The sequence below is a fragment of the Rhipicephalus sanguineus genome, chromosome 3, assembly GCF_013339695.2.
Source record: "Rhipicephalus sanguineus isolate Rsan-2018 chromosome 3, BIME_Rsan_1.4, whole genome shotgun sequence".
Classification (NCBI taxonomy): domain Eukaryota; kingdom Metazoa; phylum Arthropoda; class Arachnida; order Ixodida; family Ixodidae; genus Rhipicephalus; species Rhipicephalus sanguineus.
This window is the reverse complement of record NC_051178.1, coordinates 20303746-20375834: the sequence shown is the minus strand read 5'-3', so window position 1 is coordinate 20375834 and position 72089 is coordinate 20303746. Positions and strand designations below refer to the sequence as shown.

Here is a 72089-nt window from a genome sequence, read left to right as displayed (position 1 = left end):
AGAAACCCGCCGTGAGTCCATCCGGTCCTGGGGCGGAGTTCGGGGGCATGCCCCGGATGGCACCGCCCAGCTCCTCCATCGTAGCCTCGTGACACAGTGCTGACGTTTCCTCCTCGTCAAGGCGCCGGAGATTCTGGCATAGCTCGCCCATCTGCCGGGTTTCCGAGTTTCCTTCTCCCACGTTCGCGTCCTCAAAGAGAGACGAGAAGTGGTTCCGGAAAATGGCGGCGATTTCCTTCGGATCCGAGTTACTTGACCCGTCTGGCCTCGTCGCCTCCGTGATTTGGACGCCGCCATTCCCGCACACGTCTCGGGTCTGGGTCCGAGGGGTAGGCTGGATGGTCGGGTGCCGTGGTTGGTCTGCGTGTTTTCTGCTGTAGCAGGCCGGTGTACGTTGCCTCAAGGGAATCTAAGTAGTCTCTTGTGCAGGTGGTAAGCTGCTGGGCTCCCCGGATGACTCTCATCCTGCGCAGGATCTCGTTCATTTTGGCCGTAAGACGGCTTTTCCTGGCCCTGCCTTCTTCCTGTAGGACGGATTTCCATTTTTCTTTCAGTGCGTCCCAACCCGACGGGGTCATTGGAGTGGCGTTCTCCAGTGACTCCCGCAGGCGGTCACTGATGCGCTGCGCACTCTCTTCATCCTGCAGTAGGTTGGAATCGAGTCTCCAGCCAGGGTTGTCTCTACGCGGCCCGGGGGATCCTCTCAGCGTCGTCAACAGGAGTAGGTGGTCCGACTTCCCAGCCAGGGAGCTTGGGAGGGCTAGCAGTTCGCATACTACCGCGGAGGAGAGCAGGTAGTCTGAAAGGTAAGTTCGGTTGATGCGGCTCGCCGTGGTGCTCGAAGTTCTGGTTGGGGCAAATCGGTCGTTGTGCATCTGCACCCAGGCGTCAGAGAGGTTCAGGTGCCTAAGCGTCTTCATCAACTCTTTCGCGTGGTAGGTCGATCTGCCATGGCCGGGGCCCCTTACGTCGCGTTGCGAGTCCACGACGCAATTAATGTCCCTCAGGAGCACGTGTGGGAGTGGCTCCAGCAGGAGCTGGTGGACGTCTCTAAAAAAACTGTTCTTATCTGACCTCGTGGCCGGGGCATATAAGTTGACGAAACGGATCCTCTTGCCGTTTATGTATATGTCCAGGAACAGCATGCGCCCGTTTGCCCCGAAGGCGCAGTGTGCCTTCTCGCGGAAGCGACCCGAAGTGAAGATGACCCCCACTCCACAGGCCCTGGAGCTCGTTAATGAAAGGAAAGCTTCCACCTCAAGGTCGCGCCGGAACGCGGTCACGTCCAGCGGGGTCCTGAAATTCGTTTCCTGGAGGAAGGGAATATCGTTGGCCTGTGCGTGAGCGAACGCAAGGACGTCCCGCTGTTTCGTTCTGTCTCGGAACCCGCGCACGTTCCACGTGGCGAACCTTAGGTGTGACATTGGCCGAAGCTTCGGGTCGTAAACGTGAAAATGAGGTGGAATGAGGGGGGGCACTCGAAGACACATTATGGCATGAACGGCGAGTAGGCATCAGGGGCGCCTGGATAAGCAAGGGCCGCATGGAGGCCTGAACACCGAAGAACCCGTGAATGGTGGGATCCGGAGGGGAGAGGGGGGGGGGGGGGTGCTGGTTCTTGTTTGTTGACGCCGTGCGAAGAAATCATTGCGCTCGGCATCGTTGAGCTGTGACGCAGCGTGGCTGGCCGGAGGATGCTTATCAGTGTGCTCTGATAAGAAAGATTGCGCATAGCCGCGTTGTTTTGACGGCCGCGTGGAAACAGTGGAGAAGGGGGGTGGGGGGAGCGGGGCTAACCCGGGCCAGGGGTGCTATGCAGGATGGCCCGAGTTTGGCGAAACTCGTGACCTTTCCGAGCTCTGGCGACACCCCCTTTTGAACGAGCTAACAGTACGAGAAGGTGGAATCCATCCCTCAGCGCGCACTCCGTTCCATTGGTTACGATGGAACGCGGCGTCACGTCAAGGGCGGTCGAGAAGGTTGGGTGGTGTCGTCAAACTTCTTTCATTTGTTTGTCGTTCCACTGAGTACAGAAGTGCACCCATGCAAGAAAAGTGGCAGAAAGCTCTACTATCTATATTTTTATGTGTGCGCGGGCCGTTTGAATTCATTTTCAAGCGTTTAATGTCTGCACTAAGTATCCTTTAAGATAATTAGCGCCGTGTCCTCTGAGATAAGTTCCGACCGAGCGCCTTATAACACGGCGGCTAGAGCTAATCGCCGAGGCCACGTGTATAATCACCATGGTCGGCCTGTACATTCTAGCGCGTTGTTCGGCCGGCGCGCGCCCTCGTCGTTCTCTTCTTCATCGTCTGCTCGCTCCCAGAGCACGTGCGCCCAGCTGACTAGCTAATTGGCTGGGCGGTATACCTAGCTAAGTCAGGACGTGCTATGACGAAGCTGATTAGGCCAAATCATGCGAAGGCCGAGCTAACAAAGCCACGTCTTACTAAGACCATGCGAATGAAGTCGTGTAAAGCTAGGAACAAGGTAATTAAGATCATGCTAACTAACACGCCTCTAATTAGGAGCATGTAATTAAAACCAAGATAATCAAGACCTTACTCACCGAGATCGTGTTAATTAGGACCGTTCTAATTAGGATTATGCTAATTACATCTATACTATTCAGGGCCTTGCGAATTAAACATGTGTAATTAATGCCGTGGTAATTAAGACACAAAAAATATTGTTAACTAACACGACGCTAATTGGGAGCGTGTTAATTAGGATCGTGCTCATTCGAATTATGCTAATTACCTCTGTACTATTCAGGACCTTGCGAAATAAACCTGAGTCATTAATGTCGCTGTAACTAAAACATCAACAATTAGTGCTAATTAACACGACGCTAATTAGGAGCGTGTACTTAAAACCAATATAGTGAAGACCTTACTCACTGAAGTCGTGTTAATTAGGATCGTGCTAATTAGTGTTATGCTAATTACCTCTGTGCTATTCAGGACCTTGCGAATTAAACCTGGGTAATTAATATCGTGGTAATTAAAACATTAACAATTAAGAAAGGACATTCAATATCATGTTAGTTAAGACCTTGCTAATCAATAGCACCAATATTGAAACCGAAGTGACACGGTCATTACACTGAAGCAGGCCAAGCATACTGAGTAGACGAGCCACGTAAAAAGCTGGAAGAAGCTAGGTGATCACAAGCTCCTCCGATGGCCCCAGCCTTGCGCAAGTGGTGCAAGCTGTCCAAATTATTTTATATGCAAAGAAGCTTCTGAGTAGCGTCCACCGCATAAAACACTTGACAAGCACACCGGCACTATGACTGTTACGAGTTGAACTGGGGCCTTTTCAGAATCAACGAGTTTGAGCCCGAGTTCGCGCGTCAATCAGTTTGATTGACAGACGCCCGCGGCGAAGAGCGGGTCCGCCCACCGCGTTTCCCCTTGCAGAGAAACAGTGCTCACGACGCAACGCCAGCGAGCGGCACGATTCATCTATGAGCCTAATCGCACAGACTATACACACAGGCACGAAGAACTAAAGGTTATATCATCACGTGGGTACGATGTTCTCGCATTCACTTTCACCGCTCTCATGACCTACCACTCACAGCTATGAAGCAAGCGCCCCTGGTGGGATTTTCGGCGAGAATTATTTACTTGTTTACTATTTACTTGTTTGTGGAGGCATTGTTTCTACCGGTTCGCTACTACAGAAAATTCTTCAGACGTGTTATGTAAGTATAGACGATTTTCCGCAGCGGCGCACGGGCGCTGCCATGTTTGATCACGTGATCGTAACTGGCCTTCCCCCAGCCATTTGCCCCAGCCAACGCATTGGGCCAGCGAAGCGGCCGTGGCCGTACCACACAAGCTTGTTGCAGCAGGGTGTAAGCAAGTCACATGCTTGCGCAGCAAAACATAGTTCTACATGCAGTCGCCTCAAAGTTGAAAACGTGGAGACATTTGCATTTGTTTGCTACGTACCACGCCACAACAACAAGCGATATGTTTAATCTACTTCGAATTTATGGTGTATGCCTTTAATTGTTGTATTAGCAATCGCCAGTAGCTGGGGTTACAAGCCAACATAGCAGCACCCATGCAGACGCGACAGCCCGCTTCGATCCGAACTCGCGCTTGCTACTCGCTCACTGTCTTCACAGCAATAAATAAACGGCAAAATCGGCCATCGCTTTGCGTCAGCTCACGCTGGAGAAAAAGCGTCAGGTATGCTTTGTCTTTATTATTGCGATCAGCTGTGTTTATTTAGCCATACCTGCTAAGCCTTGTCTCCGAGAATATGAGAATGAATCTTGGAAACACTGCAAAATACCGACCAGTACATTCCTCTCGAAGCTTCAGGACGCGAATATAAAGCAAATAAATGCGTAGGTTTTGAACTTACGGGCCACACAGCGAAGGACGACGACGTGATAAATTCGAGGCGGAAGGAAACTGCATCCACAGGCGTCGCCATGTTTACTTTTCCGGTGCTGCCGTCTGCTCGCTTACGCGACGCGGATGGCGACACATTAAGGAGCGCTGCTAAAGGCCACGGCAAGGGGATGGCCATGGAGACGGCCACGGTAGGGGGACGGCCACGGTGCGGTGGCGCCATCTAGATTTGATTGAACAAACCAGCTGCGGAAAATCGTCTATAGCAGTAAACTGTCCGTTTATTTATCTGTAATATTCCAGAGAAGCGAAACGAGCTGCACCAGAGTGCTGCGCGTGCGCCCTTTTTGCCTTCGAGAGTGGAAATTTCCATGCTGCAGGTGGAACGAAAGAATTTTCCGAAAGATGACAAACGCCCACGAACACGCCCGTGGGAGGCGCGATGATCAGTTGGCAAAAAGATAGCGCGACAATCACGCTGACGTCGCTGCACTGTCAAAATGTTGACTGAGTGGCGCCGCTGACGCGTTCGCTCGCGGTGTTCCTTTGAAAACCGCCGCAAATGCCGCACATGCGTACGTGACGCCATGCTCGTTCTTGCAGCCGTTCTTATCAACGCTGCTATCGCGTGCTCCGCACTGTCTTCCTGTCATGACCGCCGTAATGCAAGCTCGGAGGAAGCTCGTGTGCCCGGGAAGCTCGGGCCATCCTGCATAGCACCCCAGGAGTCGACTGCGAGGGTTCATTTGGACTTCGGGTCTCCGCTTGGGTGGGGTCTTCCCTCTCCTGCGGAGCCTCTCCGTGCTTTTTTGGGTTTCGCGCTACGCGGCGCGTCGCTGTCGCTACTTCTTTCCGCTGCTTTGGTGCGCCGTAAACTATTTTCCGCGCTCCCTGCGCGTGCCACCGGGTCGGCATGGCTCCCGTCTGTTTGCCGTCTGCGGGAGCGGTGCGTCCGCTCTAGTCTGGGTTGCGACGCGTTCGCGGTGGGCGGTGTGACTTCTGAGGCGTCGTTTGCTGGCAGCTGGTGGTTCAAGTCGGAGTCCGCCTGCGTGCGAACGTACTCGTGGTCAGTCGGAATGTGGTAACGACCACTACTAACGATGGGCATGTCATCACGGTTGGTAATGGGACTATTCTCGGGGGGGGGGGGGGGGGGGGGGAGAACGGGGGAAAGTTGACGTCGTCCAGTAGTACTGACGCGATCTCGCCTTCCTCCAGGGGTTCTGCGGCCTGAGGTCTCTGCTGCCCTTCGCCCTCCGGTGGAGCTTCTGGCCTCGAGTCGCTTGACGCCTCGTTAGTGCTGAGCCCCGTTCCGCTACTCGCTGTCTGATTCCCTTCGGTGTTTGGGTCGCTAGTGTCGACGGCGCTCCACAGTACCACGGTTGAGGTTGGGAGGGGGGGGGGGGGGCGTTGACACTACGCTCGTGTCTTCCTTTTCCCCGAGCCCTTCACTGTCCCAATAGTCTAGTTCACCACCAGGCGGCCAAGGGTGCGGGTCACGTTTCAGCAGCTCCGCAAGTTGTCCTCCCAAAAGTGAGTTTAATTCATATTCATTTCAATTCATTGTAGTACATCTTGTATAGGAACCTCTGGCGAGTCTGTAGACACCGGTTTGGAATCATTTGAGAGTAATTTGAGCGAATTACAAGCAATTTGGTCTACGACCACAACGTGGTCCTCCAAAGCATCTCCTAAACAGAGGAGACAACACAAAACAATCTAAAGAAATCGAGTACTAGAACGCTTTCAATTTGCTCAAACTTGGTGTCATCGGAGTCCGCAGGGTTCAAGGAGTATCAATCAACCATTAGTTTTTATTAATTTCACATAATTGAGCTAATTTCCTGTGATTTATAGCATTTTCGACAATTCGCACCGGTGTGCACCGGGGCGCCCAGGCGCTACGATGATTGGACTAAACGGCGTACCAGGGCGCCCCGGTGCGCACCGGTGCGATTTGTCGAAGATGCCATTAGAAACGTATACAAAAAAAGGAACATTCTAGAAGGTCGAGCGTACCCTTTCTTTATCCTTATTCATCCGGCCTCAAAAAAAGCGTAATCAGGGTAAAAAAAGATAAGAACATAAAGAAGAGGCATCAGAGAGTTTAATTCTACCAGTATTTCACGCGAAATAACGATCAATTTCTTGTTATTGCCATTCTAAAAACGCATTTTTTGGCGGGAAAAAGAGCAATGGGGGCATCCATGTTGGTGTCAGAGTCTCTCCATGTGCATGGTTAGGACAACCTAGAACCCCTAAGGTAGGAACACAACTTTGTGCGCAGCATCCATCACAGTACAGTCAATCATGAATACCATAGCTCATTCATAGTATAGTGAGGAAATCTGAAGGTCAATCGTACCCATTCTTTATCCTCATTCATCCGGCCTTAAAAACTAGTAATCAGAGTAAAAAAACATACGAACATAAAGAAGAGCCATCAGAGAGTTCATTCATACCAGTATTTTACGTGAAATAAAGACCAAATACTTAGAAATTTTATTCTAAAAACGTGTTTTTTGGCGGGAAAAAGAGCCATGGGGGCACCCATGTTGGTGTCGGAGTCTCTCCATATGCATGAGTAGGTCAACCTGGAACCCCCAAGACTGGAGAAGTACATCCACGCATTCAAGGTCTTCTTGAGGTGTCCGAGCACTGCGGGGAAGCATCCGGATTCTGCAAAGGGGCAGAAGTTCAAAAAGCGGTACCCATAGTACAATCAGGAGAACTAAGCGTGTCCAGCCCTTTGTTGTAGAGTGATCATACGCGATTCAAGCATTGAAGAGAAGCACCCCCATTGTGCAAAGGGGTAGGATTTCGAACAACAATAGCCATGATGAAGGGAAAAATGGGAAAAAAGAAGAATGATGACAGAGTTCAAATGAAGACCCCCGGTGTGGGAGAACCCTCTAATAGAGGAGAAGGTAAAGAAAAGGAGGAGTACCTGGTGACGAAGACGCAGAGTGGAACCAGAAACACGAAGGACAAAGAGAATGAAAATGTAACCAAGATGACATCTCTGCAGAATCTGCAGAACCCGATGGAAAAAAAGAAAGTTTCAAACACCAAGGAGGCACACAGGGAAAGTACATACTCTGAAGATGAAGAAGACTCAGACGACAACATCCCCGACACATGGGATGACATGGAGGCGACAAGCCAACAGACACGAAGAACGGGGACAGAGGAACAGACACGGAAGGTTCCAGCAGAAGGGCTTTCAAACAAAGAAGGCAAAAACCCAGGAGACAGATTCCTGTCACAGCATCGTTCTACCACACGACCCGAAGAGAAAGACGACACGATGCCTGACCCAGAAACTCCAACAGGAGAAAACAACAAAGTGGGGCACACGCTACGGAAGATGGCAAAGATAGACAAAGCTTTCATGAAAGCACTGCTGTCATTGGCAGCAGGAGCCCAAGACAATGAGGCTTTACTGGATAAGGTCTTGACAGAGTTCACCAAGTTGAAAAGCATTACCCTGGAGGCGACACATGAAGTTGCAAGGCTTCAGGGGGTCCTCACGTCGACGCAAGAAAAGAAAACCGAGCAACCAACATATGCAGAAAAAGTAAAAAGTCAGATGCAAAGCAATGAACCGGACGAACGAATCACGGACTACTTTGATTCAAGAGAAAAAGGAAAAAGGGATGGCAAATTGGCGTTGATCGTCACATCAGAAAAGTTGGGCAAAGAATAAATCCAAAGAATCATAAAAAGAAGAGTTGATCCACACGAATTGGGCGTCCAGGAACCAGAAATGCGGCGGGAAAAGAAGGGGTAGTCATCATGGCATCCACAAGGAAGGGCCTTCAAATATTGGAGGACATCATCGTCGAAGATGAAGAACTCAGAACAAAACTGAAGACAAGGAAGCCAAAAGGAAAAAGCCTGGAGATCAAAATCATTGGAATCGATGAAGACCTTGGAAAGCAAGAAATTGCACGGAAAATAATTCAGCAAAACGGGTTAAACTGCACGGAAGATGGGGTCCGGGTGACCGAAACCTGGAAGGGAAAGAGTGGACAAACTGCCATTGTGTCCCTGAATCTCCAGACCTGGCAGGAACTGAAGAATAGGACACTCCTGAACATTGGATGGGGAAGGTGTCCTGTCTATGACAACACCTTTGTCCCGAGATGTACCAACTGTGCCAAGTACGGACACACTCAGAGGTGGTGTGAAACACGCTCCTCCAAATGCACAGAGTGTGGGGGTCCGCATCACTTCAAAGAATGCAAGAGTGAAGTCTATGAATGCCAATACTGCAGGGAGGAATTTTACAGGTGAATTTAGGTAGAGCATTCAAAGCGAACCAAAATTTAAATAACTATCAACAAGAAAAAAATCATCATATTTCTCTAGTACAAGAACCGTATCATTTAAAAGGAAAGATAATACCATTCCCAATAAAAAATAGAATCATAGCCCATAACGAAAATCCTAAAACCAGTATAATATTTCACTGTAATTTAATAAACATATTTCCTGTACAAATAGAAGAAGAATTGGTCGCTGTAGTAGTAAAATTTAAAAATAAAGAACTGTTAATAATTAATTGCTATGCCCCACCCAAAGGTAATTTAGACAACCTATTAGCGAAAATAGATAATGTCATTCAAAAAGCAAATATAAAAAACGTATTGATTACAGGAGATTTTAATGCAAAAAGTCACACATGGGGGGGAGGCAGCTTAGACGATCGAGGAGAAGTATTAACAGAATTTATTATAAAAAATAATCTAAATATATTAAATGACAATAATAGCGATCCCACATTCGAAACTTCACGCGGGAAAAGTTGGATCGATTTGTCCATAATTTCGAACAACCTAAGTAATGAAACAAAAAGTTGGGAAGTATTAAAAGATCCATCATATAGCGACCACAAACTCATCAAAACTGCAATATTTGAAGAAGTAAAAGTACATATGTTTAAAACAACTAAAACAGGGAGACTAAAAGCACTAGCGGAACTATTAAATATTAATTGGGAAGAGGAGTCACGAAACTTAAATTATTCAGAAGACATTGAACAATTAATTGAAAAAATTTACAAAGCCCTCGAAAACCTGTATAAAAAACATGAAAAACGCATGACGAAGGAAAAGAAAGAGGAGAAAAGCTGGTGGAATGTGGAATTGGAAGTTCAAAGGAAAAAAGTAAGAGCAATGAAAAGGCGGTTCAAAAAGAGCCGAGGAGATATGAGAGAAATTTTTAAAGAACAGTACTATGAAGAACATAAATCATACGTACAAAACATAGCAATAGCAAAAAAGAAAGATTGGGAAGACTTCATCTCAAAAGTAACAAAGAATCCTTTCAACATTGGATATAAAATTTCTCGGAACCAAATAAAACGACCGGTAATCATAAAAAGCATGGTAAAAGAAGATGAGACAACAACAAATTCCCTTTCCGAAACAATAGACTATATTTTAGGCAAATTATATGCAATAACAGTAGAAAATGAAACATACGATATAAACTCAGGAGGACGAGAGATAATTAACGAAGCAGAAAATGATGGAGAATTTACTCAGCAAGAAGTAGAGATAGTGATAAAAAATTTAGGAAAAGATGTCGCTCCAGGACCAGACAATCTGACGACAGAATTCATCCAACTAATTTACCAAAAGACGAAAACATTCTTTATCAACATATTCAATAGTTGTCTAAAATTAGGTTATTTCCCCGAATATTGGAAAGTATCGAAAGTTATATTAATTCCTAAAAAGAAAAACCAAATTACCCCATCAGACTATACACCAATAGCAATTAACTCAATATTCGGTAAAATTCTAGAAAAACTACTTAAAGATCGTCTATATTACTTTCTAAACAAAAAAGGTTTATTATTAAAAAACCAATACGGATTTAAACATGGAACATCAACAACACAGGCTTTGGGAAATATAAAGAGAAAATTAGACCAAACACTCCTGGATAAAGAAACAGCACTAATAATATCAATGGACATTAAAAACGCATTTAACACTATTGACAAAAAGGAAATAATGACATTCTTAGAGGAGAATAGCTGTCCAAAAAATTTAATAAAATTAACCAATGCAGTCATGACGAACCGAAGAATCTTATATAAAAACGAAGACTTGGAAAAAACATACAGTTTAAAGAAAGGATCTCCACAAGGATCCCCATTAAGCCCACTACTGTGGACAGTCATGATGTCGGATGTCCTCACAAAAAAGTATCCAGAGAACACATATGTACAGGCGTTTGCCGATGACCTAACGATCATAGTTAAAGGAACGTCTAAAAGGAATCTCCAAAAAAAATCAAATGAAACCTTAAATATAATATACAAATAGGGTAGTAGGGAAAAGAACATTGAATTTAATGCAACAAAAACGGAATTTATGATATTGAAAGGAAAATATGCTAAAAGTCCCCCATTACTCAAATTGGGAGGTGAAAGGATCAAAATGGTTCAGGAAATGAAAATATTGGGTTTGATAATAGATGAAAAGCTGTCCTTTATACCGCATTTAGATTACATCAAAGAGAAAGTAATTAACCTAACAGTCAATTCAAACAAATTCACTGGAAAAAACAGAGGAATTAAAAACAAACAACTTAGAGAAATATATATAAGAGGAACGGAAAGAATTATAACCTATGCAGCACCAGTTTGGTATAGAAACATAACTACCATACTTAAAAGATTAAAATCAATTCAAAGAAAACCGTTGTTATCCATAACAAAAGCATATAAAACCGTAGCAAATAACGCATTAAATGTCTTAGCTAATGTACCACCGGTACATTTGAAGATAGAGAAAGAAATAGAATTACACAACATTATTAACAATGGAAAAGAGTTTAGTTGGAACGACGAGGTATTCAATCCAAATAATATCACCAAAAAGATTGATAAATGGCAAGCTCACCCTACAAAGAAATTAAAATTTAACTTTAACAAAGAAGTAAACCAAACAACGGAATATAAAATTTACACAGATGGCTCATGCAACGAAATCGGTGCAGGATCAGCCTTCGTAGTAATGAAATCAGGCAAAATAACAGAAGCAAAACAATTTTCATTGCCAAATTACAGTAATAACTTTGAAGCAGAAGCAATTGCAATAACAAAGGCCATAGAATATATAACGCTTCAACAATACGAAGGCAATTATCAAGTGTTAACAGATAGTCTGTCAGTACTATTAGGAGTAAATAATCCCGAAAATCTAAACCCTTATATATCTAGAATAAAGGAATTACTAAAGAAAGCCACAGAAAAAAATAGAATAACACTAACCTATGTAAAAGGTCACAGTGGCAATATAGGCAATGATATCGCAGACGAATTGGCAAAGAAAGCAATAAGACATGGAGAAGAAATTAATCTCCCTATTTCAAAAAAATTTATAAATAAAGAATTGTATAAAAGATTACATCAAAAGTGGAACCAACTGTGGGAAAAAGATAAAATATCACACAAAAGTTACATACATAGTTGGTTCCAAAACATTAATCAGATCCCAAGTCAATTCATCGCAAATCATCAAATGTCACAAATTTTAACGGGACATGGACGGTTTCCTCATTATCTGTTCAGGTTCAGGATAAGACGCAATAGAACATGCCCTTGTAATTCGGAAGAAGTTGATTTAGATCACTATCTTAATAATTGCAAAGTAACAAAAAAGTATCTAAAAGAATTGAACAAATATTGTAAAAATCCCATGCAAAATAGATACAAGCTAATAGAAAATGTACAGGCGGTGGCCGTTCTTGAAAGGATGGTAGACACCATACACAGTAAGTTCTAAAAAAATTAATTAGACTAATTGGAAAAAAAAAGAAATTTTAAATCAAGAACAAAAAAATTCCAGAATTCCCGGTGGCGATTCCGTCATGTGATGACCCCACATAACAAAGAAAAAGGGGAAAAAAGGAAAGGAGTCCGACAACAGCAGCAATGGCTTTAATGGAGAGAAGAAAAGTCCACCATATATTCCACATCTCGCCATATCTCAACCATGAAGAGCAACCCTCAAAAAAAAAAGAAAACAACTGACAACAGTCAATAATCATAGCCCCAAAGCCTGATCGGCAAGTTGACAACCAGAGGGCAAGAGATGAGATGAGCCAATACATGCTGATGGCTTCGGCCAACAATGTGACTCCCCAACCTTGAGCTTCAAGAATTGAAACTCGAGCTAGAAGACCCATTACAGGCAAGCCTTACACTTCACAATGGTGGCAAAAGGAAAGGCTTAGGCATCCGTGGCACGTTCGTTACTGGGAATTTCAAAAAAAAAGAAAAAAAAAGAGAACACTTTCTTAGAGCGGCCATTGCCTTGCTAAATGTTGAATGTCAAAACAATGCAACAGAAAAAAAAGGAAAAAACACTGCCATACGTCTTGAAAAAAAAATGAAAGAGAGCCACAAAGACATGAAGAAAAAAAATGCAGGCAAAAAAGGAAAAAAAAGCCATGTCAAAAAAAAGAAAAAAAACCGACGAAGATATTAAAGGGAAAAAAAACGAAAAAGAAAGGAGAGAAAAAAAAACCCTATAAAAGAAGAAAAAAAAAAGCAATATATGATGGAAGACTCAATTGCCATTATTAAGTGGTAATCAGTTCTGTTAGAATTTAATCATGATGATGTAAGCTATTTTGTTCAAAAATCATTTGTCTTAAAAAGAAAGAACTCTGTACATTTTTCAATTGCAAATCGTTTCTGTTAAATATATCTTTGATTGATAAGTTACTAGTATAATAATCATTTTGTGGGTGTAAGTGTCACACCTTTATCTTAACAATAAATTCAAGCGTCAAATGATGTGAGAGCCAGAGCAGGGATGAGGAAACCGTAGAGGGAAAAAAAATAATAATAAATAAATAAAAGAAAAAAAAGGGCCATCGTCATCACAGACAGATAACAGATGAATACTCCGAGTAGGACTTCATGGACCCGGAGGACACCTCACAGGACCCTATACCTTTCAACGCTGGCAAGAGGACAGTGAAGAACGACTGGAAGACAAAGGTATTATTGTCAGTCAAGATGAAGCCAGAAACATAGAATGTCAAATAATTACAGTAGATAAGAATTTCATTGTACGTCAAGATGAAGATGGAAACATAGAATGTAAATAGTCAACATTACATAAAATCAATAAATACCCTGATTTTGCTGACCCGTTCCCTTGGCTGTGGTTTCGCTGGTGGTGATACTCCCCTTTCTTTTATACATTCCTTTTATTTTATCAAAATTTCCTTTTGACATGTCATGTCCTATTCTTCTTATTTAAATTCGGTAGCCTGCGATACTTCGGTGCAGCAGGCAGGGCTTAAACCTTTATTTTCTTTTAAGTAATTTTATTCTGCCCAATACCACTTTCTGTCCGAATAGTCTGGTACCGTCTTGGTCGTGGGGGGCGGGGCCCTTGGCTACAGCACTTGTAAGCCTGATGCTGACGCCGACGCGTTAGACGATGTGGGTCTATTGATATGGCTTGAGGAGGGGGTTATCTCGTTAGCGGATGGGAAACCGCGTGCTGCCGCGACGTAGGTGCGCTTGCGGAAGCACTCCCGCGTGCCGTGTCTCCCTCCGCACCTCTTACATTCGGCGTCGCATACTTCCGTCTCGTGGCCAAAGGTGCCACACCGTTTACAGTACTGCGCCGTGCAGGCGGAGGCCATGTATCCGGTGTCCCCGCACCTCGCGCACACACGGCGCATGCCCCGGTATTCGCACATGACCCTCTGCCCTGCGATTGTCACGAAGTTGGGCACCGGTCTGGCCATTTCGAGCTTCACGACGCGAACACCGTTCAACTTATTGAGGCGGCTAGCCACTGTGGCGAAAGTGATACTCTTGACTTTGCCATGCTGGGCGAGGGCATTCGATAAGACTTCATCCGAGAGGTAGGCGGGGTAACGGTAAACGTTAACGAAAGTGACCGGAGGCCCTATGCCTTCCACCGCCACCTTCTCGTAGTTGATCCTGAAGCCCTCGGCCACCATGAGCCTCGTGGCTTGAGTCGTGTTACGCATACCCACAAGGAACTTCGCGCCCCCCATATGCTGAAGCACCAAAACGCTGTCCTCACCCGCGGTTGCCTCAACCGCGTCAAATAAATCATCAATCGTGACGTCGCCTTCCGGCGCGCAAAACAAGAAACAGTTTTCCCTCACCGGGACGTCAAAATTGGTGGCCATTGTAGTGGGCGTCACCGCAAGCCGGGTGGGCGTGCCTCGTTGTAAGACTGGTCTCGTGCAGCGCAAGCTGCACACTCGTAGACGGGCGGCTCAGCAGGGGCTGGAACCTCCGAGTGGCTGGTGGCGGTTGAGGTCGCGACGGGGGCCTCCGGAACAACAGGGGTGGTCCGGGGTCCTCGCACCTCCTGGCATGGGGAAGGGTCCCCGGGCTGGAGGGCCCGAGACCAAGGGCCTCAGTGTCGCGCGCGAAAGCGGCAGCACCAGGCTCGAAGGGGTCTTTACTTGGATCCCGGGAGTCCGCGTCAGCGCGACGGGACCCCAGGAAAACTCGCGGACCGGGTAAAGACTGCTAGCTCGGCTACACAGAGAGAAATTTTATTTTCTCCGAACTGAGAAATAAACAGTGCATGACGGGAGTGCACATGATCAGCATTATTCTTCCCCGTTTGGATCACAATACGATGCTCACACGCGTAGCCGTGTGACAGGATATCATGGTACATTGGGGGGCGAGGGGGCGAGGGGGCCACGCAAACAACTTATACAATGGCAAGCGTGTTGTAAACAATATTTACAATGAACAGTGTGCTAAGAATACAAAAAAACCAATACACCGCAAAAGAATCGGTCAGCTAAGCATCGCTGACTTGAACGAACAAATACCGCACTGACTGTGGTTCAAGGTTACAGAGTGAATTGCGGCGCAGGTTTTACAACACTGTCACCGAAGTGTGGGTGTAATAGGGGGGGGGGGTTAGTAGGGGATTATGGGGGCGGCTAGCTTCCCCTCCCTCAAGAAAAAAAACTTGGTGTGCCAGCGGCGGAGGAACATTTCCCCTCCGCTGGCTCCAAGCTCGCCCGACAGAAAGGCCCACAGCAGCCTGCTGATTCGCGCCACTGCGGGATACGCCGGCCTGACAGGTTTTCGTCGCGCCTCCGCGAGTGACCGCCTCTGCCATATCACAAAAATGGTGTAGATCATGACGAGTCTGGCAAAGGCGCCCTTGTTCCACTTGTGACCAGGGGCGGGGGGCGGATGCCAAAGCGATGCGCCACCATGCGCCACACAGGTTTCGCCGCGGAACACTCGTATAGCGCGTGTTTCGGCGTTTCAGTTGCGCGGCAATTGGGACAGCGGGCGTTCGGAACAAGTCCAAGCTTGTTCAGTCGATGCCTCGTTGGTAGGACTTGCCAGGCTTTCTTCAGGAGGAAGTCCTGTGCTTCGCGGGGGGCGCCGCAGCGGAGCGATGGTAGGTCGCGCTTCGCGTGCTCGGCCTTCTGCTTGTCTTCCTCACTCAGCTGATGCCACGTAAGGCCTCGACTATGCGCGCTGGTGGGTCCGCGTGAACTTCACAGTTGGGCACTTCTTTCGACAGCATGCGCATAGTCGCTGACGCCGTCTTGTAAAAAGTGGCGGGCGACTCAGCGAACGGCCCGGGGTGTCGGTCCACGCCCAGCCAGTCATTCCGTACGCTGCTGCAATAGAGGAGCAGGCCTCGCCCAACAATGTCGCGCCCCTGAGCGAGTGTGCGGGCAGTCTTCAGCGCAAGCACTCCGCTTGTGGTCAGCACGTGCGGGAGACCCAGACCTCCCTCGGTCACCGCGAGCTGCAGGATGTACCTCTTTACGGGTGGTGGCTTCCCGTCCCACAAAAGGGAGTTGGTCAGCTTTGTCAGTTCACTTGCCGTTCTTGCGGGCATCGCTGATACTCGGCTCGCGTAGGAGGCTAGGGCGCAAATGCCCGTTTTGACCGCTAAGGCCTTCTCTCGCAGCGTGAGGTCGAGGAGTCTCGCGCGTTCAGTCAGCTGGAGGGCCCTGTCCAGAGCTCGAGACCACGTGGTCGCCGCCACTCCCTCGCAGGTGTAAAAGATCCCAAGGACTTTAACCGTGGAGGCTATCTCGATGTTGCCAATCGGAAGCGCTCGGATGCGTCGGAAGCGCTCAAGGCGTCGCGCATCTCTTAGGAAGAGAGAGATGTCGTCCGCGTACGCTAGCACCTTAAGTTCGTCTGCGCCCGTCAGTGGCAAGCCTCTGATGTGCACGTCGCTGGCTAGGGTCGATACTAGGGGCTCCATCGACAGGACGAAGAGGGTCGGGCCCAGTGGGCACCCCTGCCTAATTCCTCACAGTCCGACTTAGAGCCGTTCACTACGACGCTGCACCTGAGGTCGGAGTAGAGGAGTCTGATTACTGCAACGAAGTCCGCCGGGAGGCCAAACTCTCTCAGGGATCCGAGCAGGTAGGCGTGCCTCACCCTGTCGAAGGCTTTAGCTTGGTCGAGTGACAGGAAAGCCCCTGTGACCTTCTTCTTGGTTGCGTATTCGAAGACGTTCCTGGTCAGCGTTAAGTTTGCAAACATCGATCTGTCTGCTACTGCGCAGGACTGGGGCGGGGCGATAATGTCCGGAAGGAAGGTCTTTAGACGGTTGTTCAGTATGGTCGTCGCGATCTTATAATCCACGTTTAGTAGCGTGATCGGGCGCCACGACGTCGGTTCACTCGGCGGTGCGCCTTCCTTGAGGATGAGGACGACGCGCCCCGCGCCAAAGGAGGCAGGTATCGCTTGTTCTTCGAGGACCAAGTTAATCACGGCCAGCAGCGAGTCGCCCAGGGTGTCCAAAAAGGTCGCGTAAAAGCCGGCCGTGAGGCCGTCCGCGCCTGGGGCCGAGTTCGGAGGCATGGACGCGATTGCGCCTCGAAGTTCCTCCATCGACGCCGCGCCGCACAGGGTCGAGCCTTCATCCGCGTCGAGGCAACTCAAGCTCTAACACAGTTCCTTCATGAGGGCTGGCTCGGGCTTGTCATTCCGGGGTCAGGCTCGCGGAAGGTCGACTCGAAGTGGTGATAGAAGATGGCCTCTATATCGGCCGGGTCCTCCGTGAGTGTACCGTCGGGGCGCTTCACCTCCGTGATTCTCGTCGATCCGTTGCCGCTAACCTCGCGTAAATTGACCTCCGGCGGCTCCCCCGAGGTCTTTCGCGCCGCACGTGTTTCGCGTGTGGTCTCACGAAGTAGCCTGTCGTAATGGACCTGCAGCGAGTCAAGGTAGTCGCGGGTGCAGGCAGTGAGGACGTCGGCGCTCTGGATAATTCGCATCCTGCGTAGGAGTTCATTAATTTGTGCCTGGCGCTGCCCTCCCGCTGCAGGACCGTCTTCCAAGCCGCCTTCAGGTTATATCATGCTGCCGGGGTCACGCTAGGTGTAGCCGTGATCGTTTCCTTCAAGAGGGACTTGATCCTTGATATGCACGTGGCGTCTTTCAGGATCGCTGGGTCGAGGCGCCAGGTTGCGTCGCTTGGTCGGGGGCCGGGTTTCCATCTCACTGTCGTCACCAACGGGGCGTGGTCGGACATTCTCGCCAGGGCATCCGGCAGAGCGAGCACTTCGCACGACTCGACGGAGGGAACCAGCAAGTCGGGGATGTAAGCACGGTCAATTCTGCTTGCCGTGGTTCTCGACGTCCGGGTTGGGACGAACACGTCGTCGTGCAGGTGAACCAAGACGTCCGTGAGCCGCAGGTGTCGGAGGATCTTTACAAGCTCTTTGGCGTGGTAGGATGAACCCCCCCGCCCCGGGCCCCGGACTTCCCTCGTTGTATCGACGACACAGTTAAAGTCGCCGAGGACCACGTGTGGGAGGGGTTCGAGCAGGCAGTCGTGGAACTCCCTGAAAAAGGCATTGGTCTCCGATCTAGTCACAGGAGCGTAGACATTTGCAAAGCGGAACTTCCTCCCGTCGGTGAAAATATCGAGCAAGAGTGTACGCCCGTTTGCCCCGAAGACGCAATGCGACTTTTGTCGGAACCTTCCCGAGACGAAGACGACCCCAACGCCGCATGACCTGGCGTTTGTCAGGGAAAAGAAGCCCTCGACCTGGCAGTCTCGCCGGAATTGGGCCACGTCAAGCGGGGACCGAAAATTTGTCTCCTGTACGAACAACAAGTCTAAGCCTTGAGCTTTGGCAAAAGAAACAACAGTGCCTTGCTTCACCCTATCGCGGAACCCGCGGACGTTCCAGGAGGCGAACTTGAAGTAGGGCATACCGTGGGCCTCGGTTTAAGCGAAGCAAAGGTAGGGAGGGGGGGGCGCTACGGCATGTCTGTGGGGAGGGGGGGGGGGTGCGTGTGTCGCGGTGGGTTCCGTCAATGGTGTGACGTAAAAGCTACGTCAGTGATCCATTCTCTCGCGGCTCTGCTGCCGGGTTCTCTCCACCGGTGATTCCTTCCGCGGCTTTTTTGTCTTAGCGCGGCGCGCCGCGACACTGTCGCTGCTACCTTCGACTATTATGGAACGGCGCAGGCTGTTTTCCTCAACAACGTATGCTGTCGGGCTAGTTGGTGCATAGCTGGTTAGAAAATCGCTGGCGCAAACCAAGAACGAGGACGTAAAAGTAACACGGACAAACGCTGTTTTCCTCGCTACCTGCACGCTCCGCTGTCCCGTTTCCACCGCTATCCGCTTGTCGTCTACGCGAGCGTGATCGCTGCCTTTTCTCGAGGCCGGGTTGCGACGCGCTCTCAGTGGTGGGCGCTCCCTCCCTCCTGGTGTTCGCTGGCGCCTGGGGGGGGGGGGGGGGCGGGCCGGGGTCTGTTGCTGGGCATGGTCGGGGGGCAAGGTGTAGCGGCCGCTGCTGACGATGGGTGTTTCGTCCGGGTTGGTACCGCAGCTCTTCCCAGGAGGCAACGGCGGGAAGTTCTCGTTGTCTGCGCGGGGGTGGGGGGTGGGGGGGGGGCGTGCGAGCGTCGCCGGCGGGACTTCCTGCGTTCTTGGGGACCTCTTGTTCTTCCTCTTGCGATTGGTGTTCGGGAAACGAGTCGCGTGAAGTCTCGGCAGAACTGGGGTCGGAATCACTACCCGCCGTCAGGTCGATTTCGGCGATGGTGTCGTTCGCTTCTTCCGCGCTTTCCGGTGACTCGGTTTGAAGTGCGGGCGAGGATGTTGCGTCGCTGGAACCTTCCTTCTCCGTGACCCCCTCGTTGTCCCAGTAATTGGGCCCTTTTTCGGCGACGGGGGGTGGGTTCGGGGTTTTAGTACTTGTAGGCCCGATGACGACGCCGGCGCGTTGGGCGGGGCGGTTCTGCTTGCCTGGTCACTGTTGGAGGGCGGGAAACCGCGTGCGGCCGCCCTCCACGAGCGCTTACGAGCGCTTGCGAAAGCACTCCTTCGTTCCGTGCCTGCCTCCGCACCGCTTGCACTCAGCTTCGCATCCGACCGTGTCATGGCCAAATGTGCCGCAACCCTTGCAATACTCAGCCGAGCAGGCGGTGGCCATGTGCCCGACGTCCCCGTACCTCGCGCATACTCGGCGCGTGCCGCGGTACTCGCACATGACCCTGTGTCCGGCGATGGTCGTGAAGTTAGGAACCGGTCTACACATTTCCATCTTCACGACCCGCACCCCATTCAGCTTGTTCTGGCGGGAGGCCACGGTTGCGAAGGTGACGCTCTTCATCTTGCCGTACTGGCTGAGGGCGTTAGTAAGGATCTCGTCCGGGATGTATGCTGGGAAGCGGTAAACGTTTACGAACGTAAAGGGGGGGCCCATCCTCTCGTTGTTTACGCGGAAGCCCTCCGCCACCATCAATCTAGTTGCCTGACTCGCGTTGCGCGTGCAGACTAAAAACATCGACCCTCCCATGTGTTGGAGGACCAGCACACTATCCTCAGCCGCGGTCAACTCAATCGCATCAATCAATGCATCTATGGATACATCGCCGTCAGGCGCACTGAACAAGAAACAGTTTTCCCTCACCGGGAGTTCAAAATTTGCGGCCATTGCAGTAGGCGGCACCGCGAGGCGGGGGGCGTGGCTCGTTGTTGACTGGTCATGTGCAGCTTTCCCTGCACCCTCGTAGACGGGCGGCTCAGCCGAGGCAGGAACCGCCAGGTCGGTGACGACAGCAGGGGTAGCGATGAGAACCACCGGGACAGCAGGCGGCACCCAGGGTCATCACTCCTCCTGGCTCGAGGTGGCGTCGGGCGGGAAGGCCCGAGACCGGGGGCGGCCTCAGTGCCGCGTGCGGGAGGCGGCAGCACCAAGGGCGAGGAGGGTCTTCTTTTTCGCTCGTTGGCACCCGGGAGTCCGCGTCGACGTGACGGGGCCCTAGGTACCACTCCGAAACGGGTCAGAAAACGGCTTGCTCGGACACTTTGATCTGAGCCAAAAGTCCGAGATGCGATAACGAATTAATCGTCGTTAACTGGAGTGAAACTGTTCAGACCACATAACAGGTCCGGCGTGTAGCGACCTCTACTGAAGAACAGTTAAGGTGTGGCAACCTGAGTCTTCCGTAGGCGTCGACAGATGGCGCAGACTGTCGGGATGCGCGAGGGTTCGGGGATGTGTGAATAAAGGAAGGGCTTTTGGTCGTTGGCTAGCGATGTGTGCGGTTGTGCTTTACTGCGTGCCGGCATTAGTTACCGTTTGCGTGCTGCTACGCAGGGTGCTATTCTGGACATTGTCAAATTCCGCCATGTTGTCAAATTCCGCCATGTTGTTGATTTGATTGGTCACGCGAGATTGTTCGCGCTGTGGCGCTGCAATAGCGTTACGACACAGGAATATGCGATGACGTCGCGCGAAAAAAAATTGTTATTTTTTTCCAAAATAACGCTTCGCCGTACTCTGTCATGTAGAAATAAAGGTTTGGGTTGAACAACGAAACCGAAATATGGTACTGAGGTGTGCCTACGGTCAACTTGCGGTTTATCGAAACTACTGCTCGTTTGACGAACAGCCGCCATGTCTGCAACACGATTGGACATTGCACTGATGGCGCCCATTGCGTCACAGGACCTCACGCTTTGTAGCGTCAATATGACGTTGCGTGACGTTGCATCCTGCCAAATTTGCAGCTTAAAATGTGAGAACGATGAAATGCCCACAATTGGCCGCCATATTGTTGTAAATTGAGTTGATCGTTCGATGTGTCGCCTCACATACGTATGTGCACATATCATTCCGTGAGCTACTTTACAAGCATGTTTTCGTTTAATAATATCACAGAGTAGTGTATGTAAAGTTTGCTTGTAAAAGTGAAAACTTCTCACTGAATTTGACTTGTTCGAAGTTGTGGCAGTTGTGGTTCTCGCCGCAAGAGAACGCTGGAAGAAAAAAATGGCGCTGCCGTTCATCGTGCAGTGGTTGCAGCTGCAGGCAGAAAGAGAATTTCGCGAGCACCGCGATGCTTTCTCGATGCCCGAGGAGACGTTCCGCCTGCGGTACCGCTTGACGAAGGACATGGCGCGATGGCTGTGCGAAGAGCTTCGCCATGATCTGGAGAGGCGGCGTACTGGTACGCGAACCGCCGCGACCGTCGAGCAGCAAGTGCTTTGCGCCCTTCGCTTCTTCGCTACGGGCAGCTACCAGGGCGCGATCGCAAGCGACGAGGACTTGGCGACGAGCCAGTCAAGTGTGAGTCGCTCGATTCACGCTGTCGTCGAAGCGATTGTGGAGCGCCTCGGCGATGAGTGGATCGCCTTCCCTGCCAGCGCCCAGGAACTGGCCGCGGCGAAAGAAGGCTTTCTCAACATGGACGCAAGGTTCGCAGGCTGCATCGGGGCGGTCGACGGCACGTTCATTTGTATTCGGGCGCCGTACGACACGGACGACAACAACAAAGCGGCGTACTTTTGCCGCAAGGGCTATTACGCCCTCAACGCCATGGTGGTGAGGACAAATTCAATCTTATTCATTCTTGTGCATGCTGTTAATCGATTGCAGAAAGGAGGAATGTGAACGACTAATTTTGGAGCGATTAAAAAGAACGCAGCAGTCGCGGTAAACGAAGTTTCCGTCGCTGTTTAGTTTCGTAAAGGGTGATGACACGATTAAAGGGAGGTGCATCGAGCTTAATATCTGATCGTTGTAACTCTCTTGTATTGAAGAAAAAAAATGCAGGAATAAAAATCACACGTAGTGATTGCACCACAATTTTATAGACATTAATATGCAGAGATGCGGCGACAGCCATAATAAAACGTAAGGCGATCAAAGCTGCGCTTGGCAATCACCATGAGAGAAATACGGGTGTTGAATCGCAGAGTTACAGCTGTATTGCATGTAGCTGGTTGTATTGCTGTTGCTGGCTTCCTTCCAACCCACACAAAACTCTGCAGGTGTGTGACGCAACCCTGCGCATCACTGCCCTGGAGCCCACATACCCAGGCTCGGTGCACGACGCTTTTGTGTGGAGGGCATCCACCTTGAGCCGGGAGTTCAGCGCTGGCAGCCGTGGCCAGGGTGGCGAATTCCTGCTTGGTATGCAAGATGAGTACTGCTTGTGGGGTGTGTTAGTGTAGCAAATACATCAGTCATGGTTATTTGATTAATTTTGTTGCTGCCTCTTGTACTGTTTCTGAGAAAGGTGTTACGGAGGGGCACTGATTAAAGAAAACAAAAAGAAATTTATTGTGACAAGACGTAATCGCGAAAAGCCGAGTGAAACCTAGAGTCGTGTTGTCGGATATGGTTGCGCAGAAGCTTGTGATGTCCTCATGCTCATTAACAGTGCTGGGAACGTCCGTTGATTCTTGAGAAGTTCAGGGAATGACAAAAATGGTTACGGTTTGTACCAAGGCATCGAAAGCTTGATCTCTTCAAAGCGAGTTGAAGTAACTGTTCATGCAACTAAAAATGTACTAAAGTTTGTGCTCATACTTATAGGAAAGAACAGATTTCAACATGCCTAAGTGCTGACCAAGGTGGTGCATGGCAATTTAAAATTTGAATCGCAGAAATTATACTAAGAAGAACCAGCAATGCTAGCTATTTGGCTAGCATCGTCATCAGCGCATTTTGTGTCCACTACGTGACGATGGCTTTCCGAAATAATGTCATATCTACACTAGCTGTTTTCCACTTTATGCCTGCATATTTCTTGATCTCTCTCCCAGTGTAATGCTCTGTTATCCTCGGCTACATTTCTAATATCTCGGTACCCATTTTGCCGCTCTCACAGATGAGCGGTTGTCTGCCCAATGCATTAAAAACTCACCCAAGTCCACCTTTTCTTCCCACTCACTCAACATCACCAACCTATCTTTGTTGTCCAATTCATTCTGCTGTCTTCCTTTGTCATAATGTTGTCTGTCACTTTCCATTCCATCACGGGCTGCGTGGTTCCTAACTTCTCGGGTTCCCTTGTTCTCCGTATGTCAGTACTAGCAGGGCACCCTGGTTGTAGATTATCTTTAGTGGCACCAAAGTTCCCCTGAATGAGGTGCACATTTGACACTGCAAGTCGCACTGCTCCTGTAATGCTGAGGCCCAAGGCAGCACACAATACTTTAACTCACTGTAGGTGTGTAATAGCAACGTGTCTCTGTGTGACCACGGGAAAGACTGTTACTGCAACAGGAAGGTACAGGAAAATGCTGTGGAAATGTTGTAGATCCTTTATTGTGAAATGGTTAAATAATAAATATAAATGATATGCTACACTTTGAGGCTAGGTTAATGAAAGAGAATACATGAGATGGAGCTTACTTTCATGGAAAACAGATTATTTACAGAAATGACAACTGGCATAAAAAAAAAGAAATACACATAAGCACACACAACCAGGCGCCATGTAGCAATAAAATTGTACAGCTCGATTTTAGCTGTTACTGAAGAAAACTGCTTTCATCCCACATTAATATTTTGAAAGAGGAAACAGCGCGGTGAAGACGAAGCAAGGAACGTGCAACGCACCGCACGAAGCGCTGACTATCAACTGAAATGCATTCTGGTGAAAAAAACGTACATAAATACATAAGTAGGAACATATCGTCACAAACAAAATAGACAGAAACCAAGAAAAAATACATAGAAACAAAATTGGTACAACTGAAATCCATTCGGTGATAAAATGTACATAATTACATCAGTAGGAACACCTCGTCACAAACAAAATAGACAGAAACCAAAAAAAAATGCATAGAAACAAAATTGGTACAAGTGAAATTGATTCGGGTGAAAAAATGTGCATAAATGCATCAGTAGGAACACCTCGTTGGAAACAAAATAGACAGACACCAAGAAAAAATGCATAGAAACAAAATTGTTACAAGTGAAATTGATTCGGTGATAAAATGTACATAATAACATCAGTAGGAACACCTCGTCACAAACAAAATAGACAGAAACCAAGAAAAAAATGCATAGAAACAAAATTGGTACAAGTGAAATTGATTCGGATGAAAAAATGTGCATAAATACATCAGTAGGAACACCTCGTCAGAAACAAAATAGACAGATACCAAGAAAAAATACATAGAAACAAAATTGGTAATGCGATGGTCATCATCACATGATGCTGCGTGTGTGTGGGGTAAGTGGTACATTCATGCCAAGTTAACCGAGAGGTATGAATGTTGTCAGGTAATGAAATCGATGGTGTTCTAACATAGTTTTCTTTTAACAGTGAAATATTATGTGCCGCGATGGTTTCCCTGGTCAATTGATATGCTAAACGAACTAGCCGACAAGATCACCCACATTAATAGTTGTAGCTCAACAAGACCAAATAAAATCAAACGGGCAATACTGCCCGTTTGTGTCCCCCGCATCATCTCCATGTAACCAAAGGCAAGCGCAACATCCTCACCGCCAAAGACATACCTTCTGCCACTTGCCCCACCCGGTCTGTGAAAAAAGTTAAAGGTTGCACTTCAGCATCTTCGTTGTCATTCGTCCTGACAAAGGAATCTAGTCAATGCCGAACCATCCGAAAATAAACGCTTTTTTTCTGTTCGCTGGAGCCTTTTGAAAGCTGCAATTAGCTAACCTAACCAGGCAAGCAATTCTGTCAATATGTTCAGCTGCAAAAGAAAAGGCAAGCAGTTCATTTCACTCACACGGTGCCCCCGAAAGAATTAATGCATACAAGTAAGAAAGTAATGTTATATATTCATATTCCTATTTATATTATGCTAATTGGAACGCTTTCCTGTGCAGGTGACAGTGCATATCCGCTGCAGCCTTGGCTGCTCAACCCCATCCCCGGAGCACATCAAGCGGGATCCCCTGCGGCCCAGTTCAATCGCGCCCACTCCTCACTGCGGTGTGTCGTGGAACGGTGCTTTGGAGTCCTCAAGGCCCGCTTTCGGTACCTGCAGAGGTACAGGGCACTGTACTATGGCCCACTCTTCACGTCGAAGATCATTGCAGCTTGTGTGGTGCTTCACAACCTTTGTGTCCGGCAGCAGCTGCCAGAGCCAGACGACATCCCTGGTACTGAGGAACGTGAAGATCCAGACCTTTACGACGATGGTGACGACGATGGGGCAGCAGTTGGCATGTACCAGGCCGGTGCGCAAAGGCGGGATCACCTTCTGCGGTGTTTTACTGCTTCCCAGGACAGCACATGAAGGGTGCTGCATCCCTGTGAGATGTGCACAGAAATGAGACAGAAGCAGAGTTTTTTTTTCCATCTTGTGGCAAAGTAGCCACTTGCATTCTGTTCGATCATAAGCCTATCACATACACTTATGTTCTTACAGGATTTGTATTCTGATGAAACATTCGTTTTAGTTCATTGGTAATAATAATAGCTTAGGCTTAACACTCTAAAACCATGACATTAATATGACGGATGCTGTAGTGGAGGGCTGCGGAAAAGTTTCGACCGCCGGGGGTTCTTTAACGTGCGCCCAAATCTGAATACACTGGCCTCAAACATATTCGCCTCTATCAAAAATGCAGCCGCCGCAGCTGGCATGCAGTCCCACCTGCCTGTTCATTCATTGACTGCATGCTTATTGTATCAGGCAGTTATGCAAAGGCGTGCACAGTTGCCGCAGTGATTCATACTAGGGCGAGTTTGAGACGAGTGTAACTCTCTGGAAACAGTCCTTTTTATCATGCAGCAGTGTATGCACCTTAAATAGCACCGCAGAGCATCGTTTTAAGCACTATTCACACTGGGAACAGAGTAGACATTTCACAACATCTAATGACAGTACGTGCTCTTTGCAGGAATAGCTGTAACCGACTTTTTCCCCTTTTGTTGTGTCTTTTTTATGAGCAGCGCCATCCACGTCCATCTGTGCGTTATTTAAATTAACATAGAGGGAAAATGAAAACTGCTGAAGCCTCACTTACCTTACGAGTCGCCCTGCGTCCGCCGCGGCTGCTGCCCACCCCCAAATGCATCCCGGAGGACCGTTGCAATTTCCACTAGGGCGTCTGCTTGCCGGCGCTGTGCAGCTTCAATCTGAAAAGATGAACAGAGTTTTGTGAAGTGCCTTGATGTGGAGTTACTTATGGATGCACCCCACGATTGGCTTGCATAACCAACCAGCAGGCATCACAGCGGCCATGGTCTGATCAAGTCACATGAATGTGAAAGACAAAAGCCTTGCTCTTCTTTTCTTCACCCATTTGCAAACGGCGTTTGCTTAGTTGGCTTATAATGAATAAGCTCTAGTGCACCCTATGATTTACCACTTTAAACTTAACGAGCTTCTTTGATTCCATGGCCACCGTAGCCCTGTCTTGAGGTTTTTCAATTGCCATCATTGCAATTTACGGTGGTTCAACTCGACATGCACGCATATCTAGATCAACAAAATTTTCAGTGACATTTTGGCGGTTGCTGCGATGGTGTTACACTTAGGTTGGTTTTGAAACTGCTTTTCGACAGGCTAGGACCTCAAAATGCACATCTTTCAGCATCTTCCATGGACTGCTTGAATTTCCTAATAAAACGCGGGAATATCTAGTTCATTCATTACCGCAGAGAGATGCTCCCGGACTGCCTCCCATTGATGGGCGTTCTGCAGGAGCATCTGCTCTTGAAGCGCCAGCAGACGCCTCTGGTCCTCGGCCAGTTCCGCTGCAGTCGCATGCATTTGCCGAACTGGCGTTTGGCGGCCCGGGTGCAGTGGTGGTGGGTTTCTGCTCTGCCTTGGTCGCATGGCTGCATACAATAAATGATGCCTTCAGAATGAGAAATCCGATGCCTGACACATTCAGCCCAACATTTCAGAGTACTTACTGTTTGTTGTTACAGTTTGCCTTAATTATGTTGTCTCTTGCTGGTATTAGGCAAGACCTGCTTTAATGGTGGGCGACCTGGCCACTCTCAACAAGGACGTACCGCTCGGCACCTTCATAGTTTCTTTTAGCGTTCTCATGCAGTTGAATCAACGCGTGACAATGTGCTGTTGGTTAATTACTGTTCATTTTCAATGCAGCTTTTTTGTTGACAGAACCTTGATTTTGTGACACTTTGGCATGCTGAGTAACAACGTCATTTTTTCCTCAACTGTTATGAATTCATGACAAAGCGGAAGGGGCACGAAACAGTGACATCACCCAGAGTGCTTGTTGTACGGCTAGCATGGGTCTTTGCTGTGAGTGATCATTGCCCTTGAAGACTGATGTAGTGCATTGCTTAAGTTAAGCAGTCTGTTTTGCACTTGACCATGTTGTCTCATATATTATGCAAATTAGAACTCTCACTGAAATTTTTGTAAGAAAGTAATGTCACCACCCGATAGCAATGACATGTTTCTTACCCGATGTTTGCCTCAATGGTTGTAATGTTTTTCTTAATAATGTAAATGTGCTGTATTCTGTGTTAGGCTTTTCTGACATAGCATTGTAAAATTCTGCTGTAGGCTTTATTGTTTCATATCTGGGAATGTTTGTTCACTTATTGTTTATTGACTTGTACGCACAATGCAAACAAGTTTATAGAAAAAGATGTGTTAACTAAGGGTTGTGATGTTTACACACTTCAAAGAGCACCGTACATTAGCATAAACAGTAAATGAAAATTTTGGCTTACACTGCAACGTTTGTTGAGTTGAACACTCAACCACAAGTTTGGATTTGCGTAATTGTGAGTCACGTCTCTCCTGGCTAATTATTGCTAATAAACAGAAGCCCTTCTGTAAACAGTAATGCGTAGCAGGATGTGACATTTCTCTGAACACCAACCAAACTCAAGGATAGCATGATTGATACAACTTGTTGTCATGCAAAGTTCACAAATCACACAGTAAGGGGGAAAGTAAACTGTACTGAATGCTTGCTGCTGCTGTTCGCTGCACGGTCACCATATGTTGACAAATGTTCACATGCCCCGGTCTCCTGTATTTAATGTGCATGTGCTTTTCTTGAATCTTCTCTCAAAACATCAAACACTGCTTATTCCAATGGGGACAGATGAAGGGCATGTAGTGTTTTCATTTAGTTATCATTGCCCCTGCGTCTACATACTGAAGAAACGTAAAATGCGGAGGAATTGAGCACTGCTTTAAACATGCATAACTTACAGTAGTACAGGCACCCAGAGAAAAAAAAACGCAAGAGCAAATGCTGTGGCTGTTTTCTCTTGTGTAAGATCAGTGCAGTGTTTTTGTGCTGTTATATGCGCTAAGGTTTTCTGTGTGCTTCAGACAGTGTTGCTTATTGTCGAGCATCACAAACCTGGTTGTGGTGCCCCAAGGTAATCATGATCCACCAGGTGGCTAGGGGGATCCTCTACGGTGTCTTCGGGCTCTGCCTCTTCCCCGGCACTCTGAGGTAGCGGGGCGCTCTGACAGAAGACGGTGCAAATAACAACAAAGTTATGTTCGCTCCTGCGACGAGTATAGTCACTAGAAAAACTTCAGAGTATCGCGTCTGTGTTGGATGCTTGGGTAAAATGTCCATGTAATGCAATCTTTTGGCACATCATCAGTGAGCAGCGTGCACAAAGGGCATTGCCAAACTTCTAGCTTTTGCAGTGCTTAAGGAACGGTACCAGTCTCAATTGTCTCGCACGCAAGGCCTGTTCATGTAGTAATCACATTTACACTCAAGTGCATAACCTTGGCCCTGTTCGTAATGCATGTGAGCTTTTATATTGCACAAAAGGAAATACCTCAGAAAAGGGTGACACGGGCACAGCGCTGCGTCCATGTTACCTCTTTCTGTCCCGGTTGCATTTGTGGGATATAAAATTTTACGGGCAACAGCAACGTGTGAATGTACTGAGAGCGGATTCATAATCTGTAATGCTCTTTAGAGTGTTTTTCAGATATTGTCGTTTCTTTCGTAGCTTTTGAACAACTGCATTATGTTTAGGTTCACCTCTGTGATAATAAAAAAAGTTGTCAAGCTGTCTCATAATTTTGATTAATGCCTCATCATTGACTGCTTCCAGCAATAACAAAGGATGCCACTAATACTGCGCCGGCCAGTTTTTAAACACAATCAAGAAAAAATACATCTCTTTGCATGCTGTTTCTGCATTTCTTATCCGTATACTTGAGGCAATGTAGAAGTGCCTTCCATCATCACCATCTTCGGGGCTGCATCACTTCTATGGATCTAGATTAGCCTTGACCATATTTTTAATATTTAATTGATAATAATATCTGGGGTTTAACGTCCCAAAACCACGATATGATTATGGGAGACGCCGTAGTGGAGTGCTCTGGATATTTTGACCACCTGGGGTTCTTTAACGTGAACCCAAATTGAAGTACACGGGCCTCAAACATTATCGCCTTCATCGAAAACGCAGCCGCCGCGGCCAGGATTAATATTTAATTGATCGGGCACTGGATGACATCCTAAAACGTAACTCTTATTGCATGTGCTTCTACATATTTACATGAAATGCAACTTTCACATACTTCATGCGTGACAGTAGTATGTACGCATCTCCAGCAAAACATAGCACCATCTGAAGATCGCGGCAGTTCAATAACATTTTTTTGAGCATTTGAGGTGTTGTGAATTGCAGACCACATTGTTGGCCTACTTCGTGCGTTACTTAACCCTTTGTAGGTTGACCTATATTTTTGACACGATGACGATGATATAAAAACCGGCTGTGGTATAGTCATATATACTACAAAGAAATAGTTTGAACCAAATTTCATCAAAATCAAACCACTAGTTTACTGAAAAAACACTGGCACATATATGTCCCACTGACTCGTGAGTGTTTTCAAAAAGTGGGAAAACGCTGTCCCGTCTCATGAAGGCACCATCTCGCGATTCCATCAACGGGTATTTGGACTGAAACGGCCGAGGCAAGTGGCACAGAGTATCACTTTTCAATCTGTGAAGAGAAAGTTGTGCGGACCTCATTTCAGCAGAACAACACCACTTGCAGTTGCGCCTCTTATGAGCCTTCAAAGCGCCGTGGTCTGTTCCTGTAAAGCTTACTTCACCGCATGCATAAAACATTTTTTTTTCTACATTTGGCTGTCCTTTCTTTTGCTGTCGAAATTGTTGAGTACAGATGTTGTCTCTGAACATGTGACTACTTTTCGAAAGATATACAATGTCAAGAAAAATATTTCCACGCATCACTATCTACAATTGTGCTGAGGGACGAGCGGGACAATTTATCGAACGAGTTATCGCGCAAATTTACAAAAACGCGTGATGAAGCTAAAGTCACCTCTCTGAAAAACCAGAACAAGGGGAAATTGTGCGGTATTTTCATTTGAAGTTCTATCAATCTGAAGAAGCGGAAAAATCAAAAGCTATCATAAAAAAATGACCGAAATTCAACGCCATTGCAACATTACAACCGCCCTTCGAAAGCATGGTAAAACACTTTGCCTTGAGATTACGAAGGCTTAGGTAAGATATGAGTGACTTAGTGCTGCGCTAATTGCAACGGGTGACGTGGGAGAAAGTTTGTCCTGCAGATGGAAAAGAGGGACGTCCTACTGTCGTACAAAGGGTTAACATTACCTCTCCACTATGGCCAGCAGCGGCAACGGTCTGGGACGCCGGGGGCCTTGGAAATGAAGGGCCGCCGCAACCCACCACCGAGTCGACGCCCACAATTGAAATAATGCGGGCGTCGTCATCGGATATGTGCCCCCTCCATTCATAGGGCCCTCCGCCTGTTCGCCTGCAATAAGCATGTGCATAGCTAAAGCTTCAACACCAATCGTGTTAAGCGGATGCTTACCTGTGCTGCGCTGCCGCCTCCGCGCCTCGGGCTCGCGCTGCCGCCACTTTAGACTGCCACAGCCTCCGCCAGTCCTGCGGAGGCCTGCTACTTGGCCCCATACGATTCAGCTGCTCCGACAACGCCTCCCAGAGCTCGCGTCGAACTTCGGGCCGCATGTCGGAGGCTGCTCGCCCCATCTGGGGGTGCTCTGTAATAAAATCGAGCATCGCGGCCCACTGCTCGGCGCTCTGCCGCGGGGCATAGCGTTGTCGGCGCTGGCTTGCACGACTCGCCTGCTCGTCGTCCATTTTCAATTTGGCGCGCATCGCAGACAACATCGTCTGCTTCACGACTTGAAAAACTACACGTCGTTCCATATCCATTTTATTTTCTTATTCTTTCACTTATATTTACAGAAACTAATCATTACTTCATTGCACGTTTATTAATTGCAAAATAACTGGCTAGAACAACTACTACGGCTTCGCCGCTCATCTTCAAAAAATGGCGCTGAATTGCAGACAAAACCGTCTGTATCACAACTTTGAAACTAAACGCTTCGGATTTGTTTAATTTTTTTTGTTTTTGCAATTACAATTATATGAACAAAATGTTACTTAATTGCACGTTTCTTCGTATTTTATGTCCCCTTCACGTCACGTTTCGCAAGAAATTGATGCGGTTGCGTCATCATTGTGTACACGTCACGCCTACGTCAAATTCGACAGAAAATGGCGGAAGTCCAGAATAGCACCCCAGACGCATGCGACATGGCGAACCACCAGGTAAATAAAAGCAAAGAAATTCACCCGTCCGAGCATGGCAAACTGGGCGTTTGCAATGAGCACGGCTGAGCAGGCTCCACTGCAGTGCTTTTACTCCAATCGTCACAAAAATTCGTTGCCTGTATAAAAGAATTCCAAAATTGTGAACTTTCCTTTGCAAAGCTTCGAAAAAATGCGTGTGGACGTACTCTCGCTCGCGCGCTGACGTCACACACGACGCCGGTCGCAGCGTGATTCCACACAAAACACAGAACACGAGCCAGGGGTGCTATTCTGGGGTGCAATCGCGGAACGATTCTATTCCCGATTCCAATGCCATATTCTATGCTATTCTTATCATCCACCACTCGCGGCTGGCTGATCGCGTTGATAACGTGGACGGACAGTCGTTCTGACCAATGGCCAAGCGCGAAAAGCACGAAAAGCATTGGAATAAAAAATAGAATCGTTCCGCGATAGCACCCCTGGACTTCCGTCATTTTCTGTCCAATTTGACGTAGGCGTGACGTGTACACAATGGTGATGCAAACACATAAATTTCTTGCGCAACGTGACGCAAACAGGACATAAAGTAAAAAGAAAAGTGCAATTAAGTAACATTTTTTTTTCTGTAATGTAAATACAACAACAAAAAAGGAAAGTGAAGCGTTTAGTTTTAAAGTCGTGAAGCACACGATATCGTCTGCAATTTCGCACCAATTTTGGAGATGAGCGACGAAGCCATAGTAACTTTTCTAGCCAATAAGCGAGCCAGCCAAGCTAGCGTCGACATTGCCGGCATCGTTATTTCTCTGGTTATTTTCTGTAGGTGTTCTGTGGTTATGTCGGCAGATTGCCGAACTGTGGGCCGCGATGTTGGATATTTTTACCGATCGTCCCCGTATGGGGAGGGTGGTTTGCGAGTTACTACCGAAGGTACGACGAGAGCCGTGAGAGACGATGACAGAGCGCCTTTACTGGCTGGGCCCCAGCAGCAGGCCGCCGCGGCAGTGACGGCGGCTATGGCGAAATAAGGTGGCGGCAGCGTGAGCCCGAGGCGCGCAATCACAGCACAATCAGGTAAACTTGCGTTTCACTCGGGTGGTGTTGACGTTTCAGCTATGCACATGCTTATTGCAGGAGAGCAGGCGGAGGGCCGTTTGATTTGGCGACGCACGCTTCGGTGGACGACGTCCGCATCGTTACAATTATGCCCGTCGACTCCGTGTTGGGCTGCGGCGGCCCTTCGTTCTCAAGCCCCGCGGCGTCCAGAAGTGGTGCCGATAGTATAGACACGGCCGCTACATAAAGAAAACCTGTTTTTTTTTTTATGTAGCGGCCGTGGTATAGATATAAGGCGCTGACAGTATTGAAAGTGTTAATAATGCCCCGTCTGTTTCTTCTGTCTTTTTTTGTTGCGGTGGCGGTTCCTTGTCTAGTTTATCTGAAGTAATGCACCAACTAGCCCGACACCCAGTTGTGCTATTTATAACGTCTCCGATGCGCGAAGTATGTTCCTGAACTGTGGTAATCATTAAGATGATGCTATATGTTTTGCAAAGGATGCGTAAGGACCACTGTAAATAAAAGTTACAATCACGTAAATATACAGAAGCAGATGCAATAAGAGTTAAGTTTCAGGACCTCACGTTATGCACTATCAAATAAATCTGAAAGATAAAGTCTAGGCGACTCTCAATCGACAGACGTGATGCATCCCCGAAGGTGTTAACGATGGAAGGTACTTCGACGTTGCCTTCAACATACGGATAAGAAGTGCATAATGGCCACAGTTAAAGAAGAGGAATTGTATTATTTCACGCAGCTCATGTTACATTGGACTGGCAGCACTAAGAAGTGCGCAAACTGCATGCAAAGAGATGTCTTTTTTCTAATTGTCCTTGTTTCAAAGCTGGCTGGCACATTATTAGAGGCATCCTTTGTTGTTGGCAGCAGTGAATGATAAGGCAATGATGTAAACGATGAGACAACTTGACTGTTTTTTATTGCAAGGATGAACCATATATGGTTGCTCAATAGCTATGAAAAAACAAGGCAACTTCTGCAAAGCAGTTGGAAAATCATTACAGAAGATGATGAATTGACTCACAATACATCCTGAAATATCACGTATTGTAAACTTCTATAGTCCACCTGAGAAACCAGGACAGAAAGGAGCAACACAGCACTGTGTCCACGTTGCCCCTTTCGGTACTGGTTCGTTTTGTGCACTGTAAGCGTTTACATAGATTACCAACCACAGCAAGCTTGTGCTCTTGGATGTACGAGTGGCTACTACATGAATAGAGCTTTTGTACAGCACCTGGCAGACTCGTACAGTCATCACACAATGTGAAATGTCCTTCACTGGGTTCCCATTGTGAATAAAGTGCTGAAAACAGTGCTCTGGAATGGCATTCAAGGTTGCATGCACTGCTGCTAGATAACACAGGCTGTTTCCAGAGCTACTATGTTCTTAACAAACTAGTCCTGCTATGATTCGCGGCAGAAGCTGAGCACACTTTTGCCTAACTGCCTGGTACAATTAGCATGCTCTCAATGAACGAACACAATGAAGCTTTTGTCCGAATACAATTCCTGCAAGAACACAAGTACAGCGGATAGGTATAGGATCGAACACAATGCAAGTGGCTACTTTGCCATGAGAAAAAAAGACAAGAGCTTCTTGTATCATGTTTCTGTGCACATCTCGCAGGAATGTAAACCCCATTACATCGAGTGGTGCCCGGCTGTGAACCATTGCAGAGCGTGATCCCGCCTTTGCCTACCCGCCTCGTACATGTCTACTGTTGCCAGATCGTCGCTATTGTTGTTGCAAAGGTCCGCATCTTCTCATTTGAGTTCTTCAGTGCAAGGGATGTCGTCTGGCTCAGCCAGCTGCTGACGAACACCAAGGCTGTGAAGCACCACGCGGACTGCGGCGATCTTCGACGTGAAGAGTACAGTGCTCTGTACCTCTGCAGGCACAGAAAGCGGGCCTTGAGGACTCCAGTGCACACTTATACGACGCACCCAAGTGACGAGTGGGTGCGGTTGAGTCGGGCAACAGGGGATCCTGCAGGATGTGCTCCAGGAATGGGGTTAGGCAGCGGAGGTTGCAGCGGGTGGGCATTATCACCTGCGGAGGACAGTGTTCCAATTAGCATAATATGAACATGTACATGAATATGTACTATTCCTTTCTCACTTCTTTGAACTTATTCGAAGACATCGTGTCACTTTCCTTTCCTTTTTTTACATCTTGACATATTGACGGAATTGTTTTTCTGGTTAGGTTACCCAATTACGACTTTTGAAAGGCTCCAACGAAAACAATGGGTTTATTTCCACGTGGTTTGGAACCAAGTCAATGCCTTCGTCTGGGGGAATGACAACAAAGATATTGAACTGCAACCTTTAACTTCTTTCATTGACAGAAGGCGCGTCTTCTTTGGTGGTAAGGGTGTTGTGCTTTCCTTTGTTTGCCTGGGACTGATGTGCGGGGTGCGGCTGCAGACGGTCAGTACACTCAAGGCTTCGTTTTCCTTAGTTTTTTTGTGATTAGGCCGTCAATGTAAAGTGACAGCAGGTTTCTTTTGCAATCGTTTCAGTTGTTTTTCAGTGCTTTTTATGAACCATGACTGAAATACCATTGAGTTGCCAGTTGCATTATTTTATTGCCATGTAGCACTTGGCTGTGCTTGCTTATTTGTATTTATTTTTATACAAGTTGTCCTTTCTATACATAATTGTATTTATAAATGTACAACATTTAGGGCAGTTGCATTTGATTTATTCTTTTCATTAACATAGCCTCAGAGTGCAGCATTTTCTGTACCAACGCATGCTTACTACTTATTATTTCACCACTTAATAAAGGATCATACTGTGATGTGTTTGGGTTCAGGATTCGCTCCAGAAAGAATGACGCAGCACGCAGGTGGACAAGCACACGTAAGACATTTTTACACACACGAAAGGACTCAACGAATATAGAAAACAGTTACATATGCGACGTGATGGCTGCTACGCGAAATATTCAAGCAGGGGCGTACAGTTTGTTGTCGGAGCCGACGAGGTCGCCGAGTTGACGGTGTCGTGCGTAGACCTTGTCGATGCCGTAGCTCGGGGCTGGTCTGGCCGCGTGAAGTCACGGGGTCTACTCCGCAGCCGTTGATGCCGGAACTCTGCGCCCGAGGGACCCGCTCCACGGTTGACGGCCTCGGCTCGTGGGCCCGAACCCTGAGTGTGCCCGTCTGCACACGGCGTCGACGCTTGGCCCGGCCTCGTACACGGTCCCTGGCTCGATCTTCTCGTAGCGGGAACGCTCCGTTACGTCGCGGCACCAGGAGGTAGGGCTGTGGTTTCTCCCATGGACCGGACGCCCAGCGAAGGAGATCCCAGCCTTGGAATTCCGACTCTCGCGCACGGCCCGCGCACTGGTCACGCTGTCTCGAGGCACGCCGCGCACACGATCGCCGTCCTCTTTGCCACCGCACGGCACATACGCGGTTCGCCCCCGCACGGCGCACACATTCAAAAGGCCACAAAAGTCGTAACACAAGTCGCCACCGCACGGCGCACTGTTTTGTTCTTGCCTATCTTACCGCGCGCACCATATATTATTACAATACCCCCTTTTTCAAGAAAGTTGTTCACAACTATTTTAAGATAAAAGCGCGGGAATAAACAGTTAGAGCACAGCACGCTTTCAAGTTTGTGCGGTTCAGTTTGTTGTTACATGTTAAGCACAAGTCATGTAATTGCTCCTACGTTGTCCCAGCCTTTTATATTTCGAACATGAATAGAATACTGGGCCCCTCGATACATGGCGACTTTGTCCCTTGCTGGTGAGGTCTGTCGATAGGTTGACATCGGTGCGAAATTGCGTGCGATGCAGGTTCAATACTTGCATAGGATTCACTTCGTCTCCTTGGTGTTTAGTGGAGTTTTCATTAATCTCTTGAAGAACTGACACCTGTTGGGGCTGCCTGTGCTCACACTCTTCGTACTTCCTGAGCATATTTATGTGAAATGTCTTGTTTTTCCCGAACACGTCAATGACGTAATCCACGTCGTTTCTTCGCTCAATTACTGGGAATGGTCCTTTCCATTGCACTAGAAGCTTATTGGAGTCAGTAGGCAACAATATCAGAACTTTGTCGCCTGAACACAACTTCCTAGGACGACTCCTCTTGTCGTAGTATGGTCTTTGCTTGGCGCGAGCTTTCTCTAATTGTTCGTGCGCGATCTTGCACGTCTCCTCCAGCCGATTCCGCAAGTCAAAGACATACGTGTAGGTTGTCCGTGTTTCGCTGTCGAGGTCCTCATTTGTCCACAGTTCTCTTAATACTGTCAGTGGTGCTCGGACATGACGGCCATAGATAAGTTGAAAAGGAGAGAACCCGAGGCTTGTCTGTGGTACCTCTCGGTACGCAAAAAGCAGCGGTGCGAGGTACCTGTCCCATGATCGTGGTTTCTCTTGGCACATTCTTCTTAACATCATCTTCAGGGTGCCATTGAATTTCTCGACGAGGCCATTCGCCATGGCATGGTATGGCGTCGTCTTGAGGAGCTTCACAGAGAGAAGCCGACTGGCCTCTTTCATTAAGTCGGAGGTAAAGCTTGCTCCCTGGTCAGTGACTATTTCTTTGGGCAAACCAATGCGGGAAAACATTTCTATAAGCGCTTCGGCAACATGAATGGCATCAATTGCAGGAAGTGCTACAGCATCCGGATACCTAGTTGCGAAATCAACTAAGGTCAGAACGTATCGGTTTCCCCGGTCTGACATTGGTGAAAAGGGGCCGATCAAATCCACTGCCACTCTTTCGAAAGGTGTGCGGATCAGAGGCATGTTGCCCAATGGAGCGACTCCTACTTTTCCTTTAGGTGTTGTTCGTTGACATATGTCACAGGACTTCACGAAGCGTTTTACGTCTCCGTGTAAATCAGGCCAGTAGAATTCTTGCAAAATACGATCGGTTGTTCTTTTGATACCTTGATGCCCAGCCATGATGTTTTCATGGGCAACTTCTAAAATATTTCGTCGGAATGCCTTTGGAACTACCACCTGTCTAAATGTTCTACCTGTCGCAAGGCGATAACGTCGGTAGAGCAATCCATTTTCTTCCACGAATTCAAAGCTGTGGCCTTTTCCAGATTTAAATTCCCTGTTCACCTTCGCAAAAAGCGATTTCAACTTGGGGTCCTTCTGCTGTCCTTCAATCAGTTGCGCTTTGGTAATGTCACTCGACACAACTTCTGGGGCGCACAAGGGACGCATCTTGCTGTGTTTTGGTTGCTGAGCTTTGGCTTTAGCCACGCTTGAAGCCTGTGGAGGGTTCCTGGTCACGTTCGGTTCTTTACACAACTCCTCCTCTTCCTCAGTCGCAACTGCTCGCTCCCAGTCAGAATCAGGATCGTATGGTCCTCTGACGCCTGGAAGGTTACCTAAAACCACGTCGTACAGTGGGTGGTTCATACAAGCCACTTTTATGTTGCCTGAAAAGTAAGGCGTTTTCACTTGTACGATGGCTTCGGGGAGGCGACTACTTGAACCATCAAGCAAAACGACATTGCTTGTTTTGCCCGTCAAGCACTCCTCAGGAATTAACTCTCGCCGGACAATTGCTGTATTGCAGCCTGTGTCCCGAAGCACGCGAACCTTTCGTCCTAGCAATCGCCCTTCGACTACTGGCATCCCGTCGCTTAGGAAAGGTACAGCGGGTTTCCTGCTCTCGTCGTCGTTATTGGAGCGGCTAGCTTGCTTTCGTGGGCACTTTGCTGTTTTGCCCTGACGAGGTCCAGTCGGTTGTGCTTCTGTGAATGCACAGGACGATGTCGGTTTGTTGTCTGAGCGCTGACCTCTGCAGTTTTCAGCTGTGTGTCCCGGTTTGCCGCACGACTTGCATATTACCATTTGTTTAGGTGAGCTGCGACAGTCGGGAGCCGAATGGCCGAAACGATTGCAGAGCATGCACTTAACTTGCGGTTTTCGGGGCGCTTCATTAGGTTTGCCACCGAAATCCTTACCGGTATCGGGACCTTTTCCAATGTTTGGCAAATTCTGTGCTTCGAGGAAGCGATCAGTTAGCTTAGCAAGCTCGTCAAGTGACTTGCCCTCTCGCTCCTTCAAGAAGATAACTAGTTTCGGTTGGCAACAGCGTAGGAATTGCTCGGAGATTATATGATCACGTAACCCTTCGTACGTTTGCGACACGTTGGCCATGTCGATCCAGTGATCAAAATAACTCGCAATTCTTACGGCTAACTGCGTTCCAGTTTCGCCATCCACAGCTCTTGCCTTGCGAAACTTGTCTTGGTAACCCTGCGCCGTAAATTGGAACCTCTGCAGCAATGCTTTCTTCACCTTCTGGTAGTCCAATGAATCGGCGGCAGTCATCCTACCGATAACAGTTAAAGCATCGCCCGTGAGGCACATGCTCACAGCAAGGGCCCATTTCTCTTGCGGCCAGTCCTGACCGGTTGCTACTCGCTCAAATCTCTGCAAGTACGCGTGCAAGTCGTCGCGTTTTTCATCGAAGAGAGGAAGTAGTTTCTGTGGGTTAAGCGGTGATGAAGTGCTGGGTACGGGCAGAACGTCATTAGCTGCGGCAGGTACATTCCGAGCTCCTTCCTGAAGCTGTAGCTTTAGTTGGAGGATCTCACGCTGCCTCTCATCAGCTAAGCGCGCTATCTCCGCAGCTTCTTTCAGTGCCTCTCGTTCCGCAGCTCTCTCATCCCTTTGCTTTGCCTGCTGAGCCTCGATCCACCTGCTCAGTTCTGCGCCTGTCAGCCCGAGTTGAATACCTACAGCAGTAAGCTTTTCTAAGTCCATGTTGGAGTCCGAACGTGTGCTGGTACACGAGCGAAACTGCTTTCTTTCACTGTTACTGAGCGAATCCTGGCAGGCTCGCCAGTTTGTGATGTTGTGTTTGGGTTCAGGATTCGCTCCAGAAAGAATGACGCAGCACGCAGGTGGACAAGCACACGTAAGACATTTTTACACACACGAAAGGACTCAACGAATATAGAAAACAGTTACATATGCGACGTGATGGCTGCTACGCGAAATATTCAAGCAGGGGCGTACAGTTTGTTGTCGGAGCCGACGAGGTCGCCGAGTTGACGGTGTCGTGCGTAGACCTTGTCGATGCCGTAGCTCGGGGCTGGTCTGGCCGCGTGAAGTCACGGGGTCTACTCCGCAGCCGTTGATGCCGGAACTCTGCGCCCGAGGGACCCGCTCCACGGTTGACGGCCTCGGCTCGTGGGCCCGAACCCTGAGTGTGCCCGTCTGCACACGGCGTCGACGCTTGGCCCGGCCTCGTACACGGTCCCTGGCTCGATCTTCTCGTAGCGGGAACGCTCCGTTACGTCGCGGCACCAGGAGGTAGGGCTGTGGTTTCTCCCATGGACCGGACGCCCAGCGAAGGAGATCCCAGCCTTGGAATTCCGACTCTCGCGCACGGCCCGCGCACTGGTCACGCTGTCTCGAGGCACGCCGCGCACACGATCGCCGTCCTCTTTGCCACCGCACGGCACATACGCGGTTCGCCCCCGCACGGCGCACACATTCAAAAGGCCACAAAAGTCGTAACACAAGTCGCCACCGCACGGCGCACTGTTTTGTTCTTGCCTATCTTACCGCGCGCACCATATATTATTACAATACCCCCTTTTTCAAGAAAGTTGTTCACAACTATTTTAAGATAAAAGCGCGGGAATAAACAGTTAGAGCACAGCACGCTTTCAAGTTTGTGCGGTTCAGTTTGTTGTTACATGTTAAGCACAAGTCATGTAATTGCTCCTACGTTGTCCCAGCCTTTTATATTTCGAACATGAATAGAATACTGGGCCCCTCGATACATGGCGACTTTGTCCCTTGCTGGTGAGGTCTGTCGATAGGTTGACATCGGTGCGAAATTGCGTGCGATGCAGGTTCAATACTTGCATAGGATTCACTTCGTCTCCTTGGTGTTTAGTGGAGTTTTCATTAATCTCTTGAAGAACTGACACCTGTTGGGGCTGCCTGTGCTCACACTCTTCGTACTTCCTGAGCATATTTATGTGAAATGTCTTGTTTTTCCCGAACACGTCAATGACGTAATCCACGTCGTTTCTTCGCTCAATTACTGGGAATGGTCCTTTCCATTGCACTAGAAGCTTATTGGAGTCAGTAGGCAACAATATCAGAACTTTGTCGCCTGAACACAACTTCCTAGGACGACTCCTCTTGTCGTAGTATGGTCTTTGCTTGGCGCGAGCTTTCTCTAATTGTTCGTGCGCGATCTTGCACGTCTCCTCCAGCCGATTCCGCAAGTCAAAGACATACGTGTAGGTTGTCCGTGTTTCGCTGTCGAGGTCCTCATTTGTCCACAGTTCTCTTAATACTGTCAGTGGTGCTCGGACATGACGGCCATAGATAAGTTGAAAAGGAGAGAACCCGAGGCTTGTCTGTGGTACCTCTCGGTACGCAAAAAGCAGCGGTGCGAGGTACCTGTCCCATGATCGTGGTTTCTCTTGGCACATTCTTCTTAACATCATCTTCAGGGTGCCATTGAATTTCTCGACGAGGCCATTCGCCATGGCATGGTATGGCGTCGTCTTGAGGAGCTTCACAGAGAGAAGCCGACTGGCCTCTTTCATTAAGTCGGAGGTAAAGCTTGCTCCCTGGTCAGTGACTATTTCTTTGGGCAAACCAATGCGGGAAAACATTTCTATAAGCGCTTCGGCAACATGAATGGCATCAATTGCAGGAAGTGCTACAGCATCCGGATACCTAGTTGCGAAATCAACTAAGGTCAGAACGTATCGGTTTCCCCGGTCTGACATTGGTGAAAAGGGGCCGATCAAATCCACTGCCACTCTTTCGAAAGGTGTGCGGATCAGAGGCATGTTGCCCAATGGAGCGACTCCTACTTTTCCTTTAGGTGTTGTTCGTTGACATATGTCACAGGACTTCACGAAGCGTTTTACGTCTCCGTGTAAATCAGGCCAGTAGAATTCTTGCAAAATACGATCGGTTGTTCTTTTGATACCTTGATGCCCAGCCATGATGTTTTCATGGGCAACTTCTAAAATATTTCGTCGGAATGCCTTTGGAACTACCACCTGTCTAAATGTTCTACCTGTCGCAAGGCGATAACGTCGGTAGAGCAATCCATTTTCTTCCACGAATTCAAAGCTGTGGCCTTTTCCAGATTTAAATTCCCTGTTCACCTTCGCAAAAAGCGATTTCAACTTGGGGTCCTTCTGCTGTCCTTCAATCAGTTGCGCTTTGGTAATGTCACTCGACACAACTTCTGGGGCGCACAAGGGACGCATCTTGCTGTGTTTTGGTTGCTGAGCTTTGGCTTTAGCCACGCTTGAAGCCTGTGGAGGGTTCCTGGTCACGTTCGGTTCTTTACACAACTCCTCCTCTTCCTCAGTCGCAACTGCTCGCTCCCAGTCAGAATCAGGATCGTATGGTCCTCTGACGCCTGGAAGGTTACCTAAAACCACGTCGTACAGTGGGTGGTTCATACAAGCCACTTTTATGTTGCCTGAAAAGTAAGGCGTTTTCACTTGTACGATGGCTTCGGGGAGGCGACTACTTGAACCATCAAGCAAAACGACATTGCTTGTTTTGCCCGTCAAGCACTCCTCAGGAATTAACTCTCGCCGGACAATTGCTGTATTGCAGCCTGTGTCCCGAAGCACGCGAACCTTTCGTCCTAGCAATCGCCCTTCGACTACTGGCATCCCGTCGCTTAGGAAAGGTACAGCGGGTTTCCTGCTCTCGTCGTCGTTATTGGAGCGGCTAGCTTGCTTTCGTGGGCACTTTGCTGTTTTGCCCTGACGAGGTCCAGTCGGTTGTGCTTCTGTGAATGCACAGGACGATGTCGGTTTGTTGTCTGAGCGCTGACCTCTGCAGTTTTCAGCTGTGTGTCCCGGTTTGCCGCACGACTTGCATATTACCATTTGTTTAGGTGAGCTGCGACAGTCGGGAGCCGAATGGCCGAAACGATTGCAGAGCATGCACTTAACTTGCGGTTTTCGGGGCGCTTCATTAGGTTTGCCACCGAAATCCTTACCGGTATCGGGACCTTTTCCAATGTTTGGCAAATTCTGTGCTTCGAGGAAGCGATCAGTTAGCTTAGCAAGCTCGTCAAGTGACTTGCCCTCTCGCTCCTTCAAGAAGATAACTAGTTTCGGTTGGCAACAGCGTAGGAATTGCTCGGAGATTATATGATCACGTAACCCTTCGTACGTTTGCGACACGTTGGCCATGTCGATCCAGTGATCAAAATAACTCGCAATTCTTACGGCTAACTGCGTTCCAGTTTCGCCATCCACAGCTCTTGCCTTGCGAAACTTGTCTTGGTAACCCTGCGCCGTAAATTGGAACCTCTGCAGCAATGCTTTCTTCACCTTCTGGTAGTCCAATGAATCGGCGGCAGTCATCCTACCGATAACAGTTAAAGCATCGCCCGTGAGGCACATGCTCACAGCAAGGGCCCATTTCTCTTGCGGCCAGTCCTGACCGGTTGCTACTCGCTCAAATCTCTGCAAGTACGCGTGCAAGTCGTCGCGTTTTTCATCGAAGAGAGGAAGTAGTTTCTGTGGGTTAAGCGGTGATGAAGTGCTGGGTACGGGCAGAACGTCATTAGCTGCGGCAGGTACATTCCGAGCTCCTTCCTGAAGCTGTAGCTTTAGTTGGAGGATCTCACGCTGCCTCTCATCAGCTAAGCGCGCTATCTCCGCAGCTTCTTTCAGTGCCTCTCGTTCCGCAGCTCTCTCATCCCTTTGCTTTGCCTGCTGAGCCTCGATCCACCTGCTCAGTTCTGCGCCTGTCAGCCCGAGTTGAATACCTACAGCAGTAAGCTTTTCTAAGTCCATGTTGGAGTCCGAACGTGTGCTGGTACACGAGCGAAACTGCTTTCTTTCACTGTTACTGAGCGAATCCTGGCAGGCTCGCCAGTTTGTGATGTTGTGTTTGGGTTCAGGATTCGCTCCAGAAAGAATGACGCAGCACGCAGGTGGACAAGCACACGTAAGACATTTTTACACACACGAAAGGACTCAACGAATATAGAAAACAGTTACATATGCGACGTGATGGCTGCTACGCGAAATATTCAAGCAGGGGCGTACAGTTTGTTGTCGGAGCCGACGAGGTCGCCGAGTTGACGGTGTCGTGCGTAGACCTTGTCGATGCCGTAGCTCGGGGCTGGTCTGGCCGCGTGAAGTCACGGGGTCTACTCCGCAGCCGTTGATGCCGGAACTCTGCGCCCGAGGGACCCGCTCCACGGTTGACGGCCTCGGCTCGTGGGCCCGAACCCTGAGTGTGCCCGTCTGCACACGGCGTCGACGCTTGGCCCGGCCTCGTACACGGTCCCTGGCTCGATCTTCTCGTAGCGGGAACGCTCCGTTACGTCGCGGCACCAGGAGGTAGGGCTGTGGTTTCTCCCATGGACCGGACGCCCAGCGAAGGAGATCCCAGCCTTGGAATTCCGACTCTCGCGCACGGCCCGCGCACTGGTCACGCTGTCTCGAGGCACGCCGCGCACACGATCGCCGTCCTCTTTGCCACCGCACGGCACATACGCGGTTCGCCCCCGCACGGCGCACACATTCAAAAGGCCACAAAAGTCGTAACACAAGTCGCCACCGCACGGCGCACTGTTTTGTTCTTGCCTATCTTACCGCGCGCACCATATATTATTACACATACAATGTTTTCATGAAAGCTTCTTTCATGCTTGCCCTTTCTATTGCACTAGTAGTCTTTCCCATGAACATAGTGCTACGGTATGAGCCGGGCTGTGGTATGAGCCGGGCATGTGGAGAAGGAAGACGAAGTAGTCTGGTGCGGCCTGAGGACTTGTGGCCCTGCGCATGGCATAGGATGTCGTCGGAAGAGGAAGACGAACACGGCCGTTAGTCTCGTCTGTGCTGCTTCTTCAAGGGCGTCTTGGTGTATCCTCCAGTGGGGGTGCGGCCGGTTCGGGCGCTGCTTGCTTAGGCATCTCAGACTAATGTCTCTTTCGTCTCCCGGCCAGGCACATTCTGCCTGGTCGGCTTCTCTTGCTAACAATGATCTGCCAATTGATCTATTCTTGCGCAGTGGTCTGAACAACGTTCCTGTGGCCCTGGTTCCTACCAATGGTGAATCAATTCGCATGAAAAACCCGAAAAGCATTCAGGAAGAGCTCCGGAAGATTACTGATCATTTCCAATTGATCACTGAGGTGCGTCAATTTGGACGTGGAGGCATTCTGTGCTGTTCGCCGGACCAGGCCTGTGTCACAGATCTACTAAAGTGCTCAACTTTCGCATCTCATCCGGTGAGCTGTTTCGTACCAACCCATTTGGCATGTGTGAAGGGACTAGTTCGTGGGGTTGACTCGAACCTTACTCCGCTAGAGATTCTCGAAATGTTCACTGTAGCAGGAGCAGTCTCTGTATTCCGTTGCTCGCGTACCATTGAGAACAAAAAGATACCCACGGAGTCAGTGATTGTGACTTTTGCCGGTACGAATCGACCAACAGAAATTAAGGCGTGGCCTCTGATCTATCGCGTTGAAGCGCTAACCCCTCGCCCACTTCAGTGTACGAAATGCTGGAGGTATGGACACACCTTAAAGGGATGTAGGTCCGACGTGAGGTGCCGCAAATGCGCAAAACAACACAATACTACTGAATGTTCAACACAAGAAGTGAGTTGTTGCTTGTGTAGTGGATCCCATTCAGCTGATGACGGTAGTTGTCCGTTGAGGACGCAAGAGTTACAACTTCTGGAGATCATTGAACAGAAACGATGCTCGCGGCGTGAGGCCCGAGCTGTACTTTCAGAGCGCACACGTGGTTATGCCACCGCTGCCAATCGAGCAAATCAAATGTTAGATTCTTCGCTGACAGATATAATAGCATCAACGGTGGAAAAGACGATGACGAAGATGATGGAAACTGTTTGTGAGCTTAACAGAATCATTGGCGCAACTAGTGAATACACAAATGACACAAATATTTCAGGGCGGTAATCGACAGCCTAACACCCCTCCACTATCTACGGCAGATGAGGCGATTACTGAGGTTTCATCGGAACCAGGTCCTTAAAAAGCAAAGCCAGGCAAGTCAAACACAGGCCGAAAGATAATTGTTCCCATTGAACAGGAGTTAGATTGGAGCTCTGACTCCGGTTCCCATGACTCACAGATGGAGCAAATGGAGTTTGATTCAAAAACAATGAAAAGACGTGCGTCCCCTGAAGCACAAGGTTGCTCAGTGAATCCCAAGTCTAAGACTAAGAAGTACCAGAAAGAAAACTCGTCAAAAAAGGACTTTTTAAAAGATAGCATCTTGGAGAAAGCAGTGAGTGCTGCTGGTATCTCAACAAAATAGGTCGTTTAAAAGTATTACAGTGGAACTGCCGTTCTATTTTTTCAGCAGCTACCGATTTATTCTATCTTTGTGAACATCACTCCCCTGATGTAATTGTTTTACAAGAAACTTGGCTTTCAGAGGAAAAGTGTAAGTGTTTTAAAATAAAAAATTACAGATCATTTCGCTTAGACCGCCCCACTCGGGGTGGCGGTTTGGCAATATTTATTTCTGCTAAGATCGCTCATAGAGCTAAAGTTACATATCAGTCTATGACTTCAGAAAGTGAAATTTTAGCTTTAGACATCACTCTCCCGGGATACCTTCCATTTTCATTAATTAATGCATATTTTCCAGCGGGTGTACAGAATTCTGCCGTGGTAGATGTCGTAATTTCATATTGCCGAAAAGATATAGTATTAGTGGGGGATTTCAACTCTCATCATATTTCATGGGGTTTCAGAACTGACTTGAACGGGAAGCGTCTATGGGATTGGGCTGCTAAGAATAACTTTGCGTGTATTAACACCAAAACACCCACTTTTATGTGCAATCAGTCTTATTCTGCGATCGATCTGACTTTTTCTAGTTTTACTATGTCCATCTCTACGTGGTCTGCTATTAATTCAGGCACAAGTAGCGATCATATGCCTGTACTGTTTGAGGTTGTATGCCCGGTAACTTCTGTAACAAGGCCATCGGTGACGCATGTAAATTTCACAACATTTGAAAAAATATTACGCGCGGCTTTATCTAACCGAACTGATGATAGGGAACTCGATGCCATCAAATTAAGCGACATCTTAAAAGACTCGTTAAATCATGCTAAATTTACCATTCAGGTCTCGAAAAGTGGATCCACTAACCCTTGGTGGAATGCGGATTGTTCGCGTGATTATAGGTTGAGAAAAGCTGCATGGAAAAAATTACTTTTCAACCAGTGCCCTCGTAACTGGAGTGATTATAAATATGCGGCCGCTGTGTTTAAGAGAACAGTAGCCAATGCGAAGGACAGATATGAGAGTGAGCGGTTAGAGTTTCTTTCAAAGACTGCCAATAGAAAAACATTATTTCGCTTCCTGAGAACCAAGAAAGTTCTTCCTGAACTGAAAAACATGGAATCTGTTGTATCAACGCCAAGTGAACTGAAGAATTTTCTCGAAGATATAGCTAAGGGATTAGAAAATCGCTTTACGACTGTTTTATTATATCCCTCCCAATCTCCTGATCGGGGAGAGGATTTTGAAGAGGTCACAGTTGCAGAACTAGCAAACGTAATAAGAACGCTGCCTAATTCCGCGCCAGGTCCAGATGGCATGACCACGTCGGTTATAAAAAAATTACATAAAATTCACCCCGTTGGACTGCTCGAAATTGTTAATCACTCAATCAGAAATTCATGGATTCCACCAGATTGGAGAGTTGCGAAAGTAATTCCATTATTGAAAAAGCAAGGCGCTGGATTTACCTTAGATAATATCAGGCCTATATCTCTCACATCGAATCTAGTAAAACTCATCGAAAGAATCTTACACATTCGGATAGACAATTGGTTGAATGACAACATGATCTTGAGCCCATGCCAAATTGGATTCAGGCGTGGCTGCTCCATTTGGTGTGCGCACGTCGACCTAGAAAGTAGAATACAACTTGCTCGATATGAGAAACAATATTGCGCTTTAGTAACATTAGATATAACAAAAGCTTACGACAGTGTGGAGCATGTGAAACTTATACATTCACTCCAGAACTTAGGTCTGCCACAATACTTTGTAGCGTGGATCTATGCATTCTTAAGTGATAGAGAATTTTATTGCTCGCAATCCGGTGCGGCTTCTTCAAAATATAAACAAACGAGAGGTCTCCCACAAGGGTCTGTATTGTCACCGCTATTGTTTAATATTCTGCTATGTACCATTCCCATACAACAGGATGTACAGGTATACGTGTATGCTGATGACATCGCATTTTTTGCAACATCAGCAGACATTCACACACTATACCAAATTCTGCAGACATATATGAACAGACTGGATACATGGCTGGAGGCCATTAACTTATCACTCAATATCAATAAAAGTGCAATTGTAGTGTTCACACAAAGTGCTCCAGTGGAAATTTCTTTACTTTACCAACAAGACATCATACCCCAGGTAGAGGCAGTTAGGTATTTAGGGGTAACCTAGACCGAAAAACTTAACTGGAGTCCCCACATAGAAAACATGGCTGTTAAGGGAGCACGCGCAGCAGGAATGCTACGCAGGCACAGCAACAAACGCGCAGGTTTACGCAGAGATGTGCTTCTTATAATTTATTGTATGTACATTCGACCGATATTAGAATTCGGCTGCGTTTTGTTTTCTGGTGCTCCAGCCTACAAAGTTCGACCACTGGTTCTTTTAGAACGTGAATCATTACGATTATGCCTTGGGCTTCCTAAATTTGTCGCAAACAACATTTTATACGAAGAATCACGACTGCCCTCTCTTATCAAAAGGTTTCATATTCTAACAGTACGAACATTCGTAAAAATTTATGCGTCTCCACAGAGGAGGTCACAGTATGTTTTCATTAATAAGCCGGCCTCATTCTTTAACCGCCAATGGTCTAGATTACGCTGCCCCCAAGTCATTTTTACACAAAGACTTTTGGACCCATTAAAAGTTCACCTCTATGAAGTACTTATACTCAGCACTGTAGAAATGATTAGAATTGAATTTGACGACATATATCCACAGAATGCTAAACAGTTACCATATCAATATCTAAACGGCATTTTGGAAGATCATTTGGCCAATCTGGAAACAAACATTGTGATAGCGACTGATGCTTCCGTTTGCGAAGCAAAGGCAGGGGTGGGAATCGCATCATTCTCTCTAGATTGGTCTTTCTCAATCCGGTTACCTGACTATACACCTATTTTCCAGGCTGAATTGCTGGCTATAGTCTTAGCATTGCGTAAATTGCCTCAGTGCCTGTCGGAAGTGGTTGTTCTAACTGACTGCCTCTCTGTCTCTTCTTCCTTAAGAGCACCAAATTTGTGAAGTACCTTAGAGACATTCTATTCGCTAATTCCAAGACACTTACGGCTTATCCGTTTAGTGTGGGTACCTGGCCACAAAGGTTTGATACTCAATGAATATGCGGATTCACTTGCAGTATCATCCCACGATGGCCCTGTTATGTCTATTTTGCCGACGTCGGCATATGTCACTGCAGCGAGATTTGAAAAGCTTACAAGGTCCAATCACTTCGAAAAATCTCCTTTGTTTTCATCAGACTTCCCGCAACTGAAGTTTCCTTGGAAGAGCAGATGGTGTTCCTCTAGAAAGGAAGAAATCTCAGTTATAAGGTTACGATGTCGAGTACCCCCACTGAACTTTTACCTTCACAGGTCTGGTCTGGCTCAGTCACCTTTATGCCTTCACTGCATGGAGAGTGAATCTCTGGATCACTTCTTTTTGACGTGCCGCAGGTTTAAAATCCAAAGGAAAAGACTACTAGAAGATCCCCTTCGAAAGATGGGATTAAATTTGTCACTTCCGGTGGTTCTTTCATTTGGTGCTACCGTACTTGGTTTTAGCCACAGGAGTGTTTTCGACGCGGTATGCAATTTCCTACGAGAGACCAAAAGATTTGAATGTTAAGTGTAACATAGCTCAGTTTATTTTTAGAGCGTTTCTTTCTCTAATCACAGTTGTATATATAGGTATTTTTGGCCGTTTTTCTTTCGTTTCGTTTTTCTCCTTTAAGCTTTATGAAGTTGTACTGGTTATGTGTAACGCATAAAATATTAATTTTTAAAACCGTTTCCTTCAAAAAGCGAATCCAATCTTTGAGAAAGGCACCGTCCGATTCATGGCCTATCCCCCTAAGTGGGTTGTGCCAAGTGTCTGAGGAACAACAACAACAACAACGACTCCATCTTTACGCCTGATTGCCGTGTCTCATTCTCACCCTGTAAATAAACACAGTCAACCTTCCCTCAACCGTAACAGTTTTGTGGTGGAGGTGCTGGGTAATAAACCGAGCAACACGACTCTGCAAGCGCCCGATCTACGCCGAAGCCGCCGCCTTGCTGGACTGCCCCCGTTACCACTGGCGGTTGAGATGTCTCACGGCGAAGACGAGAACCGGATCCCCGCAGCTGCAGGCCTTGCACCAGTCCCAGCAGCACCGCTAGTGCCAGCTTCGGGCGCGCCTGGTCCCTGGTTGCGTCAGGACATGATAGTGCCTCGCACATTCGGTGGCAAATCTGGCGAGGATGTGGACGACTGGCTCACACACTACAAACGGGTGAGCAAGTACTACCAGTGGGACGCGGTGACCCAGCTGTCCAATGTAGTATTCTTCTTGACAGACACAGCGCTCGTCTGGTATGAGAACCACGAGGATGCCCTCACGTCATGGGATCGCTTCGTGTCCGAAATGAGGGAGTGCTTCGGAGATTCCATAGCAAAGAGAAAACAAGCGGAACAAACGCTGCTGCAGAGAGCCCAGATCCCGGGAGAGACGTGCACGACCTATATCGAGGCTATCTTGAAGCTCTGCAAGATCGTCAACCCTTCCGTGCCAGAGGAGGACAAAGTTGGCCACCTACTGAAGGGCATTGCCGAGGATGTATACCAGTTCCTCATCGGCAAAGAGAGCCTTGGCACAGTAACCGACGTCATACGCCACTGTCGCACATTCGAGACCCTCAAGATGCGGCGTATCACTCCCAAGTTCGGTCGCCTACCGAATGTAACCACCGTTGCGAGTGTTGACGAACACACGCCATTTGATCTCGCGTCGACAATACGTGAGATCGTTCGAGAAGAGCTCACTCGACATGCTCGCCTGACGCCGCACGAAGCTACACCCGTGTTGCATCCCTCTCACCATCACGTGTCAATTGCCGCAGCAGGCGTCGATGACTACCACTACAGTTCGGGCTCACCACTGAGGCCACAGCGCAATAACTACCCGGTGCCGAGCTAGGAACACCGCTTCAGTTACCCCCGCCAGCCGGCCCACACCTATCAAGACCCGAACGAAGATACGTTTGTGCCACCACCACGTCAGCGCAATGGCAATGCTTTCCAGGAGCACAATGTGTACCGCCAATCCCCTGTGTGTTACCGTTGCGGTGTCGCCGGGCATATAGCTCGGTTTTGTCGTCGACAGAGGGAGCCGATCTCACGGTATGATTCCCCATCAGCGTTTCCTCCAGCGGCCACTGGTCACAACAGCGGTCATCGGCCTGCCTATTTCAGGAGTACCTCACGCCGACAGAATCACCGTAGCAGTTCTCCCGCTTCCGACCGTAGTTTGACGCCTCCGTCTGGCCGAATGCATCGCTCGCCTTCACCGGGACGACGACTGTCATCTCCGCCGCCGCCGGGAAACTAGCCGGCGCGGCCGATGGAGGTCAGGTCGCACAACAGGATTTGCCTCAGATGCCTCCGCCAGTTATGATGTCCAAGAACAAGATACGTGTGTTAATAGATGGTTTTTGTGCAAGTGCTTTGGTGGACACTGGTGCCGCAATCTCAGTTATGAGTAGTTCTTTCAAAAATCGCATTGGCCGCAAGGTTATGTTTTCTTAGGGCGAATCGACAAGATTTCGTGGTGTTGGTGGGGAAGTACTTCATCCTGTCGGTGTTTGTGCTGTTAACGTCTTATTGGCAGGAAAGGTGTTCCCAACGGAGTTTCTGGTGCTGCAGCGTTGCACCCACGATGTTATTCTCGGCATAGACTTCCTCCAAGGGTGTGGCGCTTTCGTCGACTGTGGAACTGGTGAACTTTCCGTCAGCGGTGAAATTGTTCCTGCCCTCGTCGATGAGTCGCAGCCCGCGGGGGACGCTCTGATTATTTCCGATGAACAGACAGTGCGTGGTCAATGAGGTCAGTTGCGGTATTCGCTCCAGTATCTGCCACATCCTTTGACGCCGTCGTTGAGCCTGCCATCGTTCAATGTGCCAAGAAAGGCATATTAGTGCCTCGTTGTGTTGTATCGGTTGATGCCGGAGCAACCTTTCTGTGGGCACTGAACTGTTCGCCGATGCCGGTTGTACTCCCTCGAGGAATGAAGCTCGGCGTGTTCGATGATTCCACTAAAGGTTCTATTGCTGTCATTAACAACTATGAAAGCGAAAAAAGTACAGTCACTTGCGAGCGCAGTTGTTCTTACGAGTCGCAGATTGTAGGCATGATTAGCACCACTTTACGGTCACACGAACAGCAGACATTACGCCGCCTGTTGGGAAGACATGCTTCTGTGTTTGACTTTTGCCAAGAGGAGAAGCCGCGACCTCTACCCTGTTCTCGCGCTCAGCACAGGATTGATACCAGCACTGCTCATCCGATCCGGCAGAAACCTTACCGAGTGTCGTCATCAGAGCGCAAAGTTATCGCCGACCAGGTTCAGGAAATGCTGCAAAAGGGTGTCATCGAAGAGTCGTGTAGCCCGTGGGCAGCACCGGTCATCTTGGTTAAAAAGAAAGACGGTTCCTGGCGGTTTTGCGTTGATTACAGACGACTCAACGCCCTCACCAAAAAGGACGTATATCCGCTGCCTCGGATTGACGATGTGATTGACTGCTTGCACTCGGCTTCGTACTTTTCTTCAGTAGACCTACGATCAGGATATTGGCAGATACCTATGCACCCTTCAGACAAGGAGAAGACCGCATTCGTGACGCCTGATGGACTATACCAATTTAATGTGATGCCGTTCGAGCTTTGCAACGCCCCCGCTACCTTTGAAAGATTTATGGACTCTATCCTTCGTGGTCTTAAATGGGAGGTGTGTTTATGTTACCTGGACGACGTCGTCATTTTTGGGCGTACCTTCGAAGAGCATAACGCCCGTTTGAGCCTTGTTTTAGACTGTGTCGGTAAGGCCGGCTTGATTTTGAACTCTAAGAAGTGCCGATTTGTTGAACGACAAGCATTAGTTCTCGGTCACCTGGTTGACAAAGATGGTGTCAGGCCAGATCCCCGCAAAATTGAAGCAATCAGCACATTCAAACCACCCCAGACACTAAAAGAACTCCGCAGCTTCTTGGGATTATGTTCCTACTTTCGTCGTTTTGTGCCCAAATTCGCGGACGTTGTGCACCCATTGACAAGCCTGTTACGAAAAGACAGCCAATGCGAGTGGACACCTGAATGTGACGCCGCTTTTTCTGAACTGAAGCTTCTACTGACATCAGAACCTATCCTTCGTCACTTCGATCCGTCTGCTCCTACTGAAGTTCACACTGACGCAAGTGGAATTGGCATCGGAGGTGTGCTTGTTCAGCGCCATAATAATGCAGAGCATGTCGTTGCTTATACAAGTCGATCTCTAAGCAAGGCTGAAAGGAATTATACGGTGACAGAACAAGAATGTTTAGCGGCTGTATTCGCCATCCAGAAGTTTCGTTGCTACCTCTACGGCCGTCCGTTCACGATTGTGACAGACCATCATTCGTTGTGTTGGCTTGTTACCCTCCGAGACCCTTCTGGCCGCCTTGCACGATGGGCTTTACGACTTCAAGAATTTGACTTCAGCATTTCGTATAGAAGTGGAAGACGTCATTCGGACGCTGATTGCCTTTCTCGTCTACCTAAGACCACGACGGAAGATAGTGCAGATACCTTCGATATCTGTTTTGCTACGGTCTCCACCACGTTTCCTGACGCCAACATCTTCAAAAGCGAACAACTCAACGACTTATCTTTAGACCCTTTGTTCGCTGATGCCCGCAATCTCAAAGGTAGTGGCCGCTTTCGCCTTCGTGATGGACTGTTGTGCAAGACAAACTACTCAGCAAGTGGCGCACGTTATTTACTGGTTGTACCTGAAAGTCTTCGATGCGACGTTCTCCGTGCTATGCATGATGATCCAACGTCCGGACACCTTGGGTTCATTCGCACCTTACATCGAGCACAGGAGCGTTTTTACTGGCCTCGAATGCGACATTCTACGAAGCAATACGTTTCCAGCTGCGAGAAGTGCCAGCGTCACAAACGACCGACAAGCGCCCCGCAGGGCCTTCATCACCCCGTTGCGCCGCCTATTACGCCTTTTGAGCAGGTTGGCATCGACCTGTTGGGCCCGTTTCCGCGATCTTCGAACAACAACCGCTGGATAATAGTGTGCGTCGATCACCTTACCAGATACGCCGAAACCGCTGCGATACGATCTTCCACGGCTGACGGCGTCGCTGCCTTTTTGCTCCGCTCTGTAGTTCTTCGCCATGGTCCACCTCGCGTAATCATCAGTGACCGTGGTCGCCAATTCATCGCGGACGCTGTGGAAGAATTGCTTCGCCTCTGCACTTCGCAGTTCCGACATTCGACACCATACCATCCCCAGACGAACGGCCTTGTAGAGCGTACAAACCGCACTCTTACTAACATGCTCGCTATGTACGTCTCGTCCAATCACAAGAACTGGGATGAAATCTTACCGTTTATCACCTATGCGTACAATACAGCGAAGCACGAGACCACGGACTTCACACCTTTTTACTTGCTCTACGCTCGATCACCGCGCAGCTCGCTCGATACAATCCTTCCATTTACGCTCCATGCCGATGACTCAGTGGCCGAAACATTGTGCCGGGCTGCAGAAGCCCGACAGGTTGCCCGCCTACGCACTCTGGCATCACAAGATCGCTCCAAGCAGCGGTACGATCGACGCCACGATGCCATTTCATTCGAAAAAGGTGAATTTGTGTGGTTGTGGACCCCGCAACGCTAACGCGGTTTATGCCAGAAGTTTTTACCGCACTATACTGGCCCGTTCGTCATTGTAAATCGCTTGAGCGACTTGACGTACGTCGTGGCACGCTTGACGACACCTCGTCGTCGGTCAAATCGAACGCAGTTGGTGCATGTGGCTCGCCTCAAGAGGTTTCATCCCTCCAGTGACTTGGACTCGCCCAGCGGGCTTCGTCTGTGAACCGGGGATTGCTACGGTATGAGCCGGGCTGTGGTATGAGCCGGGCATGTGGAGAAGGAAGACGAAGTAGTCTGGTGCGGCCTGAGGACTCCATCTTTACGCCTGATTGCCGTGTCTCATTCTCACCCTGTAAATAAACACATTCAACCTTCCCTCAACCGTAACAATAGGAAGTCAAGTTGCAATTATACACTGAGAGCAAGTCTGATTATACACTGAGAGCGTGCTGCCTCGGGTCTCAGTATTACTTGTTTTGTCAAATATGTGCATGAGAGAATTTTCATTCAAGGAAACACCAGTGCCACTAAAGTACATAGTGTTGAACCAAGGTATGCTGCCAGTAATAAAATATGGGGCAGAAATTTGGACAGAGACTTGAGTAGTTAAGAACCATGGAGCGTGGAATAAAATTACCATGAATAATGTCTTTGCTACACTAAGGCACCACACAAGCATTCTCACGCCTGCACACCAAGCAGCTATTCACCACCCTGGCCACGGAGTCCGCTGCCCAAGTCGCGGCTCACGGTGGATATCCTCCACATGAAGGCGTCGTGCACAGGCCCCGGGTGCGAAGGCAGTGGTCGGCAGGGTTGGCCGCATACCTGCAGAGTGTTTGCATGGGAAGGAAGTCGGCAACAGCAGTACAACCAGCTGCATGCACTACAACTGAAACTGTGGTGCAACGTACTTATTTCTCTCGAGTTGCTTTTGAAGCATAGCTTCGACAGCTTTATCTTTCAATTTATATGTGGCAGTTACTGCATGTCTGCATATCACTGTTTATGAAATTAGAGCGCAATCAGGACGTTTGATTTCCTTTCATGCATTACTTTTCTTAAAAGCTACCACGATCAAATGTGAAGCTCGATGAACTTTTTATGATGTCGTCAAGTCACCCTGCAGAAACTAAATAGTGACGGAAACTCCATTTACCGCTACTACTGCGTTCTTTTTCATCACTGCAGTTGGAGCAACTGCAATTGATAAAATATTGGGGAGTGGCGAAAAGCTGTCTTTCACGTTCCTCCTCTGCATTCTACTAACGGCATGCGCGAGATTGAATAAGGTGAAATTTGTTCTCACCACCATAACGCTGAGGGCGTAAATGTTCTTGCGGCAAAAGTAGGCAGCCTTGTTGCCGTCGTCCTTTTCATGCGGCACACTTATGCACACAAACGTGTCGTCGACCACCTCGACGCAGCCTTCAAATCTTGCATCCATGTGGACAAAACCTTCCTTTTGGCAGGGAGGGCGATCCACTCACTGCCGAGGCGCTCGACGATCACTTCCATGACAGCATGAATTGTGAGACCCACATTAATCTGGCTCGTCGCCACGTTCTCGTTGTTTGCGATCGCGCCCTGGTAACTGCCGGTGGCGAAGAAGCGAAGGGTGCAAAGTACTTGTACCTCAACAAGAACAACACAAACAACGGTAGGGACTGTTCTCGTGCCCGTACGCCCCTTCTCCAAGTCCTGGCGAAGCTCCCCGCACAGCCATCGCACAATGTCCTTCGTCAACCGGCACCGCAGTTGAAACAATTTATCGGTCATTGCAAAAGCATCGCGGTACTCGCGGAATTCTCTTTGTTCCTGCAGCTCCAGCCACTACACGAAAAAGGGCAGCGCCATTTTTCTTCGCTTATCTGGCGTTCTCTGTCGGCGAGAACCACAACTTCGAACAAGCCAAATTAAATAACAACCTTTTATTTAACAACACTTTATAATATTACTGACCGAAAACGTGCTTGTAAAGTAACTCACGGAATGACATCGACACATACGTATGTGAGGCTGCACATCGAACAAGCAACTCAATTTACAACAATAAGGCGGCCAATTTTGGGCATTTCATCGTTCTCACATTTTAAACTGCAAATTTGGCAGGATGCAACGTCACGCAACGTCATATTGACGCTACAAAGAGTGCGGTCCTGTGACGCAATGGGCGCCGTCAGTGCAATGTCCAATCGTTTGCAGACAAGGCGGCTCTTCGTCAAGCGAGCAGCAGTTTCGATAAACCGCAAGCTGACCGTAGGCACAGCCTAGTACCATATTTCGGTTTCGTTGTTCAGCCCAAACCTTTATTTCAATATGACAGAGTACGGTGAAGCGTTACTTCGGAAAAAATTAACTATTTTTTGTCACGTTACGTCATCGCGGATTGCTGTGTCGTAACGCCATTGCAGCGCCACAATACGAACAACCTCGCGTGACCCATCAAATCAGCAACATGGCGGAATTCGACAATGTCCAGAATAGCACCCCAGCACTTCTTTTTCACGAACATCGTGTTGACTTTATTGCTCGTGATCAGCCTGGACCCAAATTTGACGTAAACTACAACAGCACCCCCCCTTTTCTCTAGAAAAAATCCCTTACGTCACACATTCAACATGGCTTCTGCCAGGGTACGCTGGCTGCCGAACACCCCCGGAACGTCGACGTGAAGCACCGCGAAGATATTCTGCCGATGGCGTCAGCGCACTCCATGCACACCTTGAAACCGCTTCAGTCAGTTCCGACGTGACGGACACCGCACCGCTGCAGCCTGCGAGCCGTTCCTAAGGCAAGGAAAGACCTGCGGCTAGGCCGACCCGTGAAGCCGTGCGGCATGTCAGCAGCGTGTTTTCTGTTTTCTGCTGCCTGTGAATGGGAGTGATGTGGTGCACGGTAATGGAACGTGGTGTACCGTGCTACGGGAATTGTTCAGGTTTCAGAGGAGTGCACGGCACTTCACCAAACACGACAATTCGTTCACGAGTGGAGCCGTGAGGCGCCTTTTGCGGCATTTCACGGTGCGAAATTAACGTCTCTACAGTTCCTAACTCGTAAGCGACCCCTCAGAGCTTGACATGTCCGCGATATCGAAGTTTTGCTGATTCCGAGGGTAGGAGTCCTATGGTCGCGTGTACAAGCCGCCGTCACGGCGCTCCCGCGTCCGAGCGAGGCATGAGGCCGTAGACGCAGCGGGGAAAAAGGTCGCGGAAATCAGTGGATAAGCGATCGCCTGGGCTTCCGGTGGAATTCAGTTGAGTTATTTGTGAATAGAGTGGTTACGGGCGGGCTTCCAGAGGCGGTTGATGAAATGAACGGCACAGCGTGGCAGCCTGCACCCACCTGACTTGACCGATGCTCTTACCGCGCAAGCTACGCACCGCTGATAGAGTCCCTGCTCATGCCGCTTGTTGTGCTTCATCTTTTTCTGGGGACACAAGAAAAGGCATTAACGCCGACTTGGGCCACATATTTCACCAGCGGCAGGAGCGATTCGTTGCTGACACCCACCGCACGTTTCGATACCTGATCAGTTTGTGATCTCGGCCATTGCGCGAGTGATGACAGCACATGTTCCAGGGCTGCATATATTTGTTCATCTGTTTCCTTTGGTTTCATCAAGCGCTAGGCGACGAAAAGGGTATCCTTGCGTGTCCAGCTGTATGCATGTTGCTTGAAATGTGAGCACTAAACACACGGACGCACAAATATGCTAGATAAAAATCGAAACGTTCATTTCTCGCACAGTGCGCAAGAACTTCAAAGCTCTTCATAACCCGAGAGTGCCAAAATTGGTGTGCTCTCGTCTGAACCCCCTCCCTATTCGAAAACACTAACACAACCGTCACAAAAAAGCATTCACACCAACAACGAGCTGGAGCAGGCACCATGAGTGCACGAAGCGCGAAACATTCACCGCGCGCGGGATCGAGCGCACGCAAAAACCGCGTCAGCCGGGGCGGGCGAGCGGGTGAGCACCAACCTGCGGAAACTTTTCCAGACAAAGGATGCATTTCACGATTTCACGATCACACTTTTTTTTCACGATCGCACTCTCACCTCATTTTAGACTGCAATTTTCTCACCCCCGAGAGGGTGAGTGGGCCGATCCCGGAGATAGTGCAATACCGGGCCAACCCGTGGCGGAGGTGAAGCAACCTTCAAGCACTGCGCCCAATTCCAAAAATAAGTTTAATATTTTGGGTCCAAATAGGACCCGTTTCGGATATTAAGCTGATAAGAACAGAGTTTTATTCAATATTATTTTACAAAACATCATAAAAGGTTACAGTGAGGGGCAAAAACAGAACGAGATAAAAGTGTACACAATAAACCAGTAAAAAAGGGCTAAAAATACAAAGTGTTGTTAGTATTAAAATGGTAAAGCTGTAAAGGTGTAAAACAATAAAAAACCGTGGTATCGCTTCTCGAATAAAATTATTTACACGAGACCTATATGGCTACAGTATATGTCTGTGGAGGCGGCGACCGTGTCACTAACGCATAGGCGCTTCATTTTCCGCAGGTAGCTCTTCGAACACAGCCTGCGCCAGACACGGTCGTTACCTGGATCCCACAAGCCGAGGCAGCCGACGACGATGGCTTCGACGGAGACGCGCTGGAACTGTCGGAGGAGCTGTAGCTATAGAGGGCGTACTTCTCCTCCTTGATCCTCCGGGCCACGACCTACTGTACTCCTGACCTGCCCAGATAGCGGGGTTCCTACGGGAGCGCGCGTCCCCGCTCTCGTTCAATTGCTCGCCGTAGGTGGCGCTACCTATAACCTGTTCGTCTGCTACACTGCGACCGTTTGGACGGCGCTGGAGTAACAACGCCTGTATTCTGTGACGAACTGTCGGCATAATGTGACTGTTTCTGCAAACTTAGACCGAGGGTAATGTAAGCTATTAAGCGCGGTTAATTATTTACTACGCACTGGGTGACTAACGTTTAGGACGGCTGTGTCCTTTTAAATGCTAGCAAAAAAAATTCTAAATCACTTTCCGTATTTTATTTCCGAAGTATTTTTGCATTTATGCATAATTACACAAAGTGAGCGCTTTGCGCTGGCGAAACATCACCACGAGCGTTAAAGCGGACGTCAGCGAACAGGTGCTGACTAGCGCCACAACGCTCGTAGGTTACATCCCTAGCGGCAGGCGGTATGAACTACAACGCGGGCGCTGGAGAGGGGACATCTGGGCAGGTCAGGAGTACAGTGGGTCGTGCTCCGGGCCTCCTGGACCGCCTGCATGGTGTTGCCGGAAGGACAGCAGACGTCCAGGATCAGGGTCTCTTCGCCTCTAGCCAGGAACAGGTCGGGCCGCAGGCCGGGGACACCGACCTGCTGGTTCTCTCCGATGACCGTGAACCGCCTCAGGCCCGGCTTCTTGAGGCGCGCGACGATGGCGTTGTGGCGGTCCGTCATGGCCCGGGTCTGCCGCATGCTGTGGCAGAGGACGTGCGGCAGGGTCTCCTCCCCGTACCCGCAGTGTCGGCACCGTTCCTCTGCTGTGGGCACCCAGGAACGTGTGCCGTTGAGGGGGAGGAGATTCAGCGGGGGCCCGGTGAATGAAGCGCTATTCCTTGAAGTGAGAGTTGAGACTTGAAGTGAGAGTTGGACCTCTAGAAGTGAGAGTTGGCGGGGTCCGCCGCTGCACACGCCATCGCCTTGCGCTGGTTCGGTTTGTACTGGAGAGAACAGTCTCGGCCCTGGTTGAGGATGGCCCGGAGGGTCTCCACCAGCTTGTTCCGGTTCCGCGCTAACACCAAGGCCTCGCCGCAGGTGATGCGACCGTCCTGCTCGGACATCGCCCAGGCGACGGGAGACCTTGCGGGCCTCCGTCCAAACAGACTGGAGTTGCGTCGCAGTCTGCCGGAAGTCGCCCGAGAGATAGGCCTCGATGTCCTCCGTGTCCGCCTCTCGCCGTAGCCGCCTCGACACCACCCGGTGGAGCTCCTCCCTCGCTCGCTCCCGGACCTCCGGATCGGTCGACGACAGGAGCTTGAAGTCCCCGTCCACTCGGCAGATGTCGCCGAGCTCCACCGCAAGAGGGATCCCTGCAGTGCCGGCACGTGTGCTCTCGGACACGTACTCTTTCGATGTTCGAGCCGGCACGTACAGGGTCTTCTTGATCAGCGGACGAAGCTCCTCGTCCAAGCGATGCTACTCTCCCTTGCTGGCGAGGCCCATATGCATGGCGAAATTGAGGACTGGATAGAGAAAAGTTTTGACTAATTCCAGCCTCTGCCATGGAGTGAGCATAGAGGAGTGCAGCTTTCTGCCGAGATGGATGGCCTCGTCGACGGTTGTCTGGTCCGGAAGCACCCTAAACCCCACAGGTCGCCCCAGGAACCGGTGCCCCTCCAAGTCCGCCAGTGCTGGACCGGGTCGCTCCCAACGGTGAAGGTGGTGGGTCGTGTGCCCACCGGGTAGGCACTTGGCGGGCTTAAGTCGTAGCCCGAGCCGGCTTGATTGAGCCGTCACCATGTTGAGACGGCGCTGCAAGGTGACGGGCAGTGTCAGATCATCGGCGTAGGCAAGAATGTTGTGCTGCCTATCGCCTCCCTGCACCGCTCTGATGATCGGGTCCACCACCAAGTTGAAAAGCAGGCCGCTCAACGGACAGCCCTGCCTTAGACCAGCTCCGATGTTGATGGGCTTCGTGGTGCCTGCAGCTGCCACGACGCAGGTGGTGTTGGCGCGGTTCCTCCACGATCACCGAGAAAGCCTCCCTCGCTCCGGCGCCGCGGACAGCATCGACGAAGGCCTCATGGGCGACCGAGCCAAAGGCGTTTGCGTAGTCGAGGAACCCCACGCACACCTGCCCACTTACCATCCTGGCGTCGTCCAGGCGTCCCTGCAGCGCGAAGTTGTGTTCAAACACCCCATCGTGCGGCAGGAAGCCCTTCTGACACCTGGACAGTACCGCATGGTCGCCCAACCACCGCTGCAACCGGGTGGTAAGACACCCGGCATGCAGTTTGGCGATTGTTCGACCAAGGGCAATGGGTCGCCAGTTTGTGGGGTCCTCGCGCTCGCCCTTCTTGTGAATCAGGATTGTCCTCGTCGACTTCCAGCTCTGGGGTGCGCGGCAGTATAGGAGGATGACGTTGAATAGCGCCGCTAGGAACTGCCCGTCCGTGTCCACCAGCCTCCAGTAGTGGTAGGTCAGGCGGTCCTCCCTTAGAGCTGTACTCTCGGACTTCCGGAGCTTGGCTGCGACTTCGTCTGGTAGGAAAGGGCACGTGTGCAGTTCCTCGCTGGTGGGGGCTCTCGACCTGAGGAGTGTCGGGTCCACTGCTACTGGGGATCAGAGGAGTGTGTAGAAGTCGCGCAGGGTGCCTGCGTCGATCGTGCAGAGCTGCGAAGGGTCCTCCGCGATCAGCTGGATGGCCCGGCGCCGGTTACTTCTGTAAAGGCCCTGTGTGAGAGCAGCGTTATCGGGCTTAATAATAAGAGAGAGATTTTATTGAATGTTCCAAGAAAGTGCTGGAAGGGCGTGAATAGTCAGCTTGCACTGTGCACGGTGCGCTGGAACGACGTCGTCGGTCACGAACCGGCGATTCGGCATAGCACTGGAACGCGGTGAAACACCGGAGGACGGCACAAGGCGCCAGGGAAGCGGCCGGCACTCACACTATCGGAGTGCATCACTATCACGAAGCACGACGTTCACTTACATCACGCACCATGCGGGCGGCCGGAGCCCACGTGATCGTGATAAATGCCGCACGAAGCCGCGATAACATCACTAACGCACAGCTTCTTGACGAGGCGTAGATACCGGCGCTAGCTGAACCGCCGCAGGAAGCGGTCGTTATCCGGGTCCCACGAACCGAGGGCCCCAACACGGATGGCGTGAACGGAAACTCGTTGGTACCGGCGCCGGAGGTAGGTGGTGACGGGTCGGCACTTGGCGAGCTTCTGGTTCGTTGCGTTAGTGAAGGCGGCCGGAGTGCTATCAAACGGGCACGCGACGTCGCTGATGGCGGCCTCCTCGCCGGAAACGAGCACCAAATCCGGGCGAAGAGCGGTGTCGCCGATGGGCCGATTCTCGAAGGCGACCGTAAAACGGGACGATGCAGCGGCACGGATGCGGGCCACGATGGCGTTGTGGCCGCCCGTGTAAGCGGCACTGCGGGTCATGCAGTGACACAAGACGTGCGGCAAGGTCTCCCGGGTATAGCCGCACGTCCTTCACCGTTGGTACCGGTCCGCCGGTCCCCACATGCGGGATCCGTTGAGGGTTAGAAGATTGAGTCGCGCACGATGAATGAATCGGAGAAGCGGGTGAACGCCTCAGTGCGAAACAAGTGGGCGCTGGCGCGATCCGCTGCGACACACGCCATGACCTTGCCTTGTTGGGCTGATCATGGAGGGCGCGATCCCGATCCACAGAAAGGACCTCGTGAAGCGACCGCATCACCCGACAGCGATGGGCAGGGGTGATGGTCGCGTCGCCGAAGGTGATGCGCGTATCCGCCATGTCGAGGGACCACGCAACCCGGAGTAAGCGAGACGCCTAGCGGGCCGACGTCCAAACAGAACGCAACTAAGTGGCCGGTGCTCGGTAGACACCCTCGATCTCCCCCGCCAATAACGCCTCCGGTTCACCGAGTAGGCATCCGGTGGTCTGGAATGGGAGGTCACCGGTACCGGTGACCTCCCATCCCAGGCGCGCCGAGGCCACCGAGTAGGCATCCGAGTGGGCAAGGTCACGGAGCTCAAGATCGGCTGTGGTGAGGAGCTTGTAGGCGTTGTCAACACGGCACGCGTCGCTCAGCTCCGCCGCCAAGGGGATGGCGGCCGCGGCACCTGCACGAGCGCTGCCGTAGACGTACTGATTTGAGGCGTTCCCGGGGAGGTAGAGGGTCCGCTTGACGAGTAGCCAGATGGCTTCGTCGAGGCGGTGCCAGTCCGACTCCGAAAGGTTCCCGCAGCGCATAGGGAAGTTCCGCGCCCGGAACACGAATGTGCGTAGTGCTGTGTTGCGGCTGGTAGTCCTGGCGCAGCAGCAGTCGCAGAAGACCGGCGGTGACCGACACGACCGGCGGGGAAGCCGACCAACCACGAACACGCGGTGTTGGCGCGAAGCGCCGAAGAAGACGCAACGTCTTCACTCAACGAGTACTCTTCACACCTTCCTTTTATTTACACGTCGCCTGAGTAGAACATGGATGCCAGAGCTGCGCCCTCTGGCATGATTACAGTCCAATTTCGAAACCGAAACCGCGACACAACAACCATCCTCTCCTCGAAAAGAAAAGTGTTCTGAAGCATTTACCTATACACTCTAGGTATAATTATCGGGAATGTGCACACTAGAATCAGAATGTCATATTGACCGGAACAGTTCAATGATGCCTACCAATACACTATTGGCGGCGAGGAGTTACGGAGTCGCCCTCTATCGGACGCGCCTCGATTGCGTGCTAGGCAGGATGCCGCCGGCACGCGCCCCATAGGTTTTGCTGTTGGCGCTGTACAAAATCACCTCGCGGAAGCCCTCCGGGACATTTCTGCAGGTACTTTCGAAAAGAAATATGTTCTTTCCTGTCAAAAGAATAATTTTCGACGAACAGAAAGCGCAAGATAGTTTGCAGTCGCTGTTTCTTTGCAGAAAACGCAGTGTTCGCTTTGCACTATCACCGCGATAAAGACCCCTGAGCCGGCTTCTTGCGTAAAAAGTATAGTCAGTCGCTGAGCGCAAACTGTGTGAAATATCTCGTTAGAGTAGACTGCCTATGTAACCAAGCGGAGCATTAGAGAAAGAAGCCTCAAGCCGGCGATCGCATCGGTTCTCGACGACTGACGGTGCCTCTGCATGTATGAGCGTCTGCATGTATGTTCGTACTGACGGTTTCGCTTTTGCTACGAGCGCGTTTCGGCACCGCGCTGTGAACTTTAGGCCGCGAAATATGAGAATTTGTGAGTACACAAGCAACTGCTGTTGCGCGGACGGTATCAGAACAGTTCAAAAACAATTTCGTTACAACTGCGGCTTCGGTGCGCATGGCAACTTGTGATGTGCCGTCCCGACGATTCAGTGTTTTTTTTTCGGTCTAAATTCATGTACGTTTCAATGTCATTTGACAAGTTGTCTCGCACTGCGTATTGATCGGTCTTCTCAGCGGGCAAATGCCGCTGCTTCTGTTTCTTCATTCAGTGCATTCGTTTCGTTTGGTGCTCAAACAAAACGTGAGCAAATGCGACGCCTTTTTTTTAATGCTCCTTAATTATCGTTACCTTTGCATTCCAGTGAATTTGCCGCTCTCTGTCATCAACAAATTCATAGAGCAAAGCTTCACCACTTCGAGATTGCTGCTGGAAGGAGAATCAGTCTACGAGACCGAGCATATAGTAGCATGCAACGCCAAGGAAAAGAAAGAAAATACAGTAACGTTCGCCGGACTTGTTCTGCAAACGTCGGCTGTGAACTAGGACCCACGTGAACTTGAAATAGCGGTGAATAAAATAGAAGTTATTCCAGCAACCAGCAGCCGCAAAACAGGATAGTAAATATTTGACGAGTACCCCAGCAATTTTGGCAGCAGTGTCGTGTCTAACGCCAACAGGGTGGCATCTTTCCGACGTAAATAAATGAGGCTCCAAGAAAATACATGGGGTTGGAGAGGCCCAACGTGACTTTGAGACTGACACAAATAAATTTGGGCTTCTTAGCAGATAGTGTTTGCGTCAGGGGAACGCAATCTTGACTGAAAAAATGTTATTGCCAACATAAATGCAGCCTACAGCCGCAGCATTTGACTCTCTCGCTATGAACGTCCACCAGCAAACGTCGCGTAGCGTATAAAGGCGAAAGCCAGATGCCTCTTCAAACGGGAAGATTGACCGTCGCGGCGTCAATGCGAGTGACGCAAAAATAATCGTTACGTGATGTCGTCACCAGATGACGTCACCATATGACGTCATTATGACGTCACAGATCTCCTAAATTTGTAACTTCATTATGACATCACCATGACGTAACATACGAACACTACCCTCCGAATAAATGTTGCAAAGGCTCTTTGCTATACTTGACACTGTTTTGAAGTTTCTGTGTAAAATAAGAAAGGCGCCAAGGCGCATCAAAGTTAGCAATCTTTGTTGATTTGGACTGTGTTTGCCATTTTTTCACATTCTTTTCCTTTTGAGGACGGCATAAAAAAGAATGAATGTAATTCACAGTAATGCATACCAAAACCAGCAAAAATGTTTTTCGACACATCATTTATAGTTGGCGTTAAATTCGGCCGTGAAATCCGAAAACATTGCAGTGAGCAAAAACAGGAGCTCCGCGCCGCCAGCTTCAAATATTTTTTGGCGCGCTGGGACCGTTTCTCGGAAATGAAATTTTCGGTTCCGTGCACTTTGAATATGCCCACATAAGATATAAAAACCCCTGGCAAAACAAAAAAATCACAGCATATCCTCGTGGTGAATGATGATGTGTGGGGCGAAGCTCCAGAGAGAATCATCGGTAAACCGTGAATCTTCCGTGTAATGCCCCATCAATCATCATATAAAGAGTGAGAAACACTGTGTGTATATTACAAACATCAAACTTTTATATTTCTTAATTAGATGATGCTTGCCTTCATTACATGACTTTATGGTCCGTGAAATGAAGGCATAGCGGTTCCTGTACGGGTTGCAATTGGAAATTTGAAAATACCAGGTCTATACACGTCCCTCGGTTGGTCATTGGTTTCATATGATCAAAGGACGTGCACGTGAGAGCATATTTGGCTGCCATATGTTGTATTAACCACACATTGTTCTCGTCGGTAATATTGCCACGTCCGTTTCTTATTATCACTTTTGCTGTATGCGGTTTTCGCCCACAAAGACTGTCAGCAACGCTCAGCGCAAACCACGCCTCATTCTTCGAGAAGCTTCGCGATTATTGTAGATCGTTTTGTTAAGATTTCGCGCAAGACGGGAACACTCGAGCTTATTCTAGAGTTACCAGCGATAACGCTGGAATATTCGACGGCACGTGTATAAATGCCGACGCGCTTCACCGCTTGTCAGTTGATCGACGGTCGACGCTCTGTTCGCCGCTATCAGTGCATACGGTGTGTATTGCTGTAAATTATCTTTCAGTTTCTCTGCCACAAGTTCGGCCAAATAAAGAGTTTCATCTTGGACACCTCGCCTGCGGTCTTCATCGACGTCACGACCACGTGACATCTGGTGGAGGTGCTGTATTTTTCATGTACCGGACGCCCCCGTCAAGCCGTGAACCCGGCCCAAGTCGCGAGGAAGTCATAGAGGCAACCCTAAGCAGCGAGCAAGCCGAAGACAACAAGGTCTACGGCCAGAGTACGGGCCTTTACCTGAAAAGACCCGGCGGACCAAGACCCCGACCTCGACCGCAGCGACGATCAAAGCCCCTGTGCCGTCTGCGCCTATCCTGTTCCGGTAACCCAAAGAGCCGCCGACCTTCCGCGGTTCAGCACTTGAAGACCCGGAAAGCTGGCTCGAAGCGTACGACCGACTCGCCGTTTTCAATGCGTGGACCAGCGAAGACTAGCTTCGACATGTGTACTTCGCCTTGCAAGACGCCGCTCGCACCTGGTTCGAGAACCAAGAGCGAACCCTGACAACGTGGGACACATTTCGCACCAGGTTCCTCGCTACATTCACGAGCGTCATCCGCAAGGAGAGGGCCGAAGCGCTGCTTGAAACCCGTTCGCAGCTACCAAACGAAAACGTGGTGCTCTTCACAGAAGAGATGACCAGACTCTTCCGCCACGCCGACCCCGAAATGCCGGAATACAAGAAAGTTCGCTTCCTCACGCGGGTCTGATGCGGAACCCACCGAGTACTGTCCAGGAATTTATCTCCGAAGCTACGAGGATTGAAAAGACGCTGGAGATGCGCACCCGACAATTCAATCGCCGCTCGACGCCAGCGTACGCAGACGTTCAACCACTCTGCTCCAACGACCTGCGTGAAACGATCCGAGCCATCGTGTGAGAGGAGCTGCGGAAACTCGCCCCTTTGGCACCGCCCGAAGTCACGTCGATTGCTGACGTTGTACGCGAGGAGATCTAACAGTCACTGGGTGTTCCTCAGCCGGCACCGCCGCAGTTGCAAGCAATGAGCTATGCTGCTGCAGCCCGACGCAACGCCCCCCCCTCCTCGCCCATGTCAAGACGCCGCACCGCCACAGCAGTTCCGCCGCCAGCACGGACGTCATACCGCCCGCCAGCCGGCCAACGATAGACGCCGAAGAAGACCGACGTTCGGCGCGCCCCTGACAACTGCCCGCTCTGCTACCACTGCGGGAGGCCGGCCACACGTACCGCCGCTGTCAGTACAGACAGATGGGGCTACGAGGATTCGGCGTCAACGCGCCGCGCCCGTAGCCTGGCGAACGGCCTCGCGACATCGACGACTACCTCACCGGAACACAGTGGCAAGAACGAGGACCTTCCCGCTCGCAGTCGCCTGGCCGCTACATGTCACCGCACCGCGAGCAGTACACTGGCCCAAACCGGGGCCGGTCGCCTAGCCCGTATCCGGGAAACTAAGGGCAGCAACCGATGGAGGTGCGGTTGCTGTACGACGAAATGCCGAAGATCCTCCGCGGCCGCTGATCACGACAACGCGACGAGGCCTGCAGAACACGACGCGAAGCAGACGAAGCCCTGCCGAAGAAACCTCGCGGACCGAAGAAGACCCGACGACGCAACATGGAAGCAGCGGAACAAACCGACGCAGCCGTGACCCGACGCCGCGACCCAACCGCGACGCAAGACGACGAACTAGCGACCTCGACGCTCTCATCGACACTGGGGCCGACTACTCCGTCGTCAGTGGGCCATTCACCACCAAGCTCAAGAAAGTAAAGACCGCTTGGAGTGGACCCGAAATCCGGACAGCTGGAGGGCACATGATAACGCCGATTGGTGTCTGCACAGCGAGAGTCACCATCAATAACCGGACTTATCCTGCGAGCTTTGTAATAACAAAGCTCGCAGGATAATAACACTAACGTAACGAGTCAATAACACTAACGTAAGACAAATCGCTCCCGCCCCACGCAACGCCAGGGAACCATGCATTGAATGTGATAGAAGAGCAGGTGACCGTTCCGTCGCGCTCCAGCGTCATTATTTCCGTCGGCACCGAAAAACCTGCGAACCTTCAAGGCGGCATCGAAGGCGATCAGCACCTTCTCTTGAACCGTCAAATTTGTGTCGCAAGAGGTATAGCCGAGCTGCTTGACGATAAAGCAAAGATAGTCCTGACAAACTTCAGCCACGAATATAGGCACCTCAACATTGGTACGACGGTCGCCTATGTACATCCACGAATGTGTGGCCGCCAGCAATGCTTTCGCCCTCTTCAACGCTGCCGAACATGCTTCGACAAATCGTGGTCCCTAACCAGATTTCGATGTCAGCCCGAGCCTTCTGAAGGTCAAGCAAGACGAGCTCAAATCCCTGCTCCTGCAATACAAGGACTGCTTTTCATCGTCGTCCAGACTTCGGCAGACACCGGTCGCGAGACATCGCATCATAACAGAAGAAAGTACCAGGCCACTTCATCAGAGGCCGTACAGAGTTTCGACGAGAGAACGTGAGGCCATAAAGAAACAAGTCGACGAAATGCTACGGGACGATATCATCCAGCCTTCAAAGAGTCCGTGGGCGTCACCCGTGGTGTTAGTGAAGAAGAAGGATGGGACCCTACGTTTCTGCGTCGGTTATCGTCGCCTGAACAAAATCACGAAAAAGGACGTGTACCCTCTCCCACGTATAGACGACGCCCTAGATCGACTCCACAACCCGAAGTACTTTTCTTCGGTGGACCTCAAGACCGGCTACTGGCAAATCGAAGTCGACGAGAGAGACCGAGAAAACACTGCCTTCATAACACCGGACGGCCTGTTCGAGTTCAAGGTCATGCCCTTTGGTCTTTGCTCGGCACCTGCGACTTTCCAACGAGCCATGGATACTGTATTAGCTGGCTTGAAGAGGCAGACTTGCCTTGTTTACTTGGACGACGTCGTTGTGTTTTCCTCGAACTTCGACGAACACCTCCAGAGACGTCAATCCGTACTTCAAGCAATCAAGAACTCCGGGCTCACCCTGAAGCCAGGGAAGTGCCACATCGCGTAGCGGGAGGTCTTGTTTTTGGGTCACGTGATCAGCAAAACTGGAGTGCTCCCAGACCCGCAGAATACAGCTGCTATCGCCACTTTCCCGCCACCCACCGACAAGAAGGCCGTGCGCCGATTTCTCGGCTTGTGCGCCTATTACAGACGCTTTGTCAAAGACGTCACGTATAGCCGAGCCACTAACGCAGCTCACGAAGACCGACGTCGAATTCAGGTGGCAAACAGCGCAAGTCGAAGCATTTCATGACCTGAAACAACGCCTGCATACGCATCCTATACTTGCGCATTTCGACGAAATACGCCGATACGGAGATTCACACCGATGCAAGCAGCGTAGGACTCGGCGCCTTCCTTGTGCAGCGGACGGATGGAGTGGAAAGGGTTATCAGTTATGCTAGCCGGTCGCTGTCTAAGGCAGAGGCCAACTATTCCACAAGAGAAAAGGAGTGCCTCGACATCATCTGGGCTACGTCAAAGTTTCGCCCCTACCTCTACGGCAGGCCCTTCAAAGTTGTGAGCGACCATCACGCCGTGTGTTGGCTAGCTAACTTGAAGGGCCCTTCATGTCGCCTCGCACGGTGGAGCCTAAGACTTCAAGAATTTGACATTAGCGTCGTGTACAAGTCCGGAAGGAAACACTCCGACGCCGACTGCTTGTCTCGTGCCCCCGTCGACCCACCACCGCCCGAGGACCAGGATGATGACAGCTTCTTGGGAGCCATAAGTACCGACGACTTCGCCGAACGACAGCGAGCCGACTCGGAACTGAAGGGTCTAGTGGAAAACCTGAAGGGCAGGACCATCGTTGTCCCAAATGTTTTCAGGCGAGGACTGGCATCATTTTCCTTGAAAAACAACGTCCTCGTAAAGAAGAACTTCTCTCCGGCCCGAGCCAGCTACCTTATCGTTGTACCTTCGGGACTGCGACCAGAAATTCTGCATGCCCTGCACGACGACCCGACGGCTGGACACGTCGGACTTTCCCGCACGCTCGCACGAGTGCAGGAAAAGTAATACTGGCCGCGCCTTGCCGCCGACGTCACTCGCTACATAAGGATGTGCCGAGACTGTCAGCGACGGAAGACACCGCCCACAAGACCAGCAGGCTTCCTTCAGCCGATCGAGCCTCCTCGGCGACCATTCCAGGAGATCGGGATGGACCTCCTAGGGCCGTTCCCAGCGTCGACTTGCGGAAATAGATCATTATGGCTACCGAATACCCCACCCTCTACGCCGAAACAAAAGCCCTGCCCAAAGGCAGTGCCGCGGAGGTAGCCAAGTTCTTCGTTGAAAGCATCGTGCTTCGACACGGCGCCCCAGATGTTCTCATCACCGACAGAGTTACAGCGTTTACGGCTGACCTAACTCAGGCGATCTTGGAATACAGCCACACAAGCCACCGCCGGACCACCGCGTACCACCCACAGACCAACGGCCTCACCGAGCGTCTAAATAAGACCATCGCGGACATGCTGGCCATGTACGTCGACGTCGAACACAAGACGTGCGACGCCATCCTTCCGTACTTGACCTTCGCGTTCAACACGGCCGTACAAGAAACGACGCAGATGACGCCATACAAGTTGGTCTACGGACGGAGCCCGGCAACGACGCTCGACGCCATGTTACCAAACGTGACCGACGAGGAAAA

At 49.6% G+C, this 72089-nt stretch overlaps 1 protein-coding gene and 1 non-coding gene across 2 annotated transcripts; one reads left to right on the top strand and one right to left on the bottom strand.

Annotated features, from left to right (window-relative positions):
• Window positions 1–21696: 21696 nt before the first annotated feature.
• LOC119385300 (putative nuclease HARBI1) lies at window positions 21697–25921 on the top strand. The gene is made up of 3 exons (XM_037652769.2): window positions 21697–22238; window positions 22688–22829; window positions 25509–25921. The coding sequence occupies exons 1-3, from the start codon at window positions 21765–21767 to the stop codon at window positions 25919–25921; spliced, it is 1029 nt and encodes a 342-aa protein (XP_037508697.2). The 5' UTR covers window positions 21697–21764.
• Window positions 25922–59395: 33474 nt separating this feature from the next.
• Window positions 59396–59587, bottom strand: LOC119388460 (U2 spliceosomal RNA). Its single transcript, XR_005182740.1, has one exon. It is a non-coding gene; the product is annotated as a U2 spliceosomal RNA (small nuclear RNA).
• Window positions 59588–72089: the final 12502 nt, after the last annotated feature.

Coding starts and splice junctions, on each gene's coding strand:
- LOC119385300 (XM_037652769.2), top strand. CDS start 21,765: ATGCCCGAGGAGACGTTCCGCCTGCGGTACCGCTTGACGAAGGACATG. Junction 22,239..22,687: donor ACGCCCTCAACGCCATGGTG/GTGAGGACAAAT, acceptor AAAACTCTGCAG/GTGTGTGACGCAACCCTGCG. Junction 22,830..25,508: donor GGGTGGCGAATTCCTGCTTG/GTATGCAAGATG, acceptor TTTCCTGTGCAG/GTGACAGTGCATATCCGCTG.